This window comes from Citrus clementina, unplaced genomic scaffold, assembly GCF_000493195.1.
Source record: "Citrus clementina cultivar Clemenules unplaced genomic scaffold, Citrus_clementina_v1.0 scaffold_3, whole genome shotgun sequence".
In the NCBI taxonomy this organism is placed as follows: domain Eukaryota; kingdom Viridiplantae; phylum Streptophyta; class Magnoliopsida; order Sapindales; family Rutaceae; genus Citrus; species Citrus x clementina.
In genome coordinates, this window is record NW_006262339.1 from 36,566,745 (window position 1) to 36,637,013 (window position 70,269).

Here is a 70,269-nt window from a genome sequence, read left to right on the forward strand (position 1 = left end):
ACGGTTTGTGATGCATCACCTTATCAACGACCTTGCTCAATGGGCTGCAGGAGACATATACTTTAGAATGGGGGATGTATTGGAGGATCACAAGCGACATCGTTTTTCCGAAAATCTTCGTCATTTCTCATACCTTCGTGGGGGATATGATGGCCTTAAAATGTTTGAGGTCCTCTCTGATGCCAAACGTTTGCGGACCTTTTTACCACTAGTGTTGTCAAATACCTGGAGCGGGAAGGCTTACTTGGCGCACAGTGTTCTTTATATGTTATTCAAGCTACAACGCTTAAGGGTATTGTCTTTGCGGGGGTATAGTATCTTCCATGTGCCATCTTCCATTGGTGACTTGAAACATTTGCAATACCTTGACCTATCAGAGACTAAAATTAAAACTTTGCCCGAATCAGTCAACAAACTTTGGAATTTACATACACTTCTCTTAGAAAACTGTCATCGACTCAAGAAGTTGTGTGCAAACATGGGGAGCCTAATCAAACTGCATCACCTCAAAAACTCTAATGTAAAAGCATTGGAAGAAATGCCAAAGGGAATTGGTAATTTGACCCATCTTTTAACGCTGAGCAGATTTGTTGTGGGAAAAGATGTTGGCTCTGGGTTACGAACGTTGAAGTTACTGAAGCATCTTCAGGGGACACTTGATATTTCGAAGTTGGAGAATGTGAAAGATGCTAGTGAGGCCAAGGAGGCTCAGTTAATTGAAAAGAAGAACCTTCTAAGGTTATTGCTTGAATGGACTAGTAGCACCAGTGATGACCCAATGGAGCATGAAAATGTAACACTTATGTTGGATGGGCTAAAACCTCATCGAAATCTGGAAGAGCTCACCATCAGAGGCTATGGCGGCACAACATTTCCAACTTGGATAGGAGATTCTTCATTCGCTAACTTAGTGCTCCTAAGATTTGAAGGTTGTAGCAGGTGCACTTCGTTGCCATCAGTAGGACAACTACCTCTACTAAAGCATCTTTTTATCATTGAAATGACAAGTGTAAAGATGGTGGGTTCAGAGTTTTATGGAAACCATTGCTCAGTGCCTTTTCCATCTCTGGAGACTTTATGTTTTCAGGATATTCGAGAATGGGAAGGATGGATTCCTCATGGATCTGGTAAAGAAGTTAATGTTTTTCCACAGCTGAGAGAGCTTTCTCTTATAGGATGCCCAAAATTGCAGGGAAGATTGCCAGAATGTCTTTCTTCATTGGAGAGATTAGTTGTTCGAGGATGTGAACAACTGACTGTGTTAGTTTCAAGTCTTCCGAAACTTTGCAAATTAGAAATTGGTGGATGTAAAGGGATGGCATGGAGAAGTACAAATGATGTAAACAGGTGTTGTCCCCAACTTCTTTGGTTGATTGCAGAGGAAGAACAAGATCAACAGCAGCCAGTGTTTCCCTGCAGTCTTCAGTATCTGGAATTGAGCCAGTGCAGATACCTTGTGAAGCTACCGCAAGCATTGCTCAGCCTTGGCTTCCTCAGAGAGATGGAGATTTATGGTTGCCCTTCACTTGTTTCCTTTCCAGAGGCTCTTCCTCCTTCTCGGCTGAGAACAATTAAAATTGTGCAATGCAGTGCACTGGAATCCTTACCTGATACATGGATGGACAACCCCAATACATCTCTTGATAGATTGTATATTGCTCACTGTAATTCCTTGACACATATTTCTCAAGTCCAGCTACATCCAAGCCTTAAATGGCTGCACATCAGCAATTGCAATAGACTAGGGAATTTGATAAAAGAAGAGAGCATCCAAAGCAGCAGCACAAGGTACACATCCCTTCTTGAGTACCTATACATCGATGATTGTGCATCCCTCACATCCTTATTGCCCAAGAATGAGTTACCTGCCACACTTGAGCATCTCCATGTTAAATCTTGCGGGAATCTTGCTTTCTTGTCATTAGTGGGCAATCTACCTAAGGCTCTCAAGTACCTTTCAGTGGATCATTGTCTAAAGCTCAAGTCACTGGCAGAAAGGTTGGACAACAACTCATCTCTTGAAGCCATTAAGATTTCCTATTGTGAGAATCTTATAGTTTTACCTGATGGTTTGCTTAAGCTCAACCATCTTCAAGAGATTTTTATAAGCCATTGTCCAAATCTCATTTCCTTTCCTGATGGAGGGTTTCTTTCTTCGACTCTGACTAAGCTCTGGATATATGAGTGTGAGAAATTGAAGGCTCTGCCCAATGGCATGCACAATCTGACATCCCTTCAGGAGTTAGAGATAGGAGATCTTCCGAGCATGGTATGTTTCCCTGAGGATGGCTTTCCCACCAACCTTCATTCACTTGAGATTCGTGATATGAAGATGTGGAAGTCATTGATTGAGTGGGAGCCATTGAACAGATTCACCTCTCTCAGACGACTATCAATCCATGGATGTCAGGACATGGTGTCATTTCCACAAGACAACATTGGAATGATGTTACCTGCCTCTCTAACCAAACTAGAGATTGTCCGATTTTCAAATCTGGAATACCTATCTTCAGTTGGTGAAAGCCTCCCTTCATTGGAATGTCTGATTCTCGATGATTGTCCAAAGCTTAGATACTTTCCAGACAAGGGCCTGCCTCCCTCCCTTTTGCAACTACACATTTCAAACTGTCCATTAATCGAAGAAAGTTGTAGAAAAGATGGAGGACAATATTGGCACTTGATATCCGATATTCCTTGTGTCTATATAAATTTCAGATGTGTTTTTGATGCTGAGACTGAGGACTGAATTTTGTGACCTGCTCAACTCAAGTGTTTGCAATTTCAGTATTTTGCTTTTCCTTGTAACAAACTTGTTCAGGTTACTTAAGCGAACACAGGTACCCAGTTACTTGAAAATTGGAGTGATCATAATTTTTTCTTTGTTCTTTTGTACAATAAGCTGCTAATTAGATTTGAACTAAGAAAGAAATGAATCCTGACATAGGCTCTTGGTAATACAAGATATCTCATAAACTTATGTCCGTTTCCTAATCCATTTGTGATGTATTTTTATGAAAATGGCTAATGAAATTGAGCGCATGTTACACTCATTCCCTGTGGAGGAGCAATCCTATGGGCGCGAGGTGTTTTTGAGGTAGGCTCGCGATGGAGGATCGGAAATGGAAGACAGTTTTTTAATCTACGATAGCGGGTGGATTCCCAGACCCTCAACATTCAAACCAATTTCCGAACAAACATTATCCCCCAATTCTACAGCTTCTAAGCTTTATTCAGAATGATGGTACTTCGAAGGAACAGATTATAGAGCCATTTCATTATAGAGGATGCTGATAATCTTGTACTGAAAATGCCACTGCCCCAAAGGCCAATTGAAGATCACTTGTCGGTGTTACAGGTGGCTGTATATCATCTAGCTCTCACTACAAAACATCCCAAGTTTGCATCCAGCTTCAGGAACCCTTCGGATCGGTAGAAATTCGTATGGTCCCTATCATTATAAGCAAATTATCAATGGTAACCCATGCCCAGGATGTGCTTGTTGCAGGAAAGATGTGGTTAAAATCAAATATGTTATGAGACAGCCTATATAACTAAAGCTCATTAAAGCCGAAGTCATTTTCAAATATTTACAAGAAAATTTGGTCCTATATTTACAAACTAGGTAGTTGAACCCTTTCCCTTAACTAAGGGAAATTGGAGCACCACCCAGCTCAGGTTTCCCAAAATGTTGGAAAGTCCAAAGTAGCATTAAATATGCAGTAGTATGCTTGACTCTGAGAAAGCCACATGATGAATCAGGAAGCTCCACCATATATTATGATTTTAATATATCAGGATCATTATACAACATAAGTCATAGATATACATTTAGATTGATTAATTAGAAATGGAGAACATAATAGGACAGAATGAACCCACCACCAGTTAAAACTATAAGGGTGTGGGACTGCAATTACATAGTGTACATCTTCAATGACCAACTATTTCACATACCGCAATCCCATTACAACTGCCTAACAAAAATTTGTTATGCACTACGTGCGAAAAGTTGGTTTACCCACTGCAGCACCTCTGGAAGCCTTTGCGGCAGGTGAGCAATGGCTTGTGTCAATGGAATTGTGTGATGGCTTTCTCAAATTTAGGTGAAGTGGTCTTGATGGGTGCCCAAATGTCAGCACCATTGCTCCGAGCAACTCCAGCAGTACAGGAAATTGGAACGAGACATAAACCTCGGTTTCTCAGGCTATACTGCTCTAATTCCTGAAAAGATGATACACCCCAGTTTCAGTCAATGTGCGTTAGTTAAATCACTGATGCTTTCTTTCCGAAGTAAGAATATAGACTGATTTTTGGAACCAACTAATATCAAATTAAACATTTTATACTAAGGTGTTCTCAATCATGGCATTATAGAGACCCAAAATGTGTTGTGATTGATAGGGACTAGAATGCATTATGAAAAGCATCACCCAGATATAGCTTTACAGAAAAAGACTCTAAACTTAACCCTTTTTCTTTTACAGTCTCAATTATCATGAGTATTATCCACTTAATAATATTATCTGGGTCCAGCTCATGCTCACCTGCACCTTAGCTGCTGGCATGCTTTGGAGGTATGGAGCACTCAACACCTGAAACCATTCCAAGAAAACAAAATAATTGAGAACAAAGTCAAAATTCTCTCCAAAGCACTCACAAAACGTACGACAGATATGGCACATGCATATTGTCCTCACACCAAGAGCATCTTGTTCTTTTTTCTTTTGTTTTGTATTTTTATACTCGTCCATTTTCTCTCTTCTTTCCAGAAAGAAAAGAAAAACAGAAACAAAAATTCGTAGGACACAGATTGTTGACTGGATGCAAATTCCGTGTCCTAAAACTAAAACACACGCACATGCAAATGCACACGGCACATCAACATTCAAATTATCGGTTCTAATCTCTAGAGAAATGTCCATTGAGCTCTGCCAATTAACTGGGTAGGCTACCGAAATAATCCAGCTACAGCAAGAAGGAAAATTGCCACACCTTCACTTGTTCATGTAGAAATTGTATGTACTCCATCGCCTCCCAAAGGACAGATGCAGTATCCGTCTGCAACAAATAATATAATATGAAGAAAAATTGAATTTTGAATCTACATCTACAATTCACAACTCTGAAGATTGAAAGCTGTAAAGGATGAGGTATAAGTGAAAAATAGATAATGAAGCTAAAACTCGAAAAGACATCAGCAAAGAGATCAATGAAGGTTTCTGTAGGGGTAAATTTCCCACCTTCAATCACCACTGGAACATCATTTGTAATATACTAGTGCTATTTTCCACTTTTAATGGAAAGATTTAATCTCAATATTTACCTTTCCATATGGTGAAACAAGCTGTTGCAGAGCAATGATTCGTTCACCAAGCTTCTCTTTCCTCTCCTATGCCCAAGAAGTAAATTAAACAATTATCAAGAGCAACATATTTTTCACGTTGTACAAAGAGAAACCCCAAGCAACAAGTTACTGCAGCAAAGAATCTAAGACCAAGACATAGAAGAACCGTTTCTTTGTGCTCAGCAAACCACAAACAAGGGTCAAATCTGGGTTCTATTTTAACCAACCAAAAGTTCAAAAGCCAAAGTTTACATCAAATATTTAAAATCGTTTGAAGCAGTTTCATTTTTTTTTTAAATACTGTTATGAGCTCTGAGATTAACAGTTTTTTTTAACTTGCAAGAAAAAGATTCAGTGTCGATGATGAATTGTTATAGAACTATAAAGTAAACTAGCCTTTATTGCATACATTCATCTACTAAAATCAAATATAAGGACCAAAAGTATCAGAAGAAGGCACAATAAGATATCAACGGCCCCAGAGTGGAAAAAGCATGACTCCCAAGGACTAATCAGAATAAAATAAAAATGTTCCAGAACCACAAAGATAACCAAGCATCACATGTAGCCAGATAATCAGCTGAGAATTTTACAGGCAACTTTTGGTGCACGTTAACCTTACTTTTTCCGTCAAAGGTGAAAAACATACTCCAAATGGAAAAATGAAAAAAAAAAAAAGACAGGACAAGAAGGTGAAGAAACCTTGGCGGAGATGGACAGATCAGCTTTGTGTCGCTTGGATGTAAGAGTAGGGAGACTGCCTTGGTCAACAGCACAAGGACTTCTTTTATTTTCCATCATCTTCGACACCTTTATACCTTATACTCCCTAATAAAAAAATTGCAAATGACTTACAATGCGTAGTAAAAGACGAAAACACAACAGGCAATCAAGAGTTACATGCCACTTATAGAAGTCCCACCAAAACAGCACGAAGTATCCAAACAACCAAATCAAATTTAGCAATCATTTCTACCAGATAGTCATCAAGTAAGTTACAAGACAAGAATATCAACCAGACTGTTCAGTTAATAAACTCATCATAATATGTTCAGCACTAGTTCCTTATTCAAAGCTGATCAACTCCAAACTAATAGATATATTATTGTTGCTAGCTGAATAATAAAGGATTTTTCATACTAAATACAACTCTAAACTAAAATGATACAACATACTCAAAGATGATGTATTCTTACTATGAACTTGTATTTGAAAGAATAGTTGCCCCTTTTTTCCAGTCAAAAAACAAGAAAGCACAAAAACGTGTTATAACAAAAACTGAAAAGAGTCATCAACATCTTATTCCTTTTTTCCAGTCAAAAAACAAGAAAGCACAAAAACGTGTTATAACAAAAACTGAAAAGAGTCATCAACATCTTATTACAGCTAAAACCAAAATAAACTTTTACTATAGAATTTGTATGGGGAAGAAACTTAGGCTAATCAATATTAAGCAAGACAAAATGAAGAAGCATGATTAACTGATTAAGAGTCCATCTATGAAGCTTTTCATTAAAAGGGAAATAATAATACAACTACTCAATGGAAGTCCATGAAAGATGTGTATCCCTTTGAGTGGTTGATTCACCCCTTACCTCCAAGGAGGTAGGTCCCAGTCAAGACTTCAGATACCAATACCGCTGATCACGGGGATGAAGCTTCTGCCTAGAGATCAGCAGCAGTACGAGCCCGTGTGATGATACCCAAAATAATGTAAAATCACAGTTGACTATCCAATGAGGTTAATTTGATTAAACAATCATCTAAGGTGAAACAAAACACCATTATCATTATAGATTAAAATAATCAAACATTTTATAGCCATACAAGACATCTTTCAAATAAATATCATAATATTGCTAATATTTGCATAAATAAAACAAACATCCACTGTTTTGGTCAGAAATGAAACGCAAAACACAATACAAAATACACATTTGCATAATTAAGAAACAATATCACTATACTGAACTAATTCTGAGCGCACAAATAGACAAGATTTTCCATCTTTCAGTGAAAGTCACGTTCACCTACTTAATATTAAAAACAAGTGATGTATTGGGTTCGTATGTCTATACAATCTAGACCCTCCAATGAATTTAAAAATGGCTAACTATTCATTACTTTATTAATCGACTAAAGCACAAACACCAAATATATAAATGAACTTAGGACTATAATGTTGTCTTTTTGTGTGTTTGATGGGGGAACAAACCCAGATAAAAGAAATGATTTTTGTGGGTCCCTAGTGAAAATCAATATTTAGGATGCATGAATGAATCATAAATTAATTTGCGTGTTTGATCTTCCAATTAACTATTATTTAATATCAAGGAATATCATCTTAATCTAACATCAATCAAGGAATATAATTAACCAACATAAACACAATTAAATAAATAGTAACCAAGAAATTATGATAACTACCATGCAGTTAACACACATAGCAAAGGCATACTCAAACAATAATAAAGAGGAAATCAAGCAGCAAATTGAACAAAATTTCCGTAAATTGAGGAAACTAAGTGAAGCAGAGTTGTTTAAAAAGTAAGAAGAAGAAACAAGCAAAATTTAGAACTCACCAAGAGTATAGAGTCAGCATTGCCAAGAGAGCTCACAATAAAAATCTGAGCTTTATACGCTAAAAACAATCACAGCCCAGTTCAAGTATCACTCAAATTTCCACCGAAGTGTTTAGTGAAAGCCAAAATAAATGGCTTTGTTCCAAGTTTTTTTTAAAAAAACAACGAACCCAAAAGTCCGTCTTCGGAAACAAAAAAACGGTTTCCCTTTCAAGAAAATGGAACTTTCTGCTTAAATTTGTCAGTTTTTGCGTCTCAAAAAGTTGAAAACTTTACGACAAAATTAAACCCTTTAATCAAAACTTCAAAAGAGTTCACTAAAATCACCGAAACCCAGTTGAAATTTGAGCATCAAAAGGGTTAAAAAAGAGAAGCCATAAATGGGTTGTCAAGTTGCAGAAAGGGGAGAAGAGAAGGGAGTGCGAAAAGTAGAGGAGAAAGAGGAATAAATGAGTTGTGTGAAAGTGCTTTTATAAGGTTTTAAAAACAATAAAATATTTTCTGAAAACATAGTTTTGTTACACAAAAAATGTTTTTTTTTCTTTAAATAATTTTGACAGCTAATATCCAACCATGCAAAAATGAAAGAGCCAAGAAGTGAGAGGACTGAAGAAGCAGTTAGTTCTACGATAGATGACGTCATTGTTGCCACTATTTTTGAATGTGACATCCTTTTGATTTTGCAGGACTTATATTAATGAGGGAGTAACTATTTCTACTTTAAAAATGATTTTAAACGTTTTAATTTTAATAAAAATTTTATTATAAAAAATTCATTCTATGAATTATTATTAAGAATAATTTATTATAAATTAATATTATATAATTATTTTTAAATACTCATATATGACACGCGTTATTTGATAAATAATTCTCATACTTTAAATATTAAAATTTTTATATCAAACATCTTAATCAATATTTAGATGAATAACTTGAAAATTAATATTTTGGAAAATTTTGAATATAAAGTATTGTGATGCTTTTTTATTTTTTAAAAAATAAAATAAAACCAAACCATTGTAAAACAATTTTTTTTCTCCTTCTTTTCTTTTTTTGGTAGTATCTATAGAGTTTCTTTTGATTATTAAGTTCTCATTACAAGTTATTTTAGATGCAAAATCTAATATTAGACATAAATAAAAAAATTTAATAATTAAAATTATGTTTAATAATTTTTTTACAACTTGTTCAATTATATTATTTGAAGCATGTATTAGATTTTTTAAAATTGAGTGTGTTGAATCGTTTTATTGGTGTTTTAAGTAAATAAAATTGATTAATTTAAATAATTTAAGTAAGGACTTTATTAAAAATTTTAAAGAGTATGCAAAGTAAAAATAATTTTTTTAAATTACTGTATGAGTGTACAAAATAATGTAAATTTTAGAAGATAAATAAATCCACCCTATTAACATTGGAATTTTTTTTTTTTGGACTGCCTATTAATATTAAAATTGAAATTGAAAACTTGAACTCTTTTCTTTCATTCCTCGATCCTTCATTTGTGGCTTGGCTTGTGCTGTGCTTTTAATAATTTATAATTGTGGACGTATTTATGTTATAACGATTGTTACTTACAATGCCTAAGGGCTAAAACATCTCTTGTTCTCTTACTTATGTCAAGAGCGCTATTGATATTTGAAAAAAGAAATTGAAAAAAAAATATGGAACACTTGTTTTAACAAGTGTCGACCCATTAATTGAATAGGGATGGCAAAATCCTCCACGGGTTTGGGGTCCCATGGAGCCCTACCCCAAATGGGAAAAATTTTTAATAATTTTTGGGGAATGGGGTGGGGAGTGGGGAAAAAGTAATCCCCGAATTGTTAACGGGGTGAGGTTTGGTATTGCACTCCCCACCCCACCCCCACCCCAATCCCCTTTCTATATAAATATGTTTTTAATTCTTATTTAATAATTTTTATTTTATCAACTATAATGTCAATTAATAATTTTTTTAACTTTTATGTAATATAAATAGAATATGAATAAAAGAAAACCCTACAATATTTTTCAACTTTAAAACATTATCATATTTTTTTCTCTTTTAAGGAGCTGTTCTCTTTAAATATTTTTCACTTTTAATATCATTTTAAGATATTGTTTCAAATTTTTAGAGATTTTTTAAAAAAATTTCAATACTTTATAATATGGTAATGATTTTATTTTAAGTCTCTAATTTTTAATTTACTAAAATCATATTTTTATATCTACTATAAAATAAGTAAATGGAGAATGGGGTGGGGATGAGGGAATCATTCTCCACGTGGGGATTCCCCATCCCCAACCCATTAAATTTATTGGGGAATGGGGTGGGGAATGGAGGCAAAAATTTTTAATGGGGTGGGGAATGGGGTAGGCATCCCCACCCCCACCCCGCCCCATTGCCATCCCTATTTAATTGCACTTAAATATTAATCATTTATTTTCTAGTTTATATATTAAATTTTGGCCAAACAAAATTGATTTGATGAGAAAAAAAATATTATACTAGTTATATTACTATTCTTAATTATTATTCAAATTTTCCTTCTTATTCATTTGTGAATTATACCATTCACATGATAGGATCTCAATTAATGATAAACTAAACAACATGATGTTATTTATGTCACTAAAAATGAAAATTTTAGGATACTACTTAAGCATGGTAGGGTTATTTGACTTAATAGACTTAAATTACTCGGTACGTACAAAGTGGTAAAACTTAGTATACACAAATTACTATAGAGTCAATATGGACATTTAATTTTATCCGCCTATTTACTACTGTTCCAACATTCTCATAAAATTAATGCGATATCTTCATGTACTATATTGGTATTCTCATTATTACAAGGGAGGGTTTAAGTGTTTGCCTTATTACAAATGTCGAAATTTGCATTGAGGTATCTTAGAAATTTCATACTTAGTGCCTGTTTGGTATGGCTTATTTAAGAGCTATAAGTGCTTATTTAATCGTATAAGCACTTTTTTAAATTTTTTATGGTGTTTGGTTATTTTTTTAGTAGAGTTTTTTTAGCTTAAATAAGCTAATTTACCTCTACTAGCAAAAGCCCAAAATTTGAGCTTTTGGGAGTAGAGGTTATAGAGCTTTTCTAAAAATAGATAATATAAAAAATATCACACAGTTTAATAGTTCAAAAGTGCTTTTTTTATTGACAACCAAACACCCAATGACTTTTTGTCCAAAACTTCTATTGGTATAAGCTCTACTGCTATAAGCTCTACTGTTAGAAGCTCTATTTAATAAGTTGTACTAAACGGAGCCTTAATCACTTAGTGTCGAAGGGTATTTAAAATTAATAAAAAAAAAGTACTTATTGTAGAAAGAGTGAAGAAAAAATTATCAGAAGGAATTTTTTTTTTTTAAATTTGTGTCATCATTTATTACAGAAATGACTTTGAGTCTAAAAGTCAAAAATAGTGGGTCGATTACTCAAAGATTCAATTATTGTATCAATTTGGTATTGATTAGTGTCATCGTATGACTTGTTAAAAAAAATAAAATTACATTTTATATAAATTATGAATTTAAAATTCAATACATTTAGTCTAAATGAAACATGTATTTCTAACATGAAATCGACGCAATACCATTAATAACATACCATAGTAGAGCGGTCTTACATTTTGGTATAGGTGTGATAATTGATTAAGGACATTTTCTATTAATAGATCTCTCGCCAAAAATCTTTTTAACTTTTTCTAATTTATATTCTTCAAAATTATATAAATTTGTCCACATCAATCAATCCATGGAAAACATTATCTTGAAAACAAAGGGAAAGGGAAAAGAAAAACAAGCAGAAATTCAAAATTATTTTGTAATAATTATTAATATGTCGTTGAATTTTTGCATATAAAAGGGAAAAAGCATACGGCACCAAAAATTTGGGGTCCTAAGCTATATTTATCTAGCCCTAGCTGACTAGCTCCCACTCCCCAGAAAGAAGTAAAATCATATAGGCCAAGGCACATAGCCGATTATAATTTATTTTGGCTTCATGCAATAAAAAAAAAAAAAAAAAAAAATCTAACAAAAGTTTTCAAGGCATCTGGCTCACAAGATACACAGTCACGTGATCATTTAGATTCTTTTAATTTCTCGTCTCTGAAGTTTTACTATTATAGATTTCAAATTTTCGTAACAAAATTTCGAAGAAAAAAATTTGTTATAAATTATTTCAAAGGGTGCGAAAAATGGAAGTGGACCAGTTCATCGACCATTCAAAAAAATATTTTGAAAATTTAACAAACTCATGCCCAGTTTAATTTCTTGTCTCCTCTAAGCTAAATTATCGGCGGTTTTGTCAAATTTGTCCAGCAAAATTATCTCCGCAGAATCAAATTCATTTTTTATATATTCTTTTATAATCTTTTAATTTTTCATATGCTGTTACACTAAATAATAAAATTGAATATCCAAAGCCGCCAGCTCGGATCGTATGGCCCTATTTATTTGTTTATTTATTTTTTTTAATGATCGGAGCTCGTGATCATATTATTGCTTCCGCCAACAACATATGAATCGTCAAAAACAAAAAAACAAAAAAAAATGGATTTATTATATATTAAAAATAAAGAAAATGTATATATAAAAATGCAGTTTTGTGTTGTTTTTATTTTTTGGCGGGAAATCGCTGTCAGAGCGGTTTCTCCAGCTCGGGTCAGAGCTTCTCCGACAGTGGGCCCCAGCATGTCCCGCGCCCCGGCTTGACCCATAACGTCCTCGTCTCTCAAAAGTTAAAGCAGGCGCTAAAATAAAGCGTCCACAACGTCAGAAATTACACGTGTTGGCTAATGAACCGTACGTATACCGTACGCTCTCACGTAAAGCGTAAATGCGAACATAAAAGACGAGATTGAGGCGTGGGACCCACAAAGAACGGAGAGCCGTGCGCACAAAAGTCCACGAGGGAAAGCGAGAGGGGTTTAGAAGTCGTACTGAGGACCCCACACGGTTTTGATATTTGTCAGTTGCTTATACGGATTGTCTCTTTTTCTTTTTTTTTTTAATAAATATAATAAAAACAATAATCGGTAAATTTTTTTTTTTTTTTTAATAGTGGATTCGGTGATTAGGTCTACTCATAATATATAATTATAACAATAATCAGTATATTTTATTTTATTTTCTTTTCTTTTTTTAATTGTGGATTAGTTCTACTCCTCGTCTCAGATGAAGTTCAATTATACAGTACAATTAACAATTCAATTATCTAAAAGCAAAGAAAATTATTTATTTAATTGACTACAAGCATGCGGCATACATGCCTGCTTGCTTTTTGCTTCGTACAAATTATATTTAAGAGCCCTTGAAATCGTTGATGGTTCCCTTTGAAATTTAGATGGAGAGTTCTAACAATTTTTGGATAAGATTTCGTTTAGATGTTCTAAATTAACGTTGGAATCAATGTTTTATGACAACCAAGGGCGGATCCAAGATTTAATATTACCCCGGGCTAAATTTTAAAATTTATATTTTGAAGCGTACATAAAAATTTATAAGTAGAAATAAGTATATTAAATAAGGAGGAATACCAAGAACTTTATCTCTCCAAATATGTACTATAAACAAAAATAATTATAAAAAAAGAGTAGAAAACAAAAAACAACTCAAATATGAAATTATTTTTTAATTATAGAATTTGACATTGCAACTTATAATAACTTGTAATTATATAAGGATTAAAAAATCAATTAAGAAATTTAAATTAACATAGATCAATACATGTAATTACAATCAATTAAAAATTACAAGTAAAACTTTTATGCATGAAGTGAAGTACTAAATTACCCGACTTAATAAATTAAATAATTAAAATTTATTTATCCTTTTAAATTGTAAAAGTATTTTTAATCAAAAGTTTCAATAATAAACTAAACTCAATTCAGCAAAAAGATATTTGGGTGCAGTTGTTTCTTTGTCAGATGCTCTATCTCTCTTTAAAGAATTAGAAGTTGATGATTCTTCTATTAAAAGCTCTTAAAATACTCAAATTTTATTTTCTAACTTGTCATCTTAGTTAATATAACTAATAAATAAAATCTGAAAATTCACATTAAAATTTTATGAAAATATTGATAATTGTTACTATATGTTATTTCTGTAAGTACTTTTAAGTCTAGTGATGATGTTATATTACATTGACATATATATTTTTTAATTAGAAGCTTTTTAAAATAAATTAAAGCAATAATAAAATTTTAACACCCTAATGTTTTCAATCTATTCAATAAATATATAATTTAATCATTTTATAAAATAAGTCACTAATTTCAATCGAAAATAATATAATTGACTTAGGGACACATTTATAAATAAAATAAAAACTCTATTATTATATAAAATTAATGAAAACATATGGGTAATTGAGTTAGGGACATATTTAAATATAAAATGAAAACTCTATTGTTATACTAAATTGATGAAAATGTAAGGGTAGTTGAGTTAGGGATATATATGAAACTAAAATGAAAACTCTATTGTTTTATTAAATTATTAAAAAAGTAAGGGGTGTAAATGATTTTTTCTAAACTAGACCGGGCTACAGCCCGGTCTAGCCCACGTGCAGGTCCGCCAATATAATTTTATTAATGGCATGTTTATGAATCTTATTTTATCGTATTGTATATAAGATAATGAAGTGCTTTGAATTTCAAGATCAGTAACTTCTATGGCTTTCGTATAAAAATTACAATGTTATAAAATGAAAAAAAAAGTAGCGTGTGGGAAACATAAGCTTATGAAATTTATATTATAAAAAAAAAAGTTTTTACTGTTTTAGACTTATGCATACATAAAAGAGCATGAGTGGGAGTCAAGTTCGAATTAAATTTTTAGTCCATATTTTTCTCAAGATTTAAATTTAGGTGATCAATTGAAAAAATTGCTTGAAAATTATTCGGTCATGCTCATGAGAGTTTAAAATTTGAAACTCCACTTTTCACGATTATGAACTTAATGTTGAGTTAGACTTTACTCAAATCTTTATAATTTTTTTATCATACATGCATGTATAGTAATATATAGTTAAGATTTAATTAGTCTTATATTTTTCTCCAATAACTACCTATTATATCTTTCTAAAAAGTTAATAAAAAGTTCAATTCATCACTAAATCCAAATCTATTTTTTTACATAATCGAATTTAGGCGGATTAGTTAAAATAAAGAAACTGAAAACCACTTATTCATACCCTGCGGGGGGGGGGGGGGGGGGGGGGGTAAAGGGGTTTTATTTGTGGGAAAAAAAAAGGAATTTAATATTAGAAATTAATCTTTATAGATTGATTCATTTCATATTCTATTTGCGCGAAACTAAACCGATCATTAAATTTCAAATCCAACTTTATTGATTCACAAAAAGATAAATTAGAATGGATAGGATTCTTCTGATTTGAAAAATTAATAAATTGAATTAGATTCGGATTCTAAGTCAAAATTTGTCCATTATAGCAAACATATTTGAGTTCTAACAAAATCCCATTAATTTCATACTATATACAATCTTAGTTGGCTTCAACTTATAATCAATTTAAAATGACTAATTCTATGTTTTTTAAAAGTGCCCATTGTAAAATGAACCAAAAACTAGCTCATTTTGTTGTAAACAGGATTATAAAGTAACTAATATTTACCACCTATCTAAGATTTGATTATTCAATTTCCAAAATAGCATGGGGGCCTATATACCTATATATAAAAATGGTCAATCTAGCTTGGGTTTTGATTCTGAAGTTTATGCTTTTGTTTATGTTTTTCACTTATATGAATTAGCTAAAAGAAATATTTTTCATTATCACCAAAAATATAACATTTTTTGCCTATTAATTGGCTGTGAGAAGAAACATTATTTCAACAATTCAAATTTGAGTCTGCCAACCTTTTGTTTCAAAAACAGCAGCAGAGTATTGCGTTGTTCAACAACCATTGTGCTTCGAGAAATTTATTTTAATTCCAGGCAAATAGTCAAGGAAAATTTAATGCCAAGTTGAAGACAAGAGATTATGACCTTGAAAGTTTCTACCGATCATGAGATAATTATATATCTTTTAATCATTTAGTTCGCATTGATTCACCTTAATCCCTTATTATTGATGAATTATGTAGGAACATATGAGCTTAGTTGGGTAATTAGTCATTTTCTTGGACCCTTTTGCTAATGGATTCACGGGAATGAAGCCACCGCTAATTGTGCCAGAAAATTTGGTATCATTTATTAAAAGAAGTTGAATGAAAAAGACACCAAATCTTGAAATTTTGCATGGCTTAAGATCCTTTGATAATGAAATTTAATTAAATATAAAACGTACGCTTAAAACACACTTAATTATTGTCGTCTTTCTCGTCTTGATATTTGATTAAAAGTCTTGATATTACTATGTGATGCCAACTGTAGGATTTGATATGTTGTATTGATAATAATTATATGAAATAATTATGTATGTAGCTTAAACTAGGCGCATATGTGACTGGCTAAGAGAAATACAATATAAGATTAAAGAACTCAAAATAATCACCCGTACGTACCACCCAAAAAATAAACCTAATAAATACTCAACTTGGAAGACAAAATTTAGAACTAATCTTGTTTTAACAACTAAAACAATGATACTTCGGCTGGGATTTCAATAATGTCAACAACATTTAGTAGAGTAGGAAGTTGTTTAATTTATGTTGTATAAGGATATTTTATTGATTTAAACTCATAGTTATTTATTTATTTTACAACAAACTATAACCAAACAAACGATGGAACTTTTTTCAAGAAGTTTGATATTGATCATTTGTGTTGAATGAAAATATAAATCATTTCATTATACAGCTCAACACGGTTTCTGAATAACGTAAGATGTTTCATGGGCAAGATCATTATTTTATGTGTCTTCTTTTGTCACATTCGTATTATTATTAATAAATTTCAACCAAAACTTCAGAACTAGAACATTCAATGATTGCTACAAATATTTTCTACTTATAAGATATGAGGATGATTATTGACTACTTAGTAATCACCCAAAAAAAAAATTGATATAATTTGCATAAAATCTCACAAAAATAGTAGAATGTTTCTTTTTGTTCTATTTTATTTAATTCAAATATCATTTTCTAAAAACTGAATATGCTAAAGGAAAGCTTGTTGCTCCTTATGTTCTTAAACAAGTTCAAAAACTAAAGAAATAAACTTGAAATAGTTTATAATTTAATAGATGCTCGTATGAGGTTTAAAAGTAAATTTAGGTCTCATTTGATATTAAGGTTAGACAATTGTTAAGCTTGTTTAAAATTGAGATTGGCAACTATAACTTGGAAAAATTACAGTACCAAAGTGTTTGGTAAATCCTATTTGCTGTGATTTGAAAGTTAAATTGGTTTAATTTTATACATGTCAGATAAAAATCTATTATATCTTTATTAATTTTATCAAAATTATTATTTAAAAATTATATATACTACGTATAATTATAACTTATTTCAAAACAATTGTAACTTAAAAGTTACAGTACCTCAATACCAAGTAAGATCTTATAAAATAGTACAAAATGCATGTGTGAATATATGGCAGCGAGCATTTTTGATATTATTATTTTAAGGACAAAACCATTGGAAATAAAAAGCTTACAATATTTATTTTTCAACTTTAAGTCCAATTTGTCAATTTATTACGGTTCGTTAACTAAGTCAGTCGGTGAGTGAAAATATCTCCATGTGACATTTTGTAATCTAAATTAACCTCCTATTGAATATTGATTTACTAATAAAACCATTGAATAGAGTCAAATCTCGTAATTTTGGTCATGGCAGATGCATTGGGATTTGGGGGTGACCAATTTTCACATATTTGAAAGAAAAAAATTCAAAAAACAAATTGTCACTATTTGCATATTTTAGCAAAAGTGGTTAAATAATGTCAAAAGATGATGTTGTCAACATCTACCTTTCTACTTTCTTTAAGATTAAAAAAAAAGGCTTCTTGAAGGTGCAATATCCTTATCAAGACACATGCTTTTTGGGTTTTGCTATGACAATAACAAGCATAATTTGTTCTTTTCTTCTTTTCTAATGATGGCAATAAGATTCTTTTACTTCTAATTTAAGCTTTCACTTAAAAGAAAAAAAAGTATATATGTATGTTTATAGTTTTTCAATGAGAGTCCCCTGATTTTAATAAAATTAAAATAAGTTAAAAGATAAAATAAACATACACTTCAAAGTTGAAAGATGAAATGTACTTCAATCTGTATTTTATCATGTACTATATTAAAATTTTAAATTTTTAATCTTTTAGTTTAATCTTTAATTTTGTTAAAATTAGGGCTCCCTCGTTGAAAAATTTATATATATATATATATAATTCCCAAAATTTGTGGACTCTTTCTTAAGCTAAAGGAGTCCAGCAGACAAATTGGGCCTAGAGACGTCCAAAAAGTTGAAGCCCAAACCCGTAACAGGCTACGCCTTCAATTCCATTGACACCACTCCAAATTGTTTGGCAAAAAAATTCCGGGTACATCAACCTATATCGTTTACAGAAGAGGGGGACATTGAATTCTATTTATCATTACTATAATTGGGGAAAAAAGTCTCCTAACCCTCCAGATTTGCTAAATGTACACGTAGAAAACTTTCATTTCAGAAATAGTTACGCAGACTCACTTTGATTGCAGCGATCCAATGAATTTTATTGGGCATAATTGTCATAAAAACTGTGTAAAGCTTTCTGAGACTTGGTCTAAATATCTGTCATCACAGGCAGACTCTAATGGTAGAATTATAAAGACAATCAGCAAAATGAGCACATTTATCTCAGACCTTTACAACGATCACTGAAATTCCGGGAGACGTAACCAAAGAAAGAGCGATTCTAGTAAATCAGCCATATAAGTAAGATTTGTTATAGTGGAAGAGACTTGATTTGAGGTAAAATGTAACCAAAATGAAAAAAAAAATTAATGAAATGAAATGAAGGATTCCAATTAGCAGCTGTGAAATATGACATAACCAGGAAACTATACATGCCAAAACTGCACTTTTTAACCTAATAAAGCATATCATGTATAGTTAATGACATCTAACATTCCAAATAGAGTCAGAAGCCCCTAATTAACTCAATGTTTACATTTACACTTCTGATGAGCTATTAGGTAGCAAGGAAGAACTACAAGTATTTTCGCAGCAATAGATTTTTCAGCCAAATTTTCATGGCATTTTTTATTTATACTAGAAATTACCATTTGCAAAAGCACTTGCTTCCGTATACAGGGTTGAAGAAACAAGGAAAGCACCTCCATTTTGATGAAAATATTAGAGATCTACATCAACGCTGGACAAGCAAGCCCTGAAGAAGAGAGGAAAAAGAAAATGAACACAGTGAAGAAAATTGAACCACTAAAGTTATTTTAAAAGTGCCATAAACATATGCATAAGCAAATTACTCTTCTATTAGCAATCATATAATCTCACCAAATAAATAAAGATCACAGGTGATTTCAACCTGATCTTTCGGAGGACCACCATAACAATGCACTTATTTCTCTAGTGCCTTCATATTTGTATGCATGCATGAAGTGCTTTTGTAGGAACCAAAACAGAGAACAGTTATGAACCACTTTAAGCATGTCAAGAAACGAATGAACATATATCTACACCATTAACTTATATTATATTTCCATGATCAAAATCAATTTGAATTCTAAGATACCATTAAACAGATGAGCATTCGTAAGTTTTTCACAATACTAGATAACTGGGTGTAAATAGAGGGTCCCCCCACCCAAAAGTCTTTTTTTTCGCAATAGGTTCGTAACTATGAGGAAGAACTGGGCAAATTAATATGTTTTGCACAATAAATTATTGTGTTATACACTGTAAGCATAGATGGAAAGGACCCGAATACCCACCTGTCTCCTCCTTCGGCTATGCATGATGTACCAAGAGCGGGCCATGACATAGCATGGAAGAAAAAAACCAGCAAACTGAAGGAGTGAAACCTGAAACTGATCTCAAGGATTCAAATTCAGTGCTCAACATCCAACGGGAAGAAAATAAAAATTCAGTAATAAAGTTAGAAAATTGCATCTACAAGTTTTTTTATAAAGGAAAATTTATGGAAATTTCTACCCTAATTTCATTCAATATATGCACTCATTTCTGCATCTAAAGGCTATATAATTGTTGTGAAGGTATATATATATATTTACGCTTGTCATAATGCAGAAGAAAAAGGGCATGAAAAACGAATACTTCAGCAGTGCTCAACATCCAACGGGAAGAAAATAAAAATTCAGTAATAAAGTTAGAAAATTGCATGTACAAGTTTTTTTATAAAGGAAAATTTATGGAAATTTCTACCCTAATTTCATTCAATACATGCACTCAGTTCTGCATCTAAAGGCTATATAATTGTTGTGAAGGTATATATATATATTTACGCTTGTCATAATGCAGAAGAAAAAGGGCATGAAAAACGAATACTTCAGCGTCAGCATAGCTTACACTGAAGAAAGTTGATGATTCCTGTACCATCCCGGAATCTCTAGTGGCTATCAGAACTTGGCGCATAAGCCAAACCATCAGCAACTATCAACAATAACAAGCACATTAGCCCATTGAGCATATGAATGTTAAGAAAAAACAAACAGAAATCCACAAGGTTATTCTTACAATTAGAGCAATAGATCGCAGACAGGCAATGCTACTTGTATTAGCAACAGCGTAATCCTCATACTCTGACTGCAGAAACTGACGTTCAGCAGCTGCCAGAGCTAGTAAATGAGAATCACGGAGATCAATGTGCGGACCCCAAGCTTGCCTGAAACCAAGGGGTAAAGTTCCATGAAACATGATGAGTTAATTTAAGAGACATAAGTACTCCAGAATGAAGCATAAACAAGAGAACAGAGAATGAGAGCATCGAAGCATTACCTGATATCAATCGCCATAACATCTGAATTGCTTCTGGCTGGAGGAAGAGAATAATTTGGTGAAAATATCTGCAATTACTCAGTACAGCGTATATAAGTTAAAATTTCAAAAGACATAATTATTCGACCATAATGATGGTTCTATATGCTGATAGAAACTTCTACCTGATTGCAGATTTCACATGTGATGTCACCTTTCTTATTACACCATCTCTGGATGCATTTCCGATGAGCAAACTACATTGACAAAGAGGAGAGTTCAGCAGATTATTTCCAAACCCCAACTTACGATTGTATCCCAAGTAATCAGAAATCATCAAAGCAATATATGGACTCCTATTACAGTGTATTGCCCGCATTATTTCCAAAGCTCAATCTCACTTCAAAATGTTTTGTGCAGTAAGTTCTTTGAATGTGTGAAAAATTTAATGTAGGGAATTTTGGAAAAACAAATCAAAATTTTAACCTTCAGCTATTGATTATCTTGTTGAGCTCAAAATACAGCTTGCTCAAAATTAAAATACATCTGCCAAATTGCCAGGATAGAAAGTCTTTTGGGAAGTTTCACAGTAGGAGAAGAAAATTCATCAAAAAAAAAAAAAAATTCCAATAGCGATTGCTTAATAAAAATAGAGAAATAAATAAAAATATGAGGCACTTGCACTAAGAAAAAAAAATATTAACAATTGCCAGCAAATGTACTTAGTTTGAAACTGAAATTTCTCTGGCCGCCATTAAAATACATAAAAAGAATATATTTTGATATTTTACTGAACGAGCTACTAACTCTTTTATTTTATTTTATTTTTTTTCCCTTGTCACTCTAGAGAAAATAAACACAAGCATATATTATAAGGCTAATGCATGTACCTTACACCCCTCTCACATGAATAGTGAGTGGACTTAGATGAATCCATATTATAAAGGTCAATATTTGATACTTTCATTTGTTTTCCTGGGCTTTCTTGGTAACCAAACAGGGGATTAAATCACAACAAACAAACACATAGTGATCCACAAAAAAAAACTATTAAAAAGAAAATCACTCTTTGACCAAGTAAATCCACATTATTTACTGATTTACAATAGAAAAATTGTATGTTAAATAAGAAAACCCAGATTTTTTTTCAGAAGAAGAAAAGTACACTCACAACATGACTCATTAAATGCAAACACCAACCAATGCCCACACATTCAAATTTCAACCAAAAAAGTAAAAAATTAAGACATTCAAACTGAATAATTAAAGGGCTTTCCAAATTTGAAAAGAAAGATAGAAAAATTCATTAAAGAGAACAGAGAACAAAAAATCTATCAAACCCCCACAAAAATTTAACAGAAATAAAATTACCCACAAAAGCAAAAAAGCAAAAGAAACAAGAAAAAAAAAATATTTTTTTTTGTTCGAAATCAGACCTTGAGAGTGCCATTACAGGCACAAGGAGCTTCCATGTTATGAACTTCATCTTCCTCTTGACAAATCCTACACTCGACCATCACCATTAAAGCTGCTGCTGAAGATGATGAACACCCTTCACCTCCATTTTTACAATCTTTATTGCTCCTCTCTTCTTGCTCTGAAACAACAACATTAACACTATTCAATGTTGCATTTTGCGTCTGTGTTTGTGCTTGTGCTTGTGATTCTAATGGCCTCTCAAAGCAAGCTGTTGCGATAATCCTGTCCACGCACACCATGAAATCATCATCCACCATCTCCAGTTTTTCACTCTTGTGCTTCTCTCTCTATGTGTATATGCGTATATATTATTTGTGTACAGGTGTTTCTCTCTTTAAATGTATAGAGGAAAGAAAATACACACTACAGGGATCGAGAGAGAGAGAGAGAGTGTGTGTGTGTGTGTGTGTGTGTGGCGAGGGCCGAGGGGAAGTGGGTGTATAGAAAAGGCTGAAACACAATGTTACAAGGTCGCTGAATTTACGAAACGAACCAGTAATTGACTCCCGCATGGACTTGAATGTCCCTTGTCGTTGCTTTCATTTACAGTTCTGTGTTGTGTGTCAGACATAATATCTTTTGTACTTTGCATGAGCAATAACATATAGATCCTTTATGTTTTATGGTTTCTCAAATAAAGAGATATAGTTTTATTATCATTTTCTCGGTCCAATTTTCTTATAGAGATTAATCAAATGATATATTATTATATATATATTTATAGAGCTAAATTTCTGGAGAGAGGGTATTTTGAAGCCAGTTTATATTATATTCTATCTTGATTTTACAGACTTTGAGAAATTATTTATTATTAATCTCGTGATAGTATTTATCCATCTATCTCAAATATTTTTAGAAATATCATTATCATACTTTTGAATTATCATGCATTATGCATTTATTTTGAAATTCTATCATGTTATTTTTTTCTACTTCATAAACATGCTTTGATTTTTGTACTTTTATAATTTGTGCGTTGCTTTCTCCGCTTCATTATTATATATTATTTTGTATTAAAAAATTTGTCATTTAATCATATCTATTTTTAACTATGTAATTTGCAGAAGTCTACTTATACTTTTGTCATATCATTTTGGCTAGAGATATTGGTATAAAATATTTTATAATATTTAATAATAATCATGTTTATTTCTTTGTGCTAAATCATTTTTACACATTTTTTCTTCACAACTATTTACTTGAAAAGAACTATTCATAACAAAATTATATAATTTTATTTGATTGTTAAAAGCATTTAATATCAATCCATTAATTTTTATTTATTAATTTAAATTTTCACTTTGAATTTTATTTTACCATAATTATAGATATAGAAGCAAAATACTAAATTTTGAAATAGAGATGTTTGACTCAGTTGAAAAATGTGAAGGACCTATTTAATATAAACTAAAAAATAAGTTATTATTTGAGAAAACCTAAAAAATTGTGTATCAAAATTTTGTATCCCCGTTTTCAATGGTTTCATTGCTTTGACGAGTTCCAACTGAGGAGTTTTTATTTTATTTTATTTTATTTATTTTAATTTAAATAAAGGGAGAGTTGTTATCGGTGATTCTTTGTTTGGTTTAATTGAAGCATTCATTTTTCTAATACAAAAACATGACAATTGTTGACTATTTTTCCAAGTAGTCTCTTAAAATATTATTGTACAAAATAAATCGATGATAACAAGTACAAATTTTCTATCATTGAGAAGATAGTAGCCTTCCGTTTCCACATAGATATATATATAAACTAAGAGAAAATAAACAGAAAAGATTCTAAATTTATAATTTTCTATTAAGTTTGGAAAAAATTATAATTTGAACATTTAATTTAAATTGGTTTTGGACTTCAATTTTTTTTTTTTCCTTTTCCTTTTGGGGTCATAAGACATAACAACATACCTTCCACAAATTGTATTAAATTTATATATTTTATAGCGAATCCCATGAAGTATGATTGATTATATGGTAACTACAAATAATAATAATAATTTTTTTTTTAAAAAAAAGAAGAAGCATAAAGTAGACCAGCAACATTACAACAGTACCTAAAACAAGCCCCAGATTGAGGAAAAAAATAAGAACAATACAACAAAAGAACTCTTGTTTTTGATATACCAAAAGATTGCAAGATCAAGACAAAAGCAAATTGATCCCAACTTGACGACTTCAAATTGCCATTCTCAAATGAAAAATTATATGCAAGAATTTCCACATGGTTTCGAAGCTACGACTATTCTTATGCTACGACCAATACTCACAATTTGGCTTTAACGAACATGGTACCCAATACCTACTTTATTTACAATTACATTGCCTCATGGTGCAAGTCATATTACCTAATAATGTCCAAAAATATTCACGAACCCTGTCAAATGGCAAAGCTAATAGAAAAAAAATTGTATTAAATTTATGAAAGGCCATGTCCACTTAGAAAGAACATAAGTTAATCAAATGTTACAAAGGCGACATAGAGTTATATATTTGGACAGCTGTATTAAAATAATTTGGATGCGTATATATATATTTTTATTTTAATTATTTATGGTGGTTTTGTCAACGTCTAATAAAAGAACTATGAGGTAGAGAGATGAAGTTAAATAAAAATAAAATGAACCCTAAATAAGATATTGTAGTGGGTTTTGGGTTGGATTTGTTTATGAATTTGGTGGGTGCAAATCCTTGTAATGATGGCAATAGAAAATAGTGGGGAAAAGAAAGGCTCAAAGCGGCATGCATGCTCTGAGTGGAGGTCGAAGGGACAAGTTGGATAATGAAGTGTGAAGATGTCCAAGACGTTATCAATTTATCATGATTGTTTTCTTTGTAAATATATATACATACATGCATACATAAATACATACAGTTGTATTATATGCATACATATCACCTGTGTATGCATATCTAAATGTGTCCAAAGTTTGTAGATTTATATAATCATCATTAAACATTAATTGAATGAGTCATAGTGTGGTATTGCTCCTAAAATTATATTAGGTCATTTTGAAATAACATGTGATATTTACATAGATAGGGGTGTTAATTTTATCTACAGGTGCATGTTTTAAGGAAAATAATCTTCTCTTGATTTGATTTCTTCTGAGTTTTTCAAGATTTTTTTTCATGTGTTTTTTAATGTTAGTGTATGAATAATATTTAATTTTTTTATTTTTTTATTTATTAATTATCAATCAATAATTAAATTATTTATTCAAAATATAATCAGAGAATGTGTTCATAATAAATAAGTATACGTATTATCGTTTCAAGTGAAAATGACATTTGCATTTACGTGATCCGACCCCGATAGAAATTTAATTATTTGATAATGGCATTGATAATGTCAAACAGTCGTTGGAAAACAGCAAAGATAGGAATGGTGCTTTTCCATGTGAGACCCCCCATCCCATTGGGTCATTCCATTTTGGAAACAGCAAATGATTTCGAGGCAAGTGACCATGCGCCTGCAGGCTCGCCCGTTTCGAGCACTGGGGTCTAATCATTTATGTGAAATGACTTAATAATTAATTCTACAAGACAAATGGACCGCTTGGGCCGATTGTCTAGATTAGGGATGGTAATTGGTACCACCCATAGCGGATTTGTCATTATGAAATTCAAATTTATATAAAATTTAAATTATTAAATTCACCCGTAACTCGCAGTAAGTTTTAATTTTTTTAAGAAAATCCACCCGCTACGAGTTTTAACAATTATTAAATCGCAATGGTATTGGTGAATTTTTTTCGGGTTTCCGCATTTAAATCACAAATGTTTAATATATAAATTTATAATAATAACCTCAAATTCCATATAACATACTCAATTTTATATTTAACCAATATAAATAAAAAATTAAAATTTCAACATCAATCCAACACAAATTCTCAAATATAAGTATAAATCACACAAATCTATTTAAAAAACACAAACTAATACCTAAAACTAACAATCACATTTCATATTATCATTTAAAACAAGCTCCAAGAGAATATATTCATTTCATTCACCACAATAAGCACCCATCAAACACGATTTCTAAATAATAATTAAGATTAACATTTTCAAATACTAATTCGGAGAAAAAAATTATAATAATAAAATAATTCATGTATTAAGTTAAAGAAAAATAGTACATACAAAATTATAATAGGTATATAATATACACAACTTTGGGCCTTTTATTATTTGGTAATTTGAATAATTACATTATTTTCTTTATACATTTTTTAGATTAAAATTAAATTAAAAATATTTGGAAAAAATATTACGGGTCTGGCGGATATCCATGCAGGTATCTACCGGATATAAGGTTAATACCAAACCCACCCGCATCCATGTGCGGGTTTTAGTTTATAATAATAAACCCGCCCGCAACGGGTAAAATTAACAGCAGCGGGCGGGTTTGGGCGTGTTTGCGAGTTTGTGGGTACAATTGCCATTCATAAATTCTAGACGTACTGAATTATGTAACAGTGCCGAGTTCTTTTCTAAAACAATAAAGAGAACATCACTAAAATATAAAATATAAATTTTAATACACTAAAAATTATATATATTTTTTATGGATTAATAGTATTTTTATATTATTAAAATGAAGATACTTTTAATAGAGAAATATATATATGTTAATTATTAATGATAGAGTTACAGACTCTTGTATAAATTTATTTTATATAAATTAATATAGTATTAACTCATTGGTTGAATGAACATACAAAATAATTTAGCATTAAATCATGTCACGTTAGCTTCTACTAACAAAACTACACAAGAATTTGTAAATATATTGTTACTCTCTCTCTCTCTCTCTCTATAGTCTATATATAAAAATAAAGTTAACATAGTTAGAGCATAAATTGTCCCCTTGTTCTATCATCTATGTGACTTGAGGCGTTTGTTAGTCTCAAATCTTAATTTGTCGAGGCTGGGAGTTTGTGTCACAAGACTCGTGATTCATTAGTTTGACACGAAATAAACAGAGGTTGATTCGATTTAGGAGTGGCAAAAAAGTCAGGGCTTATCTGGCCCAGGCCCGCGGCTTAAATCATGGATAAGGGCTTGTAATTTGTAAAGCCCATATGTAATGGGCTCAGTCAAGTACTTTACTCAAAAACCCAAACTTAAACCCGGGCTTTATAATAAATTATATATATATTAAATCCAAAACTTTATACATATTATAAAATTCAAATTAAAAAAAAAAACTAAAAAATTAAAAGAAAAAACAAAACAGAATAACGGATTCAAATCGATATTGAACCCGAACCAAAATCAATCCCTAAAATCGCTACTGTAGTATTTGCCAACTTCCAGATACTTTTAAATGATATATTTTGTCAATATTTATTTTAAATGTCATTTTCTATCAATTTCCCAAACGTATCTTCCACATTTTTTCTTCTTTTTTTTTTTTTTCTCTCGCACAAAGTCTTGACAGCAAAAAATAAAAAATAAAAATTACTTAGCTTTTAATTATTTTCTCAGAAGACTATGCTTCTTCGAAATGGTGCTTGGACGAACTTCTCAAAATTCTTGAATGCAAGGAAAAAAAATGGCCTAAACTAAATCCCTCATTTCCGGTTTCCCCCATTTCTCACTGTTCACGCCGTCGGCAACCAAGAGGAGCCCACAGCGTCCAGCAGCGAGCGTCCAGCACAGCAGCGAGCCGCGAGAGTCCAGAACCGCGAGCGTGAAGCGTCCAGCCACCCACCATCTCCCGACCCCAGCACAGCCGCACGACGTTGCAGCAACAACCACTCCAACGCGTGCGAGGCAGCAGCACCGATATGTTCCAACGCGACCCAAACCAGTGCCGGCGCGATTCAAACCAGCAAGCCATCACCAACTCCGGTATTCCACCTCAATTAAGCTTCAATTTTTTTTTATTGTATAATATCATGCCTAAATATATGTAATTGGTTAATTTGGTGAAGAATATTGTGAAGAATTTTTTGTTTTTGAGTTGTGAAGAATATCGTGAAGAATTTAGGATGGTTGTTGATTAATGTAGAAAATGTTGAAGAATATTGTGATTGGTTCATAATTTCGAGTTGTGTTGTTGGTTTTGTTGTTGATTGTTGGTTGTTGGTTTGTAAATTTGGGGGTTTTGTTTTTCAATCAATTCTGGACGTTGTAAATTTATTTGTAATTTGTAAATGGAGAATTATTTTAAAGTTTTTTATTCTAGTATTATCTATTGGATAATTATGTTTTTAGAATTTATAATTTTATTAAAAAAATTATTTAAAAAATTAATTTAAAAGCCCAGGTCCGTCCAAATTGGACGGACTTTGACAGGGCCTGGGCTTGACAAAACCCAGCCCAAGTTCTTAAATTGCCAAGCCTAATTTAGTTAGTTAAATGTGTTAAATATGTGTTACCTCCTTTAATAATGTTGTCGGGTACGAATACAAATTTAAAATTAAACTAATTAGATTTGGGTCTAATTATTCTACTCATGTCTAAGGTGGTGGTTTTGTTTTGTTGAAATATAAATAGAACTAAATTAATTTAAAATCTAAATAAATCTCAATATTTAAAACTAAATGATATTTTTTTATCTGAATTTTAAAAATAAATATTATGTTATTTATTTTTTGATTTTGAAAAAAATAGAAACTTTTACTTTTATATTTGTACTTAACTAAATTTAAATGTTAAAATAAATAACATATTTACAAAAGAGCTTAAATACGATAATATTTTATCATAATCTAAAAAATCTTCAAGTGAATGATTATGAAATTTATAATACATATAAGTACTTTAAGCTTTAAAATTATCACAAGTTCAAAATAATAGCGCATGACATAGGGAAAAAAAATAACAAGATACTTGAAAAAGAAAGGGACAAAAATTCTACAAAAAAAAAAAAAAAAAAAAAACTCTCAATGGAACCAATTGTGGATTATCAAAAGAATCGATTCACATTTAAATTTATAGTACACAACACTACATCCCAAACCATTCCTCATGCATTAAATTGCACGTTAAATACAAATCAATAAATAATTAAAGAGACCATGATAGCTTCCAATAAAATCTAGCAAAAGCAATATGAATTGAAAAGTGATAGAGCACTTCTTACCCTAAAGTTCTAAACCTAGACTCACACCTAAAAGGATGGATTAAAATTCAATTAAGAAAAATAGATTTTATAAACACAAGATCATATAAAGATGAGTATATTACTTGGTAAACATGCGTGGCTTTTTGAATAGGCATAGAAAATAAATAATAAACTAAAGATATTTTTTACAATAGAATTTTTTTTTAAAGATTTGAGAATAGAATTTAGTTAGCTTATACAGAATTTTTCATTTAGAAAACAGGCAAAAAAAAAAGCTTATTTTATTTGAGTAGTGTCACACATCTCAAAGTTTTCAGCCCAAGAAAATATTCTAAATGATGTGGTATTTATCAATTGGTTGGTAAAATAATATAATTAATTCACTTACATTTCGTAAAGAATTACTAATCACTTAATAAGTAACACATTATTCGAGATGAAATGAGATAAAAATTTTAAAATATCTATTGTACTCATTTTATTCAGCTAAAATTATTTAAAAAGTCTCATTAAGTTAAAAAAATAAACATCTTTAATTGACTTAATTAACTAAGTTAAAATTAATTTAAGTCATTAAGTAAAAAAACAAAAAAATCCTACGACTAATGAATATAAAAGAACACTATAGTGTCAAAACCAAAATATGTTCATTCATTAATTGTGTTTGAATTATGCCACTTATTTATTAAATATGTGAAGTTCAAAACTTGATATGATTATTCAATTATTAAGAGTTTCTTTAATATTGAGGTGTTGTAGTTTTTTAAGTAATTTAGGGTGCGTTTGGGATTGAGGTTGGGCAGCTGTAACTTAAAAGCTACAGCACTAAAGTGTTTGGTAAACACTAGCTGCTGTAACTTTAAAGTTATGTTGATATGATTTTTCACTTGTATAATATAAAATTTATTATATCTTTAATAATTTTATCAAAATTATTATTTAAAATTTATATTTACTATATATTATTAACTTTTGTTTCATAATTACAACTTTTTTTTCACAGCAGCTGTAGCTTAAAAGTTACAGCACCTCAATCCCAAACGCACTCTTATTTACCATAACTGCAATTATTTAACAAATACTTTGTAACTACAGCTCAACTACGGCTCAAATGGTAGTACCAAACAGGCCATTAGTGGGTCGAACTCGGGTAAACTAAAATTTGATACGTTTCGTTTAGAATTCTTCATGAACTCAATCCACTAACCATGTGAAAATTTTATACAAACTCAAAATCTCTGTAGCACTGTTTAGATCATGCGAAATATGTCAAGTTTATTTAAATTGGGCCAATGCATAATAGAAGAGAAATGGTTTCTACACCCCTTAAATGTCCGTATATAGCCCCACTTTTGTAGTCATAACTGTATTGTTAATAAAAAATATATAAAAGGTAAATATGAACTTAATTAAACTAAAATATCTTTATAAATCATGGACTCTAACAATTTTTTTTATCCTAATATATGACATAATTATCAAAATAATTTTAAAACAATGAAGAAATAAATTATCAAATAACAATAATTTTATTATGAAAAATTAGTTTACAAAGTTTATTCTAAATGATAGTAAAATTTAGTCAAAATTTTATTGTAATTTTATGTCTTTTCTGTAATTATATAAAAATATAAAATATAAAATAAAACGTGTGGTTTCTTAAGAGTTTCAAAAAGGTATTGCAAGTTCTACTCCTGTTAAAAATGTATTCTTTTTTGTTTTGAACCTTGGTCTAATATTCAAGCACCTTATTTATCTCTTTACAACATTGTAGTTGAAACTTAAAGACTTTCCAAAATATTTTACATTTAGGTGAACCTAAAGCAAAATTTTGAAAAAAAAAAAATCTATTGTTACTTCAAAAAAGAAGAAGAAGAGATAGTACATTTTGGGAGATTTTTGACACAACCATGTGTGTCTTCCAATTCATGCATGTATGGGGGTATTTCGTTGGCCTTGTTGGTTTGATCAAAGGGATTTATTTGTTCACAAACAAACTTTAAAATGAAAGCAATAATAAAGAATAAAAAAAACATTTTTTGAAAAATCCCAAATGCATATTTAAAACTATTTGGTATTCTAAAACGTTTTTCAATATTGGGTGAAAATATTTAGTTATAATAACGTCATACTTCCAAACACGGGTTTTTTTATTTAAATATCCCTAATTTATCTTTAAATACCAAATTTATACCCTATTACATATATATACTTCACAAAGATAGGAAAAGTAAAAAATAACCTTAAAAAAATCAAGAATCCACACATTTCTTCCTCTTAGTGCAGGAAGAAGACGAGTACGAAGTCGGGTAAATCGAGAATTTAGTCGAATAAGAATTGGAGATAAGTAAGTCGAGTATATGGTCTAGTAGAAAGTCGAGTAAGCATATTAAATGAGTCGAGTATTGAGTAAAAGTCAAATAAATTTTTTGAACAAGTCGAGTAAAATTTATGTAATTTTTAAAGAGGTCGAGTATTAAGTCGGGTAAGTACATTGAGTCGAGTATTAATATTTTTAAAAAAGTGAAGTCTGGTAAGTTGAACATTCGGTCGAGTAAGAAGTGAAGGCAATTGAATAAGTCGAGTATCTAGTCGAGTACGAAGTCGGGTATAAAGTCTGGTAAGTTGACCTTTCAGTCGAGTAAGAAGTGAAGGCAATTGAAAAAGTCGAGTATCTAGTCGAGTACGAAGTCGGGTATGAAGTCTGGTAAGTTGACCATTCAGTCGAGTAAGAAGTGAAGGCAATTGAATAAGTTGAGTATCTAGTCGAGTACGAAGTCGGGTATAAAGTATAGTAAGTTAAGCATTCAGTCGAGTAAGAAGTGAAGGCAATTGAATAAGTCGAGTATGAAGTCGGGTATGAAGTCTGGTAAGTTGACCATTCAGTCGAGTAAGAAGTGAAGGCAATTGAATAAGTTGAGTATTTAGTCGAGTACGAAGTCGGATATGAAGTCTGGTAAGTTGAGCATTCAGTCGAATAAGAAGTCGAGTAAGTAGATTGAATTGGTAGAGTATTAATTTTTTATTGGTATTTTATTGAGGCTATTTTTATACTTTTCCTAGTTTATTTAAGTATGTATGTGTAAAGTTATAAATTTTAATAGATTGAGGTATATTTTGGCTATTATGAGGGAAACAGGGTATATCCCACGCAATTCCCTCTCCAAACACTCCCTTGTTTATTTTTTGAATTTGTATTTAACTTGTAAGCCGACGTCGTATAGCAAGTAGACACTCTGTATATGATTCTCAAATCATTTTCCACCGCCAAAATCTCACTCCCCGGCAGCTGAAACCTCTCCGATTACATTTTCCAGCTCCGGTATTTATCTCTCTTTCTTTCACTTCTGTTTGGCTTCCGAGAGAGTGCAAGAAAATAAAAAACATTTCGATTTTCGGTTTCGTTTTTGCGTTTCGACTTGTTAAACATGTTAATTCGATCTATTCATTTGTTAATTAATCAATTATTCTATCTAAATGTTGAAGATATGAAATTGTTAACTGTATGAGTTGTTCTTGTTTAAAGAAATCTATATTTGTGTATAATTTTTAAATATCTTGCACATTTAAGTTTGATAAATGATTCAATCTACAAACGTACTTGTCCATACGCGTGTTATCCATATTGGGACAAGTTGATGTCAGATTCGACATGTTTCGATTATTTAGTACACATGTACTTGCTAATTGGATCTTGTAATTAGTAAATCATTGAAGACATATATTTGCTTGTTTTAGGTTAATTTAAATCTGGCCTGATTAGTCCATATCCCTAAAACATGTATATGTATCTAGATTTTGATTTTACTTTCTAGTTGAAGTTCGGTGCTTACTATGCGGCAAGCTTTTAGGAAATATTTGTGCTAACTGTTATATCTGCAGTTGCACCGTCGACAATTGAGTAGCATCTCTTTTGCATACACGTGTGTTCGCTTCTAATGGCGTCAGAGGATGCTTCACCGTCTTTGGACATTTTAGGTGCTCGATCACGCTTCTTGGTAGAATCATCAGTGCATTTTCTTTTTCATTTTCTAATATTATTTATTTTCCTCCTTTTGTCAGTTCGAGAGCCAGAGGGTTTCTTTGTCTGGAATGGGCCTCCATTTAGCAATGGACAACCTACTGTCAAGCTTGAAAGAGTTCCATGCACCAATGTGAGGTTCAGTGGGGATGGGTCCAGACTCATGGTCATGAAATCTGACTCGGTTATTAGCATATACGACTGTGGTAACTTTAAAGAGATAAGGTCATTTCAAGTTCCAGATGTTGCTGCTGCTGACTTGTCTCCGTGCGGGACTTATCTTCAGACATTTCAGAAATCCTCAACACCACAGGAAAAGAATGTGATCCTTTGGGAGACGGAGACTGGTGAAGCTGTTTATCAGCTATTCCAGAAGAATATGACAAAAACCACATGGTAATTAAAACTATTGTCGACATATTACATTTTTGAGGAAAATTAAGATTTGGAACCATTTTCTTTAATATTCAAAGTTCTTGTGTATCAGTGAGATTTATAAAGTCTGTATCTAATTATGATTATATCACTGTAAAATTGAGGTCACCAAATCTTAACGGAGGATTAAAAATCTGACATTGTGTGTTTATCTATGCTTTGCTACTGTGTTTGAACATATGTGCTAATCAGTATTATGTTTTTCATAATTTTTCAATTGTTTATTGTATGTTTATCCTTCAGGCCGTCAATCAGATTTAGTTCAGATGAAGCTGTTGCATGTCGTATGGCAACAAACGAAATACAATTTTTTGATACTACGGATTTTCCTAAAGGAATCTTATATCGGTTAAGAGTTCCTGGGGTGGCTGCTTTTGAGGTTTCTAAGGCACCTGGTTCTCATGTGGCGGTATTTGTTCCAGAATCTAAGGTTTGTCCTCCCTGTTTTCAGCTTAGTCTGGGAGCTCAATTTTGTTTACGTTAATGGATGGAGGAACTAATGCAGAAATGGCTTAAAATGTCAAGCCTTGCATGCAAGTTACTGATTACAATTTTTTCTATTTGTTCGTATCTTGGGTGAAAAATGTACTGAGACTTTGTCTGTTTGAATTGTCAACCATGTCATAGATCTGAAGGTTTACACAAGTATCTAGTTCATGTGTTTGTTATATCGATGTATTACTTGAAGGCTTAAAATTTGTTAAAGCTGAACTTTCAGAAGTTTCAAATTTTATTGATGTTGGAGGAGTATAATGGTAAGAAGACGACATATAGAATAGTGATCTATCTTTGTGATCTCGTCGGTTGTGGTAGATCTGATCTGGGCCAACATTCTAGGTTATCAAGACAATTAGCGTTGCGTCTTGGTTGGCAGCATATAGAAATGTATTTGATGTTTCACTTTGGTCTGAAGGGTTCCTTCTTGCATTTGATTTTCAAGTAGATTTTATATTCGACTTATAAATATTAAAAAACGTTTTATGACAATGTAGGGGAGCCCTGCCAGTGTCCAGATATATGCTTGTGGAAAAGATTTGCAAAGTCAACCTCTTGCTCGAAGGAGCTTTTTCCGTTGTTCTACTGTGCAACTGAATTGGAATCTTGGTTCCACTGGGCTTCTAGCTGTGGCGCAGTCAGATGTAGATAAGACCAACCAGAGTTATTATGGGGAGTCAAAGCTAAACTACCTTACAACTGATGGAACCCACGAAGGCCTTGTGCCTCTTCGTACGTTTTAGCTTACTCTGTGCACGTTTGGTACTTCTTGGGCATTACTTATTATTGGAATATATTTTTGGCAGGTAAAGAGGGTCCTGTTCATGATGTTCAGTGGTCATATTCAGGCTCAGAGTTTGCTGTTGTTTATGGATGTATCCTTTTCACAAAAACAATTTGACAGAAAAATCAGCTAGACATTTGCAATGTTCAGTTCATCTCCTTCGTATGAGGATCATCTATTATCTGAAGGGCATTGGGTATCAAGAGTACTTGAACTTCACAAAGCATCTGTTCTCTGGAATTAGAAGTTGGGGTTGATTTTTAATGATTGTTATTAGAGATTTGGACTGTTTTATTTAATATGAATTAGAGACCGAATACATAGAAAATCATTATGTCTTAACGGAACAAAATCTTTCTCCAGGTATGTTTCTGTGATCAAACTGCTATTGAGGTTGAGATAAAATTTTGTACCATTTTTCTTTGTGTTGGAGGTGGGGTTTGGGGGGTCATGTTGATTATTTGACAAACTATTGGGTCATTAGTTTCCTTCGACTATAACACATTTGTGAATATTTTGTTTTCCCTTGACCTATAATAGTTATGCCTGCAAGTGCGACAATTTTTAACAAGAAGTGCAGGCCGATACTCGAGCTCGGTAGTGGCCCTTACAATACTGTCCGGTGGAACCCAAAAGGAAAATGTATCCTTTTCAAAGTTTCTGTTGTATTCTTCTGTGTTAAATATAGTTTGAAAAGTTTGAACCAGCTTGATCTATGTTCTCTTTCCTACATATATTTGTGGCCTTAACACTCTGGTCTGGAGTTTTATGCTTGGCTGGTTTTGGGAACTTACCTGGTGATATGGTATGTCTATATAGGTGCCTCAACTTTGTATTTTGATATTCCTTGTTCTTAAGATCACCTGGCATGATCCTTCCTATATATATATATTTTTTATACAAAAGTCAATTCACAGTGGAATTGAAATCTGATATTCCAGAATGTAGTTTTTTGATGCGTCATGTGCTTTGCTTCCAATGAGCTAGTCAACTAGCTTTGCACAACCACCGTTGTTTGCTTCTTCATTTAAAAAGTGACATATTAGTCAGGAATTTTGTGGGCATAAAGTTTATGGAGTTGCCTATTGTTGTTGCTTTTAGTAGCCTTTAAGAATGATAATTTTTTAGTGTAAACTCTAGGAAGAAATGTTTCTCCAACAGAAAACGGAACTCTCAGAGGAAATTGATGCCAGTTCGGTAATGTGATTTGTGACTGATAGTCTTTTTCTTGATGGCTTTTCTTGTTTCTTGCTCGGTTGGGGACTTTCTTGTGTTGATCCTTTACTAATGTAGTTTTGGAAGTATGTCTTTTTTTATTTTTTATTTTTATTTCAAATTAGAAAAACCATTTAGAGTGACTTCTGTGAGTGTCCTTTATGTGCTTAAATAATGTCTGATAATTGCTTTCTGGTTAGTGATGCTATTTTGTTTGGCAAATATTCTGAAGTCCTTTTCATGTATTCGACATCTGATGGTGTTAGTTGCTATTTATTGTCTTTATAAACTATTATGTTTTCCCATTATCTTTCAGGCATTCTGGGACTATGTAGATGGAAAACAACTTGGAACGACTAGGGCTGAATGCTCTGTAACTAGTGAATGGTCCCCAGATGGACGCTATTTTATGACTGCCACAACAGCTCCGAGACTCCAAATTGACAATGGGTAAGTTGATTTTCTGCTATATTGATTTGCGGATTTTAAGATTCAAGGAGGGGATTCATACGTGAACTTCACTACATATAAACTTGGATCAATGTTTATTTTTAAAAAATTTATTTTGGAGGGTTTTTCCTTGAATAAAGACAATTATAACAAGTAGCCTAATCTGTGGCTAGGACCTCATTGCTGGTGTCTGACCTGCAGATTAAAGGTACAGTTTGCATCTGCAGTATATTCATGGATCCATAATTCTTTGAAGCATGTATTACACTGGAAAGTCTGTTCCATCAGTTGGATTAAAATAGCTTAACCAAGCCTTGGACACTCTTTTCATTTATATGATTTTCACTTCTAATTTGAAATTTTCATGTAATATATGTACACATAAATATTTTTGAATTTAATAAGAGAAAATTTAAAATATATCTAATTGTAAGTACATAACTATACAAGGGAATCTCGTTCAACATGTATCAGAAATGACTTCTCCGATGCCCAGTCTGTGGTATGGTATCCTACATTTGTACTCATTTGCAGAAAAGTTGTTCTGATGATGGAATTCTGATCTTTTTGACATTTTCAAATGCCCAGCATTTTATGTGTTGGGCCAATCAATAAATGATGAATAAAATCATCAAGTGAGAAGGAGGTTGTGCTTTTGTTTAGCACCTAAGGATCGTCTTAGCATGTAGACTACTGTTTCCATACATGCTAGTCTCATTATTTCATTTGCAGTTATTTTGGGTGTATGTGAGTTGATTTGATCAGAGGTGAGCTGCTACATGTTGAAAGATTATTTTGTGATTTTCATTTTGTTCGTTATTGAAGGATTAAAATTTTCCACCACAATGGATCATTGTTCTTCAAGAAGATGTTTGACAAGTTATTCCAGGTTAGGATTTATTACAAATAATACTTTCTTGAAATATTATTTTACCGGTTTGTTTTAGCCAGCACCTTGGTATCTGATATCATCTTATTTTCCCAGGCTGAGTGGAAACCAGTATCTCCAGATAAATTTGGTGATATTTCTGAACTCATCAAGTCAGTTGGTTCATTAAAGGTTGCAGAAACCAAATCACAAGGTTCCATCTCTTGTTTAATCTTTTAGAACTTGGAACTTTGAAGATGGATATGTCACATTATTTTTGGTTTACTGAAGCGCCTGCTTTTTATTTAGGTTCAGGATCAGCTTCTAGAAAGGCTGCTCCTAGTAACCCAACAGCAACAAAACCTGCCGCCTATCGCCCACCTCATGCCAAGCAGGCTGCTGCCATTCAGGCAGAGGTATACACAAACTACATTCAACTTCATGGCCAAAATCAATTTGTTATTGATTTAACCATTTAAACAGTGTAGTACTTGTTCTCCAGTTATTGTTTTGTGGTTCTAATGATTTCTTATGATCTTGTAATGGCAGTTGTTAGGAGAGAGCCCCACACCGTAAGTACATCTGTATATCTCTCTTTTCATTTATGTAGCTTGTGTTATGGCAATGTTAAATTGCTCATCATATCTTACACATTGATTCAGAGAAATGAGCAAAAATGCTCTAAGAAACAAGAAGAAAAGGGAGAAACAGAAGGAGAAAAAGGCAGCCGAGGCTGCTGCTGAGGGCATATGATTTAATGCAAGGTTCCTGCATAAGGGCACCTTTAGCAACCCATATAAGTGAGTAGTTTTTATCGAGAGGACGCTGAAATTAACCATTAGCAAGTTAGCATCATATTGATGCAATTCTCATTGTTTATGGTTTCAACGAAAAATTTCTTATTAGGTTATCACTTATGTAAGGTCATGATTTTGTTTGAGAAATTCCTATATGCCTTATTTGCTGTAGTCAGAAATTTATGAAGCAAAGATTTAATCTGAGATGTAACATTTTCATATTATACAATATTGCGAAGCATGTTGTGATACATTACATGCAATGAATCTCAGATGTTCATAATTTACCCCCTTTTCTTTTGCTCCTTTTAGTATATGCCTTGTATGTGTGTGGCCCAAAATTTTACTAAATCAATTGAAAAACGAAATGAAGGGTGAGAGAGGTCCCAACTCGATTATCATTTTTCAGATTGCGTTGCAAAAGTATTAAACTATCTCGTTTGCTGCAAACCACATTTCAAGGGGAATGAAGGGAAACATAAAAAACAGCAGAAGTAAAAATAAATAAACCTTCAAATCCAAACAAGAAATACATCCAAAATATTTTGAATATCCAAATTATGACCCAAATTAAGGATGTTGCTTCCATGCAATTGCCATAATTGCAAGATAAAAACTACCATGAAACAACCCTCAAGGATATTTTTGAGTCAACTTCTTGTCCCTCAAAATTTCAAAGCTGTAGACCATGTACCTTGTACACTAGGGTGTTTGGTTACGTGTCTTGTCTTCAATTTTACAACCTTTCTTCCCAATGCGTTTCTTAGCCTTGTGGCATGCAGGTGTATCTCTTCTGGGGTCAAATTCTTCACACAAATAACGCGCTCATTTTTGTTCCCTAAGCATGTGGCAAAAGACTCTCTTAACAAACTAAGAACAATTCTCAGAGATATGAAACACACAGGTATGCATGCATAAACAAACAAGCACATATAAATGCAAAATACATGCAGGAAGCGAGGAAGGAATAGCAAACTTACTATACAAGCCCTTCAAATGTGGATGCTGACCACGAATAAGTTCAGTAACCACTTCCAGCTGAGGGTTGCTCGCTTTGAATGCTGGCAAATGTGACTCCATAAATGCCCTGCCCCATTAAAGAAGTGAAACCATAAGATTTAAAAGATTTCAGTAGCCATACATGACTATCGACTATGCCAAGCTCATGCACTACAAGCACATTCATTGCTACCATGCAATACAAGTCCAATAAGTTTTGATGACACATGAAATGGGAAATTGAATGTTGATAATCAGCTTGTATTACTAATCATTTGTATGTTGCAGGCTGTTTAGCAGATCGTATAAAATGTTTAATCAAGACCTACTAAAGTAATAGAACACCCTGGATATAGAGATCACATTCATCTCACAGTTTTTAAACCTTCTTCTCTAGTCATTTTTTCATATAAATCACAACGAAGAATATGTGTGAATTCAAAATATTGGAAACATATGATCCAGCTATGCAACACACGCTTCATTTGCTAATTAACTTGATCTTTTATTCTCGACCAATTTACACTAACACTGAAGCCAACACATTAAGAATAAAATTCAACAGGACTATACTACCCAGTTACTCATTCTACAAGAATGATGAGAGTGGTAACTTTCTTCTAGAAGCAAAAGGGAAATGGAAACAATACCTAGAGATAAAATGGTGCAGGGCAATATTACTAAAGGCATATAACAAGTTCAATGCATGTGTTGTATAAGGTACATGCTGACCAAGCAGAAACTACTGCATCAGTTGCTAATCTTCATTTCACTTTTGTTCAACAATAATTAAGTATCTCAGCAAATGTTCAGCAGCTCCAAAAGTATATTAGCACAACAGTTTCAGATCATACCTGATGCCCCTACTGCTTCCTCCCCAATCACAAAAGCCCACAATCAGCTTCTGAAGTTGCCATGTACCTCTTAGTGCCATCTTTGCTACAGAAATACACGAAATGAGAAAATTTCGGCAATACAACAGTACAAACTATTCCTTTAACCAACTAGATATCCTTTGATTACGAAAATAAAACTGGATCACTTATGCTGTCTTAAATAACATATATAAAAGTTTGGCCAAAATTTCATCCACTATTCTCAGCACCAAAAAAATAAAAATACAAACAAACTCTAAACCACTCTTAAGTAATAAAAAATGCATTTATTTCGGCAAAATACAGAGATATTATCCAAGACAAGCGTATGGGTCAGATGGGAAATAAATGAACTAAACAATAGTCACCATCAATTATACATGCCAACATATATATATCTTAAGCTTGACCAGTGGATCAAAACAAAACTGAAGCCTCCATTTTAACTCCAATTAAACCCAGTAAGGATAAATTAGAGCTTTGATTAAAAAGTGATTATAAATTACAAAAGAAGTGTTTTAATAGATTCGCAAATTAAACCCTCAAGAATAAAGCGAAAAAAAAAATTCTGGTGTTAAATTTTACATTGTAAATAAAGAAACAAAACCCAGATAGTGGATTTGATTGTAACGAACAGAAGAGAAGTTCGTAAGGAGAAACTGACCGGAAAGGATGCTGTTGGTTTTTTTTTTTTTTTGTTCCCTCTTCGCGTTAATGGACAGCAAGAGGAAATCAAGTCGAGTACTGTTTTGGGTTTTGGCTTGGGGTTTTAGAAAGAGTAGGGTTAAATTGGTAATTTTACTATATTTTAAATTTCTCACTCTTGTTAAGGATACGCAAAATTAAATTAAATAATTTAAAACATTATTTAAAAATTCAACAATTTAACTAATAAATTCAAATAAAAATCAATTATAATCAACAATTACCAATTTAACATGAATAAAATACGACATCATCATAAAACCCGCAAAATTCAAGTACACAAGCATTAAAATCAACAAATAAAAAACACTACAAAGTACAAATCAGAAACTACATTTATGCATTTATGCTTATACGTATTAATTCACTTAAAATCAGAAATTGATTTGCTGGAAATTCGTGCTCACCTTTGTGTTAACAGCGACCAACGGTGGAAAGAATGGACAAGGCAGCCAAGTGCGGTGTGTTTCACGCGAGCCAAGATGCAGCGGGTTGCCGACGTTTGATGACGGCGAAGTGTACTGAGCGAGGCGAGGCGAGGTGAGGCAGGGCAGCAGGCGCTCAACCTTCGACGACAAAAACGCGTGCTCAGCTCAGGCGAGGCATTCGGCGTTCGATGACAGCGACTGCAAGCCGGACGGCGTTCAATGGTTAGGGATTTAGAGTGGTTTTGGATTTCAACCGCTTGTGATTGGTGGAGGTGTGAGGCGTGAACGGTTTGGTGAGTGAGTGATGCTGTTGCTGTCTGCGCTTTTCGATTTAGGGTTACTGGATTTGTTTTTTTTTTTTTTTTTCCAATCATAGATTATATATCTTTCAATACAAATTAGATTAAATTAATATTATAATTAAAATTAATCTGGATCCGAATATCCGGTTTTCCGGATCCGGATCGGTACGGATTATAATTCTTAAACTCCGGATTTTTCAGATTTTTTTTACTATCCCTAATTCTGTTATTTTTATTTGGTAGAACGGAAGCGAATGAAAATGAAAATCAGCGGCTTATATGATAGAGAAAAATGATGCCGCTTTATGCATAGTATTAGTTTATGCTTTGATCAAACATAACTTTGGACAATTTGATTACTAATCAAGCTAGTTCTATATCACACTAATTTGGTTACATAATTTGGCTAACACACATCAAAATTCTTCGTTCTCAATTGACTTTAAAGTTTCAGGGGAGATTGATTACCATTACACTCATATTGCTATTACTACCAGAAATTTATGCTGACATAAGGTACATTGGTTAGCAAGTGCCAATACCATCCTTGATCCTTTCTGCATCTTTCTTCTATCAACGGACATCCTGAGATAAGTTGCAAAAGTGAGGCGGGCAGGCAATTCTTCCCTGGAAAGTTCTTTAGCTTCGGACAATCATAGAGACGGAGACATTCTAGTGAAGTGGGGTTTTCAAAAGCTGAGGATAGACGTTCCAGATTATGAAAATTGATAATCTCCAGTTTGGATAGAGGGACAGGAAGCATCATTCCTATCTCCACTTGGGGAAATGACACCACATCATCACATCCTCCATCGATTTTGAGTCGTATGAGGCTGAGAGAGTTGAATCTGTGCAATCCCCACTCGAACAATGCCTTGCAAATCTTCATGTTTCAATTTCAAGGGAAACAAGATCGGTGGGAAAGCCATTCTCTGGGAAAGATACCACACTTGGAAGATTTCCCAGTTTTAAATGTTGAAGAGAGGTCGCCGTTGGGTAAGGCCTCTAGTTTCTGACAACTAGTTATATCGGGATCTCTCAGTTGGGTAGACGGCAAACCTCCTTTGGGAAAGGATACAAGATTTTTACATATTGTAAACGCTTGAAGATTGTTGAGCTTATGCAAACCATCCGGTAAAGTTTTAAGATTTTTACATCTGAAAACCTTAATTACTTGAAGTGATGTGTTGTCGTCTGCTATTGACTCCCACTTTGAACAACTTGTAAGTTCAAGGTACTTCAGACCCTGTGGTAGATTGCCGCTCAATGTCAACAAAGCAAGCTTCGAGCAAGAGTTAACCTCAAGGCGCTGGAGTGTGGCAGGCAACTCATTTTCTGAAAATATAGATGTGAGAGATGGACAACTGAGAATATGTAAGTACTCAAGATGAGAGCTGTACTTTCTGCTGCCCTTAGGGATGCCCTGTTCCTCTACCAAAGTCCTTAAATTATCGCAAAACGCGATACTCAGATCCTTAAGGCTCAGTGGTAGCTGAACTCTAGCATTATTTGTCAATGAATTGCAGCATTGAATTGACAAACTCTCAAGGATGAACTGGTGTCGGCGCATCCATAACTCAGGTAAGGATTCCAAAGTTTTGCAAAGCGAAATTGATATTACTTTCAACTGGGAAGGCAGAACAACCTTAGAAAACAAAGCAAATGAACAGCATTTGAAGATTTGTATCTCCCTCAAGGAGCCAAGGTTGAGCCATGCTTGTGGTAGCTTCACAACTGCTCAATAGTAAATATTCAAGTCTGCATGTCAACCCAAGATGTTGTTGTTGGTGTTCTTCCTCTGCCACCAAGGATTGAAGTTAGCTTTCAATCTTCAAGTTTTTGGGACAGCTTCCAATCTTCAAGTTTTTTAGGGAGCTAATGTCTTGCATGAATAAAGTTCCAGTCTGCCATAGAAATTGTTGCTCTTCAATATTATCAATCTCCAATCCTTCCAATTTCGGTAGCTGTAGCTTCAATTGCCTAGTGAGAAACACTCGATTCAATATGGCTTTACTAATCACTGGATTCTGCGACCTATGATTGGTTGTCCCTTCTGGAGACCACCTTTTTACACCCACCAAGTTTTAATTCACTGAGAGATGGAAGGCTTGGAAGATCAACTAGCAATTTTTCACATCTTTGAATGACAAGCTTCTCCAGTGAAGGAAGGTGTTTTGGCAATGTTCCTAGTAGTTTAGAACATCTAAGAAGAAAAAGATCTCGAAGATTAGGAAAGACTTCAACTTCTTGACTGGAACTGTAAGGAATCCAATCTTCCCGTTCTTGCATATTCTCAAAGCGAAGAGTCTCCAGTGATGGAAAAGGAATCAAACAACATTTCACTTATCTTAAGATGCTTAAGATAGAGTATAGTTTCCCAACTGATGGCAGAGAAGTACACATGCTGCAGCCTTCAAACCTCAAGGAAACTAAATTTTTGAATGAAGAATCTTCTAACCAAATGCGAAATTTTGTACCACCATAGCCACTGATACAAAATCGTTCCAGATTTTGATGAGGTCTCAGCATGTCGGGCACATGTGTTTCAATTGCTGGCTCCCTTGAATCGCCATTATTGCTTGTCCATTGAAGCAATAACGTTTTAAGATTTTTCTTGCCATTCAACTGAGCCTCCCCGGCTTCACTGGCATCTCGTACGTTTTCCAACTTTGAAATTTCAAGTGCTCCGTGAAGATGCAACAACTTCAACTCTTGTAACGCAGAACCAATGTCTTTTCCAACAACAAAACTACACAGCGTCAAAAGACAAGCCAATTTTCCGATTCCTTTTGGAATTTCTTCCCATGCATATACATCAAAATTGTCCAGATGATGCAGTTTGAGTAAGTTTCCCATGTCTGAACACATCTTCTCCAACTGATTACACTTTTGTAGCATAAGCATGCGTAAATTGTACAGTGTGTTCACTGATTCAGGAAGAATTTGAATATCAGTTTCAGATAGATCAAGATGCCGTAAATGTTTCAAATCTCCAATTGAATTTGGCAACTCGAAGATCCATTACCCACGCAATGAAAAGAACCATATGCGAGGGAGTCTCAACAATCGATGAAGAACGCTAGATGCCTAGTGACCACCGCCATGGGAAACTGTTGTTGGTAAAAATGTTTGCAAATTTTCGAACTCAAAGAAGGGCTCAAACATTTTAATCCCGTCCAAATATCCCTGAATGCATGATAAATGACGAAAATTTTTGGAAAATCTTTGTCGAAAGTTATCCAACGATGTATCCTCCATTCTAAAGCATAACACTCTCTCACAGCCCACTGAGCAAGATCATTGATCAGATCATGCATCAGAAATCGACATGGATCGCTGCTTGATTGTTGAAAGGAGGACCTTGAATACAGCTCATGAAAAAACTTGTGGCCCAAATCTTGAATTTCTTCCTTAGTATCTATATGATACGGAAAACCTTCAGCCATCCACAATAACGTTACCTCCTCTTCTTCATGAAATTCATAATTCTTTGGGAATAAGGAGCAATATGAAAAACATCGTTTCAAGTTTGGAGATAGATAGTGATAGCTCAATCTAAGAGCTGGTATTATGTCACAACATTCTGATAAATCCCATATCTTGCTATTGAGCACGCTGAGAAACGCGGATCATTTTTCCCTCTTAGAAGGCCAGCAAGAGTTTTTGCTGCCAAGGGCAAGCCGTTGCATCTGATCACTATCTTCTTGGAAATATCCTTCAAGGGTTGCTGCATGCTGAAATCTCTCATCCCTAAGCAGTGTTGAGTGAACACCTGCAAGCAATCGTCTTTTGTCGACTCTTTCAATGGATAATCTCGAACACTCCCCATGATGGCTGCAACATCTCGATTGCGAGTTGTGACAATAATCTGGCTTCCTGGTGCGCCAGCTTCAAAGGGGAGGCTCAGGCTATCCCAATCACTATAATTTTCATTCCAAACATCTTCAAGAACGAGCAAAAATTTCTTTCCAGACATTTGGTTCTTTAACTTCTCTTGAAGCAGTCCCAGCTCATCAGTTCCGTTGACAGGCTGATCAGCAGTGGCAATGAACCTGATGATGTTGGGCATCATTATAGACAAGCTGAGCAAGTGGAGTCTTGCCCATACCGCCCATTGCCACAATAGAAATTACAGAGTATCCATCATCGCTTCTTCAATCATCCCTCACCAACAATTCTACAATCTCGTTCTTTTCTTTTTCCCTGCCGTATATTGTAGATTCATTCACCAAATGGACTGCGGGTAGTCTTTGTCTGTCTTTTCTAGACTTCCCCAAGGAATTTTCCTTCAACTCCAATTGGTCTTTCTGTGTCAGAATCTCTTCAAATCTGGAGTCGCTCGCCTTTATTTTGGACAGCATCGAATAATCGAACTTAATTGATTGAGGAGTAAAACTTGTGCAGCAAGTTGGAACGAGCTTCCAAAGCTTACTAGTACAGGGTTGATCAGCAGCAACTGGTTCTTGAAGTAACAACTTCCGCCAGAGAACTTCGGTTTCAAACTCATCCAACAAGACATCAACATCGTAAGCCAAGTTCTGAAGCTCGCCAAGCCACATCTTAACTGATTGCTCCCTGTTCTGCTTCTCCTCTGCATCATCGAGCACCGCATTAATTTACACCAATATCTTCTTCCACTTCTTCAGATCGGACTGTATTTGCTCTTGGAGTGAAAACAACAGAATTGCCTACGAAGCCAACTTATTGACAAGCATCTCAATAGAGACGGACAGATTGGTCTCTCCAATCATTGCTTTTTTTTTTTTTTTGTTTGGGGGGGGGGGGGGGGGGGGGGAGGCGCGGGGTGTTGAAGAAACTGAAGTAAGGAATTGTAGGAAATGAAGAACAGAAAAATCTGCAGAAATTGAATTGAAATGATGCAAGGAACTAGTTGATTTTTGTTTGTAAAAGCTGAAGCAATTTGGTTTATATTCATGTTTCCCCTTGCAAATATGTATCTTTAGTTTCTTACAATATCAGAATCTGACAACTATTGCAGCAAATAGAGAATGTTGGTTAGCAAATTTAAGGAACCAAAAATAATAATAATATTGAAAAGACGCAATTGAGCAACTGTCAAAACTGGCAGTTATATCAAATATTTCAACCGTATCATCACATAACTACGAAAACATCACCAACTCTTTGAAAATTGCTATTACTGAAACATATAAGCATTTTATAAAGCCCCGTTGTCCGTTTGAAGGGAAATTAGAACTATACTATTATATTTGTTCGTTATTTGTTTTGCTTAATGCTTTCAGTTTTAGTTTTGGTCCCCCCCCCCCCCCCGGCGGCCGCTTTTTAATGTTTTCTTCAGTTGTTCCAGGGCAGACCCTTCGTGCTGAACCAAATGGAATTAATTAACGGAAAATCATGTCCCTGGGAAGAATTCAGTTTTTATAACTAGTTTAAAAAAGTTTAAACCAATTAAGAAATTACAGAATTTAATTGTCCTCCTACTTTTCGCTTATGCAATCCTATGTAAAAACTGGCGAAAATTAGCCGTCAATTACCCAAAACATTCTCTTTAAATTATCAACAGATTTGAATCTTGTAAACTCTTTATTTGAACTACTTGCTTCTTTTTAACAGAACAGAGGAAGGTATAAGTATTATATATATATATATATTGAAATTAACCGAAGGGCAAATTTAGAATGTTATTTATTTTAATTTAGTGGATCCCATAACATTAAAGACCATGGTTTTTTGACTCGCCCTATTACAAGATTCACCAGATTTACAGTAACTTCTGATTGATCGAATGTGAGATGGTGCGCTGGATTCACATAATTAGCCTTTCTCTGCTAATAATCACAAATAATTGTTTGATTCACATTGTTTACAATTTGGTGACGGCTACAAGAAAAACTAGTGCTACGAGGGTAGAGAAACCAATCACCACCGCTGGGTTGACCTCAATTAGAGTGCCCATCATAGTCAAAAATCCAAATACAGCAGCACTAGCACCAATTCTTCCCATAATATCCGCAGCCTTGTGCTTGCCATGCTGGTTTAACAAAATATCAGCTAAGCATCCGATATATCCCACCACGTTGCTCACAGCAGCTACCTGCAGCAGCTGTTTATCTTCATCGGTGGAGGAGAAGCCGCCGGCATCGAAAACGGAAGTCAATACAGAGAGACCTGCTTGTGCCGTCAATGGAAAGAATGTCTTTCCCAATTTCATAGATTTATTAGGTGCTCTTGTTTGATTCCCATTTCTATTTTCCCCAGAAACTTGAAGCACGGTTGATGGTGTAAGATTTTGATTTTCCCAAGATTGGATGTTCCGGAGAATTTCAGCTTGTCTTATCATATCGACAAGATCCATTAAAACAAATGGATTTACTCCAGGAATCGAGTTTTGTACACACATCGAATGAGAGCGACATAGGACTGCTTGTTTTACTTTCACGAGGAGCGAAAAAGAGATTTCGTACTTCTGCTCAAATTCGGAAACTAGCTTCATAAATTCCTGAAGCTCTTCGCATCTCTCTCCCATTAATCTTCTCCTCTGATAGAGACCCAAGAATTCATAGATCATTTCAGGACGGTAAACAGTAGAGAGAAATTGGTTTTCTGGATTATTTTCGAATGGAACTGCGTTGCTCAATGTGGAGGTGGTAGTAAGATTGGGAGCCATGGAGTATAGCTAACTAGTGTTCCATAGTTTTTCTTTTTCTTATATTTGATCTTAAAATAGCCCAATGATTTTGAAAACCAGCGGCGGATTCTGTGTGCTGACTGCCGACCAAAAAATAATGAATACCGAAATTGCAAATTCCATAGCCCTTGGGACCGACCAAAAAGTCAACACTGATTTGATTCTGTTATGTGATCAGTGTTCGGTGGCTATCATCCACCTAGACTTAAACTTGATCTCACAAGGCTAACTAGCCAATTTATTAATGATCATGCAGGTCCAAGATCGTGCCTTCACAAAGATCCGCACAACATTTGCAACGATTGGTTGATTAAGCATCATATGTGTTGGCTAACTAGGAAACTGTATATGTTATGTTTGGCACGTAAGATTAGATTGGATTAATTAATCGGATTAGATTGGATTATATAATGTTATCTTATGTTTGGTGTAGTATTGAATTTGACTATATTAAGTTATTTTTGAATGAAATTAAACAATATTTAATTTGAAATTTAAAAATAAATATGAATTATTTGTGAATATTTAATAATAAAATAATTAATAATATTAATTTAAAGGACAATTAATTAAGATTAAATATGCAGAAAATTAGTTATTGGGTAATAATAATTATAGTAAACAAATATAAATTAGATTAAGTTAAGTTAAATTAAATTAAAAATTATTTAAACATTTGATTTAATTTTTATTAAATATTTTAAATATATTTTATTTTATCAAAAAGTTAGTAAATTATATAAAAACAACCAATTACTAGTATTATTAATTTTCATGGTTAATTTTAATACCGTGATTATTAAATTAAATATTCATTAGATATTCAAGTAATAATTGATTAAATAGACAATTGTTTTTAAATTAATCCTAACTAAACCCATGATTTAATTGGGATTGCTAATCCCATGATCTTAGGATTAAATTCAAATTTAGTCCCATAATCTAATCCAAAGTGGAGCTTGCCAAACGTAAGATAAATAATTAGTCCCAAGATTAATCAAATCCTATACTTAATCCTACCTCCCAAACATAACCTAAGGGTACAAATTAGCTAAGTCGTCAAACCATTGCACTTATGTGATTGCGTGTCCAAAATTTATTAGGAAATCTTACATGACTTGGGGATAATAGAAATCCCACAAGGACGGGTCCCCCCAGAGATTTTCTCCATTTGGGAAGAATATGAGAATGATTTCATATTTTTACCCAATTTCTTTTTCGGAGAAGGGATGAAGATGAGCTGGAATCCCTATCCCCTCTCCAATTTCGTATTTTTTTCATTTTCATTTTTAATTTTATTTTTATTTTTAGAAATATTAATGAATAAATAATAAAATGTTAAATATTAGTAGAAATAACAAATATCAAAATATTTATATAAAATACTATGAAATTTTCGAGCTGAGTGAACTAATTGTAATCTTGAATTGCTATTCAATCCGATTTTATTCAAAGGGCTTTGACTCAATTTTTTTAAATTTTATCTAATAAAACAAAAATTAAAGCAAAAGCAAAAGTTATAATACCCAAACTTTACTAAGAAATATTGTCAAACTTTATTTTTATTTAATTTTTTTTTATTTTAATAGATCAAATTTAATTTGAAAACTAAAAACGTATCTATTATTTAAGAATTTTTCAGGGATCAGAGACTCTTGAGGACCCCCATTTTATTATTTGGGAAGAGACATAGATCCCTATAAACAATTATAACGGTAACGAGGGGAAGACGGGGACATACACTGAATATTAAAGATGAGTCCCCTCCTCTACCCTTTCCATTGCCATCCGCAACATGATTTGGCCAATTATAACTGGTCCATGCTTACTAAATCACTTCCCTTCTTTCTTTTTTTATCTTATTTGTGTTTTTCGCCAATTGATTTTAGTTATCTTATGATTTCATCCTTTGAACTCATATAACAAATTTGGCATTTAGGGAAGGAAAATAGATCTAGTGCGTACCGTACGTCACGCACAATACAATGCGCGACCGCACACGCGGTCCGCTTTCATTAATTGGAGGCACTGGGCTCCACAGGCTACTCATATAGATAGAAAGGCAATAATTAAGCAGAGTTCTCGCATTCTCACAAATTTTTCTTTTTTTCCCCTTCTTCGCTTTTGTGTGAATTGGTGGAAATATTATTGTTATCTAATTTCCCACGAACACAATAATTGCATCATCGAACAGCAACTGCTAATGGTCGCCCCTAGTTTTCTTGTCCAATTTCTTTCATTCTCACGCTCTCGCCCCTGGTTTTGTACTTTTGTTAATGATGTTTACTTTTCGGAATATTGCCAAAATAATTGAATTAATTATCTGTTTAAGACTTTAAACTATTTTAATTATTGTCCGAAATTTGATCAATTCACAGTTAGACACAGGTTATAAAAAATTAAATTTTCACCAATTAATTATACACTGTAGCCTTCCATTAATTCCCTCTTCAACTACCATAAAACGATATCGAATTCCCCTCTCGGCCCGTAACTATAACTATATTTGGCTCAGTGGCTCAGTTTGTGTATATAGGAGGCCACGGGCCCACAACTCACAAGCTTGGCTTGACGCGAATGAAAATTAATTTCTCCAGTTGGGTACTCATTTTCAACGCGGGGATTTAGTATGTTGAAATAACCTAACCCATATTCACAACAAGAACAAGGTGAGTCATGTTACCACTGCACTTTATATGTTTTCCACTTATTAGGGAGAACGAAAAATTTGTATATATAATTATTCTTATGTGTGGATGTTCATACACACCATATGGTCTATTAATTAATTGATCTAAAAATGATAAAGATATTAATGTTATACGGTGTATACAACAAATCAGCAATTTAAAAGATACAAACATATACACTACAGAAGGGCTACACACACATACACATAGTAATTATTTAATAAGAGTTTTCTTATTTTGTTAAAGTAAGAAAAAAAAGATAAGAAAAATACACAATCTAATGCAGTGTATTTTTCCTTTAGTATATATATTAAAGTGTGCATTTTTTTTTTGTCTTTTAATTTATCTTTTACTTTAATAAAGTAAGTAATTCTTCATTGAAAGATTACTATACGTGTGTGAGTGTGTAGAAGAAGCCATAGGCATAAAAAACGGAAGTCAACACAGAAAGACATACTTGTACCGTCAGGGAAAAGGATGCCCTTCCCAATTCATAGATCTATTAGGTGCTCTTGTTTGATTCTCATTTCTATTTTCTTGAGAAAATTGAAGCATTGTAATAGTGTAAGATTTTGAATTTCCCCAAATTGGATATTCTGGCGCATACTCTATAGACTTTTCATTTAGGTTCAAATTACAATAAGACATATGGTACACTGTAAACATTATTAGACGATAGGTCCCTCAAATACGTAACTTCATCAAAATCTCATGAATTAAATACTATCGTATAAGATAAAAGAACACTCCAAGCTATAACCTTTTTCAGACTCTGATTTAATCTAAATTACAAACACAAAAGAGAATGCGGATTAATTGTCAGAGACCAAAAATAAATAAAATTTGTCTTGTAATAAATTCTTTTTTCCTTGCAGTAGTGATGTGCTATTTTTTATGTTAATTTTTGTGCACCTACACTACTGTTATCATTAATCTACTATTAATTGGATGGAATAATTCCAGTAATTGAAAAATAAAGTAAATATTGTAAATAAAAAATTTAACTTAAACGGAACCAAATCCATCTAGGCATAAGAACTCCACAAGTAATTCATTCATAAGTCCGTATGAGTTATATTTGACCAAGTAGAAGAGGCACTGTTCATGGAATTCATTCATACGTCTGTAATCAAGTGACGCATATGTGACAAAGTACAAAAGCTCCTCAGTCTTCATGGCATGTTTTGGCCTTTGATAGTAGATAAATGTAAAATTGACGGGAAATCCACAGCTCCCAATAAATATTGTTGGTATTTTTAAGAAGAAACAACTCCTAAATATAATTATCGACTTGCTAAAATAATATTGGATCAAGACACACATTATTGACAGTGATACTCTAATTTAAAAGTTCCAAATATAACTTGAACCTAAAAAATAGACATCACGATCCCTATCTGACTACTCGTTTAGTTGAGTTCAATTACAGATTAATTACAGCTCGAAGAATCACATTCAATTTAAGATAAATTAAAATAAATATATCAATACATCATATCATGGTGAGTCGGCCGATGACGGTAACGAACAAAAAATATGTTTTCGGGATCGATCGACGTTGTCTTAAAGTAATGGTGATCTCTGCAAATATATGATTGGAACGATGATAATAATGAACTCGCAAAGGCCAGCCAGGGCAGCGACGACTTTTTTTGTTTATTTATTTATTTTTCATTATGAAATATTTAAAGAATAATATGAGAGGAAATAAATAATTCTCTCTTATTTATTTCAAATAGCTCCAAGGCCATATTTACATAAGATACAGCAAACTATCCAATAAAGGAAAATTATCAAAATACCATAATAGGAGATTCATTTTTCATATTTAAATACGGTCTTGATTATTCTTGTTATACATATTTGCATAGAGCAACATAAATTTTTTTAACTTAAAGTAATGACTTAAATTTTGATCTCTAGTATTCATCCACCATTTGATTGAATGGATTTGACACATTCAATTCATTGGTGACGAACCCAGCGAATGCAGAATTTAATTCAAGACTTTAAGAAAAAAAATTTAATCTTGATTAGAAAACCCCACTACAAATATATAGAGGGATTCTCTTGTAATTGCATAGATGGAGAAGTATTTCTACGTGGTTCGTGTGTTTATATTTTATACATTCACAAGGGCTATCAAGAATGAGAGCGAAACCAGAGCAGCAACTGCAATGGACACCCAAAAGTTTTGTGACAATAGTGTGCACATCGTGGACGAAAATCCAAAAACTGAAGCAGTGGCCCCAATTTTTCCTGCAATCTTGGCAACCTCAGATTTTTTGTGGGCCAATAAAACATCGGCCAAGCACCCAATGTATCCGAGCATGTTGCAAGCCGCGGCTACGTGAAGCATCTGTTTAGCTTCTGCGGATGAAGAGAGGCTACCGGTGCCCAAAAAAATTGTTAAAACCGAAAGACATACCTGAACAGTGAAGGGTAAAAATGTCTTTCCCAGTTCAATAGGTTTTGGTGCTTCATCTTTCTTTTCCGGGGTCTGCATTTCGATGTCAAAAACCTTCTCGGGTGTCTTAAACGAGAGACGAATTTGGATTTCAAGAGGGCTGCTGCTACTGCTATGATCACCCGCCGCCACAATCTCATTCGCCATTGAATTGATCTCCACTTCCATTTTATTTTCATCTCCAGATTCAAAGCGCTCATCGGCCACCACTCCTGCTTCTTGAGTATCTGTCACAGGCTCGTCCATAAATGATTTTTATTTTTACACTCAAAAGCTGTGAGAGATTGCGAGACTACTAACTTTTTCTCTTATCCGGTTTCCAATATTTTGAGGTGAAAATTCGGGTCTGCGGTGGAGCTTTTAAGAAGGGAAGCCATTACAAGGAGGAAGAGGAAGATAACAATAACTGTAAAGATGAAGAAGAAGAAGAAGAAGAAGAATACATTAACAATAACTGGAAATCGAAGTGAATATTGAAATATCGTTTCCTTTCGAAATTTGGTCCTGTTAAATAGAAAGCAAAGGGTTAAGTTAAATAACTACGGGCAAGTTTTGGGCAGTGGCCTGGCCTAATCATGCTTCCCCAAAAGTTGTGGAAACTTTTTTTAATACTATGAAATTATTGAAAATATTAAGTAAAAAGTTGAGAAAAAATTAATAACCGGAAACTCGTAACAGTTGAAAATACATAAATAACCATTCTACTTTATTGTCCTTCTTCTTATTTTACTTTTTATTTATACAAACAGTAAATTATCTACTATTTGTCTTTCCCATCAGAGACAAATGGGAAAGACTTAAAATTGGCATTTCATCTTCTATTTTTTTTAAAGCTAATTTTACATAATATAATTAAATGAACTATTCAACTTCCTTCTTAAGTTCTTTGATTCTCTTCCACAAGGACCAAGGCCACCAACTATACATCAAGATTCAAGAATGTAAAATTCATATAGATTGAAAGAATATAAAGTTTGTTTTTAGTATATGATTAAATTAGATAGTGTAAAATACAATTATTTTGTATTTTCATTAATTTAATATTTGAATAGCATTTATTTCGTTTTTGTTGAAATTGTATTTTTATATGCATTTCTATAACCGCTAAATTAAAATTTTCGCTCTACCCCTTGGTTTTGAGATCGTCATGGTTTACAAAATTATATTCTTCTCCTGTAATAATGAAATAATTAGTTGTGCCAAAAAGTAGTGTGGTTTAATTAATTATGTTGCTGAAAGTACTGTAAACTTGAAAAATAAAGTATACGTGTCTGGTAAATTTTATTATTAAAATAATTTTTATTACATATTATTCAAAACATACTAAAGTTTATATTTTTTATACAGACTTTTATTTTTCCAATATATAAATTTACATAATGTGAAAAATTTATTATATATTTAAAATCCAATGAACTCCATACTTAACGCAATTAATCGAATTGATGTGATAAGCTGTAAATCTGATTGATTAATTTGATCAAAAAATGTCATATCTATGATTTGGACGAAGGGAAAAGAATAATAATAACATCTAATTGCAATCTAATAATGAAGTTTCAATCACAATGATCCTTGTTTAAAACTCCATAATAAAACGTTTGAAGACGAAAATATCATGAAATTTTTTTATACTGATATATGATTATTGGTAATTGTAGTAATATAAAATTATGATATATAAAGTGGACATAATTGTCTTTTTATTAAGACATTAAGGTTATATTACTAGAAGGGCTAGGAGTATGAACCGGAAATTATTTATAAAATTATAATTTATTAGTAATTGTAGTAAGAGCTAGAACCGGTTTACTACTAAGCTATTGGCTAGTTACAAATTCTATTGAGATGCATAAAATTCGGATAATACTTGAAAAGTCTAATACAATATATAATATTATTCATAAACTACTCCCTCTCTTATTGGTGTGGAGAGAATAAATTTCAAATCTTCAAATGTCAGACCTCAATATTTTAATGTTGAACAAAAAAAAAAAAAAATGTTGAAAGCAGAAGCAGCCTGAAATTAGATTGGTGAGAGTTACAAAGTAAACGCCTAAACCTAGAACTAAAATCAAAATTGAGACCTCTATTCCGTGTGTGTGTGTGTGTGTGTATAAAACTTGGATAAACGCTAATTTTGAAAGCTTTAAAAAGTCTATTACTCAGACGTTGTTTCCGTGATGAAGATTTTCTCTAATATATATAATGCATTAAAATTTTTTGAAAGACCTTTGACTCTAACTAATAATAGCCATAAAATGTTTTATAAAGTGCCGCCTTGGTTCTTAAGAAATTGTGCTACTCGATGTCAACGACACTAAAATTTTGAACATTAATGTGAAACCGTTATACAATGGCATCATTCTATTGAATTAAAATTTTTTCATAATTAGATTACGAGAATATCTTAATCTACTTTAAAAGGAAAAAAAATATTACTATTGAAAGCATCGATTCCTGCCATGGACGTTAGCTCCAAGTCATTAATGAAGATGTATATATCTAAGGGTTGCCTAAATCGTCACGTAGGGGGCCTTGGACCTTAAAATTAACAAAAGTATTAATTAAAAAAAAGATAGAAGGTCCTAATTGTATAAAGATTTAATTTTTGGCCCTTTTATGTAATTTTTTATTTTTTTAAATTACTTTACAATATAATAATCAATTTTGTGAAGACACAGTTTGAATATTTCAACCTAAATTGGATTAGATGTACTTTCATTCTAGCCTTCGTTGAATTAAAATCCGGCATGGTCCTGGCACCAATGAATAATATGAGGCTACGCTCCATGCTTTCAAGTTAGAACTAATACATCATCAAAAAAAAAAAAAAAAAAAAATCCGATAAACTTACGACCAAAAACGTGTCAAACTTATCTCTTTCTCTTTAGTAGCTAATACATAATCCAACCGATGAAAAAAAAATTATAACACAGTCATTGTTTCAAGTTTTTGTGTTGAAGTATTTTCTAATAAATTTATTATGAATTAAGTATTGTTGTAGACTTTTGGTAAGAAGAATAGTATAGTTGAAATATTCAAATAGAAACGTCATTTATTTTTAAAATAATATTAAGCAAAAGCTTATCTACTGTCTGCGTTGTTGCTGGTGCGCTGTTTAATTAGTGACAATAAGAATTGCAAATTAATATAATTTCCTTACGAATTGAACCTATCGGGCAAAATTTAAATCTAGTACTAATATGATATGTGCTAATTTTTAAATATTTTATACTATGTAAATATTTGTAACAGTACATAACTATATATATAATTACACATAAATTCTTATTTTAAAAAGATCAGCCAGATATATAATGACCCCAACCTTAGCATTTTTAAATTGAAGAGACCCAGTAGAAGCACTAAGAGTCAGATCTATAGTTATATTATTATATGGGATAATTGCTCTAATCAACTACGCATTAAAAATGAATAATACAATTAATCTCATGCAATTATCCCAAAATTTCTAAGGCTAGCTGTTGATTAGTTGATTAGAAAACATTTTTCTACTGCGGCTTTGCCTTTTTTTGACGTATGGTCGTTGTCTTTATATAGAGGAAACAATTAAAGCATGGAGTCCTGAGGTGTTACGGCACCGATGGAACTCAGAAAATTTGAGTTCAAATCCTGTAAAATCTCTTTAAAGCTTTCTAAAATCCTTGAGAATGAAGACCGTATCTTGGCGTATGTAGTCTGTATCAGTTCCTTAATAATAGGTTCAATTCTGATGCTGATACCGTACGAGTCTATTGATGGAAATCCAGTACCAACAATCATCTTCAAGGGGCTTCCTTCTGAGTTTCATGCCTTCGTTATGCTCATCATTTTCGCCTTCGCTGCTTCGTATTGCGCAATTCTTATGAACACGAAGGTAAAATTTGCTCGATTTTGCAGGTATTATTCAATGATTTCGATGGCTTCGGCCTTCGCGATATTCATTTCTGCCATGTTTCGGAACAGGTGGATTTCTCAGGCGGGTGAGAAGGAAAGTACATAGTTATACTACTGCATAAAAATTCTAGAATGCGGACGCCTGAAGTTTATAAAATACAAATTAGACAAATACAACGCGGTTTTGCAGCAATATAACACTGCAAAACGGCGTTCTATTACTCAAATTTGTATTTTATAAGGTACAAATGTTCGCGGAAAAGAAATTACGCCTATATTATTACATATGTTAATTTAGTAACTGTTTTCTTTTTGCTTTCAATTTTTCTTGATGTTTTCTTCGGTTGGACAAGTAGTGTTGGAATAAATGTGTGAATAAATTGGCATGCGTTTTTTTAATCGCATATGATTATGATTTAATTATTTTTGTCACCAATTGAACAAACTGATTTTGGTCCCTGCACTCTCATTCCATCCTATACATATATATACAAGATTATATTTCGAGTATTCTTCACAAATCAAGCTAGACCTCCTATAATCAATCAACTTTCCTAAACTGATTGATTTACATACCAAGAATGGAAGAGAGAATATCACAAGAATATTATGCCAGTTAAGTACAAGATTGACTCCAATTACAGCACCCTAACACCAATCACGGGTTTAAAGTTTGCTCAAGAGAACTAGCTCAATAATTTGATTTCAGATCGAGAAAAGTTTTTCTAAGAATATACTTATAATTAACTTTCAATGAAAAAAATAAAAGAAAGCTGATAAAAAAAAAAAAAAAATTAAAGAGACCCTTGGCTTTCATCATCCATCGGCAGGACATCTTTCCCGAAACACATGGAGAAAATTCTGAAACCAAAGCTGATGAATAAGAATCTTGATTGGACATTGACTCTTTTATCATCTTCCTTGCTCACGGCGGCAGGGTGCCAGGTCCTTTTCTTTTCCCAAAAATATATAAGAGTACTAATTGAAATTTAGTCAATTTAATTTTTTTAATAAATACGTTTTGGCCCTCATAATTTACAAATCAGTAATTTAGGCCTCAGGAATTTGTTATTTCTTCATTCTGGTCTTTGTCGAATCAAAATCCTGGTTCCGTCATGATTTTCTGAGAATACGTAAGGAGTTGCCAAAGCAATCAAAGGAGATTTCTTGTGTATGGCACTGCCAGTTGATACAGACATGTCCAAAATTTCCTCTCTTTCTCCACAGGGCAAAGACCAATCAAACTCGTTCAAAAGATTTGTCAATGTTAGCTCATACACTCTCATCGCAAACTCCATACCCGGGCAACCCCTTCTACCACCTCCAAATGGAATGAACTGAGCACCATTGCCAAGAAAGTTTATAGAAGAATTTAAGAACCTCTCTGGCCAAAACTCTTCCGCTCGATCCCATAACGCAGGATCTTTTGCAATCATCCCATAATTAATATGCACTTGTGTTCCCTCGGGAATGTCGTAGCCTTTTATTTTGACAGCCTGAGTCGATTGCCGAGGAAGCAGTAATGGAACTGGTGGATGAAAGCGAAGAGTCTCTTTAAAAACAGCTTTTAAATAATGCAGTTTGTCCAAATCATCATCTGTTATGTCTGATTTATTATCACCAACAATTCTTCTAACTTCATTCTGTAGTTTCTCCATTATCTTTGGGTGCCTTAAGATTTCTGTCATTGTCCATTCAAGGGCCGTGTAAGTTGTGTCTGTACCAGCCCCAAACATATTCTACAAGAAAAAGAAAAAATAATAATGTCAAGGGGAAAAATTCAAATGAATTAGCATATATGATTTTGGGTTTTTGTTATAATTGAAATGAGTCTAATTTGGGCCCGCAAGCCAATATATATAGAATAGATAAGGTATAATTCGTAACCAGACACAATTATATATATAAGGTATGATTTATGGCCAGATAAAATAATTTTATTTTTATGGACTCAAATTTCATTCTAATTGGTAATTATTCAATAAAAATATAAAAATAATTAAACTTTAACCATTACTATTATGAATGAGCATATCACAGCAAATCTTTAAAAGTTTACGAAATTCATATCATTATATAACATCCAAATATACTAAAAGAAAATTTCTTACCAAGATGATAGCCTTTATGGTAGCTCTTTCCATGGGAAAGTCAATCATACTTTCTTTCTGAATCCAAAGCAAGACATCTACAAAGTCCTTCTGATCATCTTCAACTCCACCACTCATCATCTTATTCTCATGTTCTTCAACCACTGCCTCTAGAAAATCATCCATCTCCTTGGCCGTTTTCTCAAGCTTTGATTCAAATCCATTGAAATGGCACACCCAATAACCAAGCCATGGAATGTAATCTCCCACATTGAAAGTACCTAGCAACTCCACAGTCTCCCCCAAAAGCTTCCTAAACTTACGCCCACCAGCACTACCACCTTCCCATTCATCACTATACTTTCTTCCCAAAGCTATTCTACACACTATATCATTTGTTAGTGTACACAAGACATCACTTAAATCTATTGGAAAATTAGAAGAAGAAACAACAAACGGTTTAATTTTTTCGATCATAAGGGCTACCTCTTCTGCTATAACATTACGGAAAGAATGAATCCTATTGTTACTTAAAAGATGTTGCACACATATGCTTTTAATTTGTCTCCAATACTCACCGTAAGGCGCCGTGGCCACGTCCTTGCAACCATAGAAAATTTTTTCAAATGAGGTATATTTTGGCCGATTTGCAAAGATGACATCATGTGTTTTCAAGATCTCGCGGGCAACATCGGCTGAGGAGACAACAAGAACTGGAACTTTGCCAAGGTGAAGCAACACGAGCGGGCCATAGCGTTGAGTTAAATCATTGAGTGAGGGATCATGTGGGTAAGGGCCAATTTGGTGAAGGTTTCCAATGATCGGGAGCTTTGGTGGAGAAGGTGGTAAGTTTTTGTTAATGGGTTGTAAAAAATACCATCTGGTAACTAGGGCAAATATGAAGAAGATGACTGCAATTGTGAGCATGTTTACCTCCTTTCTTCTTCAAAGTGAGTGAGAATGCACACGATTTTAACTTATGTACTCTTATTCCTATGTATTATATATAAATGTATCGGTAATACTATAGTTATAAACTGATGGGACATGACCATATTTACTCACGACAACATAAAATGTCGCAATTTAGGTGTCTATATACACATTTGGAGTAGCATGTCAGCTCAGCGACAAGTATAGCCGGCAATCCTACTCTCACACTGGCGTTATATCCGTCTTTATCACGTTGTTGATAGAAGTACTGGCCAAAATGTCCAATACTTTCTCTGCAAGTGTGTTCTTGGTGACCATTTTCAAAGGAAATATATTATTGAAGATTTTGGCCAGCAGCAAATAAAATACTCTTTGTTGAAAGAGATCTATATATATATATATATAAAAACGGCATGAAGATAGGTTTGAACATTGATTGGCTATTGGTGAAAATATGTGGGAATATTGGGAACCCAAAAAAAAAAAAAATCCATGAATAAGACACAAACTTTCCAAATAATTTTTGCATATTCGCACATTTTATTAGTAGACCCTCAAACTTATAATTTTCATATTATAAGAAACTACTTTTTCTTTCTCTTTTAAAATGGTTTACTATAATATAGGATTTTTCGAATGAGAAATCAGGGTTATTTTCGTGGGCAAAGCCTCGGAAATACACATTTGCCTTTGGAAAAAGTCATTTATGAATTCTAAGTTCGTAACAATACACTGGTGTCAACTTGAATATTGCGCTCTGTGTGAAAGTTTTTTCTTTGGTGTTATTACTTGGGCCAAAAAAATGTGTTCCTTTATATCAAATCCTAGGGATGTTAAGAATTATTTCTTTAATAGTTACACATACATAAATGGAATACAAAATTTGTATTTTAAATGATGTTTGTATTCTAAATTATGTATCACCAATCAATGGCAATTATCTATTTGGTAATAATTGAATTTTTACATCTTCATTAAGAGATAATTTTAAAGCACTGATAAATGAACGGCATGTCATGTGCATGTATCACATCATTTGGGATTCAAACCTTATAAGCATGTAACAAATTGAAGGAAATTAGAAGATTAGTTGATCAATTATGGTTCTGTTTAGCGGGGAAACAAAGGAACAATCATGACACGTTTCCACAATCATAAATAATTTCGGGTTAGTCTATCTGTATATTAAAGATTATATATATATATAGCCATTTGTCTATCGAACTTGATAGCTAAAAAGAAGCCACATGATCATGATCATGAATTGCGTACGCATAAATTACAACAGAGAAGCAATTAAAATTAAATCCGTCTAAAAATTATGCCGTTAACTTCAAAGATTTATTAAAGAAACAAGAAATATATATATATATATATATATTCAATCAATATGGAGCTCCATCTTCATACTGCCACAATTTGATTCCCAGCAAAACCATCCGCAGACAATCCTGCAGCATCAAGGCACAGGCCAGGATTAATAAAGCCAATGTTGAGAAAACCATGGTAATTATGAAATAATATCTGCGCTCGTACCACCAAGTCTTTCTGACCCTGAAGTTAAATAATTAACGGTAAGTTGCCTCACCTACTACCCATACTACTTGTTACTTTCTTTTCTTATTCAGGGCCTTCCTAATTCTACTGCTTCATCATCATCATCCTCATCATTTCATAATTCTCCTGATCAGGTGGGTAGGGTTCCTTGTTGTGACAAGGCAAATGCGAGGAAGGGACTATGGTCACCAGAAGAAGACTCAAAGCTTCTGAGTTACATATTAGAATATGGAACTGGTGGCAACTGGATTGGTCTTCCTAAGAAAGCTGTTACCTATCATGACAACTAATAATCAAATCAACTCAAACATAGATGATTCCGTGGTACTTTTCGTATCTAACCCTTGTTCTTCTTTTCTTTTTTTTTTGTATTTAATCTTTTGACTTTGGATCGGGTCTAAACAGATGCGGGAAGAGTTGCAAGTTGAGATGGCTAAACTACCTCAGGCCAAATATTGAGAGCAGGATATTCACTGGTGAGAGATTCATATTGCCGGCCGGTGAGATTACTGGTAGGAAAGGTTACACTCTCGTGCCTTTAATAATGTCTGTGCACTTTTCTCCGGCAGAAATGATGCAAATTTCAGCTTTCCTATTATCATTGCCATCGAGTTGGAACTTGGTGACAATCAAGCATCCCTTGTGCGATATTCAGCGGGTCCTCAAGTTCTTCGAAAGCTGATGTTCGCTCGAGGAGCTGATACTAATAGTATGGTTAGCTCTCGTCAGAGTTCTCTCAATGATCATTTCTATATACAAATATCTGATTATCATCATCACTCCGCGGGTTCAATTGATTCTTCACTTTTCCAGTCACATAATGTTACACATTATGATGAAAATCGTGTACTTGTGCCGTACTGTGATGAATCATTATTATCCCACCCTGAGGGCGATTCTAGAGTAATTCCATCACTGTGCCATGGAACTGGACTCGCCGAGACATTTCTCATGATGCTTGCTAAAACAGCTTCAATTTTATGGACACTGTCAAAGGACAGCAACTCGGTCTCGTGTAATGCTCGAATCCTCTCCGATTTTTCTACGGCTAGCAACATCATAGGATTTCTTTGTTTCATGTACAATATTTTTCTCTTTGGCCGTAAACATGGAATAGTTGTGAACCATTACAGGAATAGCTTATGTAGTCACTGCCTTTGGATTCTTAGGAGTCATGGCCACGAGATTGCATGATAATCTTAACTTGTGGATCACGGCTGCTGCTTGTATAGCAGCTTTGCCTGCCTTGGCCCCCACGTTCATGAAATAAGTTTATTAATTATATATATACATACATACACGCTGGGCAGATTTTTCCTTACAATGGTGAATAAATAGCTGCTAGACGGTCGAATATTATTTGTTAAATCCAAATTTTGGAATGTGCTTACGAACATTAATAAAGGGTCGGATTCAGGTCATAACTAATGGGGCTTCAGCTCTAATGAGAGAAAATAAATTTTAAAAAATAAAGAAAAAAATTATTTCATTTTCTAATTAGTTTAGTTCAATCAATTTCGTTGGATAAAATAAACTTTATAAAAATAAAGAAAAACTAATTGAGTTTCTAATTAGCCTATTAAATCTATAAAAAAAAACTCCTATTAAATCTATAAAAATAGTTCCCATGAACCCATAAAATTTAAGCTTTAACCTTAAAAATTATACTACTCCATAATTTGATAAAAAATAAATGTCTACAGTGACACAGATAATTTTACTATTATTTAATTTAACCCCACTAAATCTATAAAAATAACTTCTATAAACTCATAATCCAATAGAAATTTTTAGTTTTCTTAGGTAATTTTACACCAGTAAATCATTTTTCTATATCCACCAACGTATATACACCTCATAATTAATTTTTAAATCTTTTACCACTGTTAGTAAAAATTATAAAGACGATTTAAGTTAAGCAACTCTGCTAGAGGCGTTAAAAAACCGCAATATTAGTGAATTAGGTAGGAATTTCATTGATTCTTTTATTCAGTTCTATAGGAGATTAATTCTTAAAAATATTTTTCCAGTTCCATAGAAACATTTTCTAAAATAATATAATAACATGAAATTTTAAAAATAAATGACGGAATTCAAGCGAGTTCTTGGTTTCCGAGTTCACAAACCCAAATAATTTTAACTCAAACTTACAATTTCAATATACTCAACATAGAGATTTTCAATAGTTATGTAAATAAAATATACAAGGATTTTGCTTTCTGAAAAATATGGGGGCAGGAAAAAAAAAAATAATAGCCAAATTTGAAATGGAAAAATGAAATCACCTGTTTATGTTTCAACTGACAAATATGCGTACATAGCTACAACAAAATTTTGGGTTGCAACGAACACCACCCGGACGTTACAAGATTCATTGATTCAATACTACCTCTTGTGATTATCAACAAGGAAAATTGAATCAAAACAACAGCATCTAATTTTTGAATCTTGTGCTTCGACTGATTCCTGGGTTAATGCCAGTGGCTTCTCCACCATAAGGACCAGTGGGTTTCCTGACATCCCGAACCTGCCCTTTACGACGCACAACAGCTTTCTCATGCTTCGACTGCACATTGCAATTAGAGACAAAAGTGAGATACCGTTTCAGAATCAAGCATAGCAAATTAATTCTACAAAGAATTTCCAACACATACTCTGTATTTCTTTCTTGGATTCTTAGTTAGCTTCTTGCGTGCACGTGTCAAACCCCTGTTCTTCTCCATCTGATGTAAATTGGCAGCAAAAATTAACTATAGGAAGCCATGAAAGGAAAGATTGAATAAGCTGATAAAATTAAATACACTCACCTGATAAGTGATATGCCGCTTTCCATCTACAGTTTCAGGCAAAGATGGCGTTGCTGGGGTCCTGCAAAAACAAACATGTTTTGAGATAAAATCTAAAGTAACTTGGACAAGTCAAATTGCACTCTCACTTGAGAGAAAAATGGAAAACCATATCAACAAACATTTAAAGCACCAAAATGTAGGAGGAAATCAATAATTAAACACAGCAAAACAAACATACCTTGTATAAATCTCAGATTTAGCAGCTAGTTTTTCAGTTCGGTGACGTTTTACTTGTTCGTAAAATTCATCTTCAGACTCCCTGGTTTCCCCATCATCCCCAACCTCCATATCATCATCTTTGTCAGTCTTAAATGTGCCAAGTTCATCCCAAGCATCATCCTCAGACTTAATTCCTGCTCCTGCCAGCACTCTGAGCTCATGTTTCCTCCGCCTTTCTCCAATGTCGTCCCTCTTAGGAAGATCATCATCACCAGAAACAACCTTCCAAAAGGAAGAGAAAAATTGTTACATACATACTACAATCATCTAAATAGAGCTTATCAGGTATACAACCATGATGTTTGATTAATATCACCACAAGCTGCTTTCAATAAGAATTCCAGTTCCAGCCTCACAAAAAAGACCTAGGTACGTTCAGTCCAAGGTCATCAAGCTCCAGCATTGGATCAAATGGGTTAAGAGGTGGTTGGCTTGTGGTGGTGAAGTTCATATCTTAATAGTTGAAAACAAGTATTATCTGGGAAATCATATTCAAATCTAACAAAACTATCCCTTAAATACCACAACAATAAATGGAATCTGCCTGTCATTTGAAAAGCAAAGAGAGCAACAGCTCAACTATTGAATTCTTCATCAATTTATTAAGAGCTTATTAAAATATAAATGCAGTTTCCTAAATTATGTTTGAAGTATTAACTTCAGCCATATTTAAACAAGGAAAAGGAAACTGAACATAATATGCAAAGTTGCAAACCATGTTAAGCCGATGATTGATCCCCTATGAAGAGCACCTTTTGTTAAGGAAGAATTTTTGGCCCATCATAGAACTCTATTAAAAAGACATGCAAAGAGGAGATAATATTATCAAGTTTCATACCTTTGGCTTACTTGGATGAGCAGGGACAAGTTGGGAAATTTTACTTGATCGCAATGAGCTTACATGCCCATTACTCATTCCTACAGTTCCCCTCTCAACACCCGTAGCATCGTCATCAAAATCATCAAATGTTTCAAGCTGTCTGCTCCATTCCAAGTCAGAAGAATGAATCTTCAAATAATCAATATGCAGCATAATTTCAAGAATTTAAAAGCCAAGCAGTACCCGTTCACTGGTTTCAGATGTTTCTTTCTTTTCCCAGGCATTGGAGCAATAGATCTAAAGACTCCCTTCCGCTCCAATTTTTCCTCAAGGGCAGCTCTTACTTTTAACATTTCCATGCTCTGTACACCAACTTGATCGTTCTGCAATATTTGAAGAGTCAAAGATTTGCAAATAGCAGAGGCAACAAAATGAAAATATAATGCCACTTTGGAAAAGGAAAATAAGAACATATCAAACATGACATAATCCACCTGATGCTTGCGTTTCCGTCCTTTATCATCATGATCCCTCAAAATGTCCTCCATTTTCAATTCATTTACATCTAAAGCCTGTAGTATTTAAAAGGAAAACAAAAACATCAAAAGATTAACTTGTAAAAGAAAACTTATTTAAGACAGAAAACACAGAACTTGTGACTACCGCTGCTCCATGATCTGTATCAGCTGAGACAGAAGATGAATTGTGATGATTATCCGCAGCAGAATTGGATGCCATTTTAGCATTCTCTCTAACCAACTTCGCCGCAATTTCAGCTGAATGGTCATTCTTCAAAATCTCATCTAACTCAGATGGAAGATTCTCATCAAGTTGTTTAATCTGTTAAGTAGATCATACATAAGAAAGTTTCAAGCTACAACATAATTAGCCCTTCCCTCTTTGATGACAAACAAGGAAACAAATTCATGTAAGCCAAAGAAAAACGACCAAAAAAGAAAAAAATACAAATAATCATAAATAGAATGCAGATTGTAATAAGGATAAATTCAAACAAATTGAACAATCAGTGGACAATAAAACATAATTTATGTAAAAGAATAGCTAATAAGATAACAATTAAATACTGAAATTAGTATAAAGTTATCATCTATTAATTACTGGCTCTATAGATTGATCTACACTTCCTGATCATCTGTAGTCATTTACTTTTACTTTCTTGAAAATATTAATCTAACCTTATATATGAAGCATGTAAAAAATGGCTAGGACTTCATATTGCATATTATGACCCCCTAATTCCCAATCACATATAATTTTACAGCATGGTATCGCTACATTGTGTAAGTACTATATTCCAAGATTTAGAAGAACATAAATTATCCAATAGTTCATATGATTGTCATTGTAATAAAGAATCTCTTTCTTTAGATAATATAAAATCCATCCATGCTATGAAAACAAAAAAATTATTCTTTAATCCATATAAATCTATCAAGGCTATGCAAGCAAAAAATTATCTAATGACCATAGAGGATAGGGTAGCCTCTTCAAAGAGAGCAGAAGACCTTATCCAGCAATCCCTTGATCTCTACAAGGCGAGCTATGACAGGATGATCACGAACTGGCTCCCCTTCAGACTTGAGAAGAAGATAAAAGGTTATGGCTTGGCAATAGGCCAGCAATAGAAGTTGCTTCACCTCCAAATAGCGCATCCCACCTTCCAGCATGATCTCCCGCTCTTTCACCTACACAAACCACCAGACACTTACCATGCTGAATACAAAGCCATCAATCAAATGAAAACTACTCCAGCCTTAATCAATGAAGAAACTAAGAAATGAAAGCGTCAGTAAATGCATTGGTGGGGGAAGGATTACAGGTGCAGCATGCTATTGGGACAGTTGCGATAATCGTAAAATTCAAATATCACAATCACTGCATCGAAAACATCTCATAGCATAAAACGTACTATAATTATAATTCTTTCAAATCACACAAAATCTGTGCTAATGCATCATATTTACAGACAACAAAAATAAAAGGAGATCAATTATAAATTTCTCTTAGTACATAGATTCAAAGTGCAGCAATTGACTCACATTTAGATTCCAGGGCTTACTCAATAAAGTGTGCAAGCATAATAGTCAGAGAAGAATAGTACCTTGTTTAACAACGGGTTAACTTTTATTTCAAGCTGTTCAAGCGCATCCTTCAGTTCTGACAGCAAACCAACCAACTCTGGAGCAGAACTGAAGGGGGCAGTATATTAGCTAGGAAGCATGTGTATATGACTTGTTATCATAACAACTATATGTAATTTAAAGCACTAATCACCAGACTATAAAATCAGCTAAGAATAAAACATCTAAAGATACAGATCCGGTCATATACTTTTTCATTTAGCCCCCATGTCACAAACTGGAAACACACTTCCCACACAACATATATTAAGAAGAAGCCTTTCTTACCATCAAAGGCTGCCAAATATACAACACAAAGCATTGACTCATTAACTGAGCATTTAGGGCATATTCTTAAGCTTTTTATAAACACAGGAGGCAGGCAAATAACTAGATATGCCAGTATACAAGATAATAACAAAAACCAAAGCTCTCAAATATCCTATTTATTCAAGAAATTGATTACAATTAAGAACATGCATGAAGAAAATTTATCCATAAGAAAAGCACAAAAGAGGTGGGGCAGCCCAATTATACCTGTATACCACATCCATTTGCTCCTCCTTTGACAATGCATACAAGTCTTTCTTAACCTCCTCATAACTTGTAATAGCATCATCTACAGCTTCTTTGCTTGCCCAAGGCTTTGTTGTACTTTTCCCTTTAATCGAGATTTCCTGTAAGAAATTGACAGGATGACAGTCAACCACTTTGAGCACTGAATTTTTAGAATCCAAATCCTTGCTGTTATCAAGGAAATTGGTAAAAGTGTCAAACCAACAATGTGCAAAACCCACTTCTAAGGTTAATCCCTTGTCACTCTCATCTTCATCATCTTCACTATCTCCAGCGTCTTGAAGGCCAAAGTCTTCCATTGCTAAAGAGGTTGCTCTTTTTTTCAGCTCCTCTACCACCAATTGTTCCTCTACATCAGGGGAATCATCATCACTTGATTGCAGCTACATAATTACAAGAAAAGAATTTAAATAATGTTAAAGACAACTTTAAAGTGTATGAGACTGAAACTATGAGATCAGTAATGTTATATAATTGAAACACTAACATAAATTTGTTAACAAGATTCAACTTGGATGGATAAACAGAGGAGAGAATGATAGAAAGAAGGCAAGCACTCTATAGTTGGCATTCAATCCTTACTTCAAAATCACGATTGTCACCATAATAATATTGGTTCTTTATCCCACCCCATAAATCTTTTTTTCCTTTCTTATCCTCTTCCTCATCATCATGCATCTCATCCTCAATGCCACCATACTTTGCCCGCAAAAATTTTTGTTGCCTTTTAACTGTGGACAATAACACACACACGTGCAAAAACTATTCAGTAAAACACATCTTCTAACCTCTGTGCAGTCCAGTCAATAGTAAGAGCCTCCAATAATAAAATTAAAAAGTTAATTCTGATAGAGATAGAGATACTGATGGAGTACAACAAAACCATTCAACGTGAAAAAGGCAAAAAAACAAAAAATGGGATTAATTAAACTAGATACTGATAATGTTACCTGGGAAAGCTTAGTGAAATATATTATTTTACTAAAAAGTATCAATTTTAACTGATCAAGCCAGGTTAATGAACGATTTTAGAAGAGTGTCCCAGCCTATTATCAAAAGCTGGCATAAAAAAAAGATCACAGGCAACAACGAAAATATCTATTGTTTAAATACAATATATTAATGAAACCGGCAAAACAACTGGACCAATGTTTTCATTATTTTTTATGAAAGAGAAAAAAAAAGCATATTTTATTAATCAGAAATTTTTCATACGAGGATGCACCCAATGCAAACCAACAATTAACCAAACGCAGCATAAATTAAAGAAGCTCCAAATTTATGATAGCATTCAGGGAAGTACTACTAAATGCAACACATTTCAAATTCCTTATTTCTTACTCTTTGCAGCCAATCCAGTATCTTGAGCATCATTGACATCATCGTCTTCATCATCTTCATCATCTTCATCATCCTGAGTGCAGCACATGGTTCAAACAAAGAGATGTTAAGAATCTATATCCATACTGTAGGACCAAAAAAAAAAAATCTTAGCCCATAAAATTTCTTTAGACAAAAATACACGTGAAAGTTTGTCATCTTAAAAATGTGTCAACTTTATGTGGTCAAAAGTAGGGGAAGAAAAGCGG

The 70,269-nt window shown here is 33.1% G+C and overlaps 9 protein-coding genes across 16 annotated transcripts in view; 2 read left to right on the forward strand and 7 right to left on the reverse strand.

Moving 5' to 3' along the window:
* The window catches only part of LOC112100215 (putative disease resistance RPP13-like protein 1), a 5,537-nt gene extending 2,633 nt beyond the window's left edge, over positions 1–2,904 (forward strand). For both annotated transcript variants that reach the window (XM_024188948.1, XM_024188947.1), the window contains exon 3: positions 1–2,904. This exon is cut by the window's left edge and continues 1,682 nt beyond it. In XM_024188948.1, the coding sequence (XP_024044716.1) occupies positions 1–2,746 (2,746 nt within the window). In that variant the 3' untranslated portion in view covers positions 2,747–2,904.
* Positions 2,905–3,751: 847 nt separating this feature from the next.
* LOC18045842 (transcription factor bHLH153) lies at positions 3,752–8,354 on the reverse strand. 2 transcript variants are annotated; one of them, XM_006442755.2, is made up of 7 exons: positions 7,927–8,354; positions 6,940–7,107; positions 6,047–6,172; positions 5,324–5,389; positions 4,993–5,058; positions 4,545–4,592; positions 3,752–4,221 (listed from the first exon to the last, which is right to left on the reverse strand). In XM_006442755.2, exons 3-7 carry the CDS (start codon positions 6,143–6,145, stop codon positions 4,069–4,071), a joined length of 432 nt encoding a protein of 143 aa, XP_006442818.1. In that variant the 5' UTR covers positions 6,146–6,172; positions 6,940–7,107; positions 7,927–8,354; the 3' UTR covers positions 3,752–4,068. The 2 variants fall into 2 exon arrangements, with proteins under 2 accessions (XP_006442818.1, XP_006442819.1); XM_006442756.2 differs by lacking the exon at positions 6,940–7,107.
* Positions 8,355–18,918: 10,564 nt separating this feature from the next.
* On the reverse strand, positions 18,919–22,844 carry LOC18045843. Of its 2 annotated transcripts, none has more exons than XM_024188775.1 (7): positions 22,275–22,844; positions 21,024–21,095; positions 20,860–20,927; positions 20,599–20,746; positions 20,431–20,514; positions 19,836–19,925; positions 18,919–19,273 (listed from the first exon to the last, which is right to left on the reverse strand). In XM_024188775.1, exons 1-7 carry the CDS (start codon positions 22,572–22,574, stop codon positions 19,253–19,255), a joined length of 783 nt encoding a protein of 260 aa, XP_024044543.1. In that variant the 5' UTR covers positions 22,575–22,844; the 3' UTR covers positions 18,919–19,252. The 2 variants fall into 2 exon arrangements, with proteins under 2 accessions (XP_024044543.1, XP_006442820.1); XM_006442757.2 differs by having other exon boundaries at positions 19,836–19,931.
* A 9,705-nt stretch (positions 22,845–32,549) lies between these two features.
* Positions 32,550–38,756, forward strand: LOC18045845 (eukaryotic translation initiation factor 2A). The gene is made up of 14 exons (XM_006442759.2): positions 32,550–32,716; positions 33,277–33,372; positions 33,457–33,811; positions 34,094–34,280; positions 34,843–35,077; positions 35,152–35,220; positions 35,670–35,771; positions 35,894–35,934; positions 36,661–36,794; positions 37,620–37,683; positions 37,780–37,876; positions 37,972–38,078; positions 38,212–38,234; positions 38,325–38,756. The coding sequence occupies exons 2-14, from the start codon at positions 33,333–33,335 to the stop codon at positions 38,413–38,415; spliced, it is 1,545 nt and encodes a 514-aa protein (XP_006442822.1). The 5' UTR covers positions 32,550–32,716; positions 33,277–33,332; the 3' UTR covers positions 38,416–38,756.
* Positions 38,757–38,940: 184 nt separating this feature from the next.
* Positions 38,941–41,834, reverse strand: LOC18045846 (54S ribosomal protein L51, mitochondrial). Of its 2 annotated transcripts, none has more exons than XM_006442761.2 (4): positions 41,446–41,834; positions 40,313–40,392; positions 39,440–39,546; positions 38,941–39,297 (listed from the first exon to the last, which is right to left on the reverse strand). In XM_006442761.2, the coding sequence occupies exons 2-4, from the start codon at positions 40,390–40,392 to the stop codon at positions 39,125–39,127; spliced, it is 360 nt and encodes a 119-aa protein (XP_006442824.1). In that variant the 5' UTR covers positions 41,446–41,834; the 3' UTR covers positions 38,941–39,124. The 2 variants fall into 2 exon arrangements, with proteins under 2 accessions (XP_006442824.1, XP_006442825.1); XM_006442762.2 differs by having other exon boundaries at positions 38,944–39,297; positions 40,313–40,397; positions 41,446–41,826.
* An 832-nt stretch (positions 41,835–42,666) lies between these two features.
* LOC112099937 (putative disease resistance protein At3g14460) lies at positions 42,667–44,624 on the reverse strand. The gene is made up of 3 exons (XM_024187469.1): positions 44,188–44,624; positions 43,833–43,971; positions 42,667–43,413 (listed from the first exon to the last, which is right to left on the reverse strand). Exons 1-3 carry the CDS (start codon positions 44,622–44,624, stop codon positions 42,667–42,669), a joined length of 1,323 nt encoding a protein of 440 aa, XP_024043237.1.
* A 712-nt stretch (positions 44,625–45,336) lies between these two features.
* On the reverse strand, positions 45,337–45,837 carry LOC112099938 (putative disease resistance RPP13-like protein 1). Its single transcript, XM_024187470.1, has one exon. It carries the CDS (start codon positions 45,835–45,837, stop codon positions 45,337–45,339), a length of 501 nt encoding a protein of 166 aa, XP_024043238.1.
* Positions 45,838–58,571: 12,734 nt separating this feature from the next.
* Positions 58,572–60,512, reverse strand: LOC18048209 (cytochrome P450 71A3). Its single transcript, XM_006442765.1, has 2 exons — positions 59,607–60,512; positions 58,572–59,234 (listed from the first exon to the last, which is right to left on the reverse strand). Exons 1-2 carry the CDS (start codon positions 60,510–60,512, stop codon positions 58,572–58,574), a joined length of 1,569 nt encoding a protein of 522 aa, XP_006442828.1.
* A 3,808-nt stretch (positions 60,513–64,320) lies between these two features.
* LOC18048210 (something about silencing protein 10) overlaps positions 64,321–70,269 on the reverse strand; it is a 7,669-nt gene continuing 1,720 nt past the window's right edge. For all 4 annotated transcript variants that reach the window (XM_024188449.1, XM_024188450.1, XM_024188451.1 and 1 more), the window contains 14 exons: positions 70,022–70,094; positions 69,263–69,411; positions 68,902–69,063; positions 68,642–68,781; positions 68,086–68,173; positions 67,490–67,669; positions 66,627–66,803; positions 66,458–66,535; positions 66,207–66,346; positions 65,982–66,123; positions 65,103–65,365; positions 64,883–64,943; positions 64,730–64,798; positions 64,321–64,641 (listed from right to left, as the gene is read on the reverse strand). In XM_024188449.1, coding sequence (XP_024044217.1) covers positions 64,510–64,641; positions 64,730–64,798; positions 64,883–64,943; positions 65,103–65,365; positions 65,982–66,123; positions 66,207–66,346; positions 66,458–66,535; positions 66,627–66,803; positions 67,490–67,669; positions 68,086–68,173; positions 68,642–68,781; positions 68,902–69,063; positions 69,263–69,411; positions 70,022–70,094 — 1,854 coding nt within the window. In that variant the 3' untranslated portion in view covers positions 64,321–64,509. The remainder of the gene's footprint in view (positions 64,642–64,729; positions 64,799–64,882; positions 64,944–65,102; positions 65,366–65,981; positions 66,124–66,206; positions 66,347–66,457; positions 66,536–66,626; positions 66,804–67,489; positions 67,670–68,085; positions 68,174–68,641; positions 68,782–68,901; positions 69,064–69,262; positions 69,412–70,021; positions 70,095–70,269) is intronic.

Coding starts and splice junctions, on each gene's coding strand:
- LOC18045845 (XM_006442759.2), top strand. CDS start 33,333: ATGGCGTCAGAGGATGCTTCACCGTCTTTGGACATTTTAG. Junction 33,373..33,456: donor ACCGTCTTTGGACATTTTAG/GTGCTCGATCAC, acceptor TCCTTTTGTCAG/TTCGAGAGCCAGAGGGTTTC. Junction 38,079..38,211: donor CTGCTGCCATTCAGGCAGAG/GTATACACAAAC, acceptor TTGTAATGGCAG/TTGTTAGGAGAGAGCCCCAC.
- LOC112099938 (XM_024187470.1), bottom strand. CDS start 45,837: ATGCCCAACATCATCAGGTTCATTGCCACTGCTGATCAGCCTGTCAAC.
- LOC18045842 (XM_006442756.2), bottom strand. CDS start 6,145: ATGATGGAAAATAAAAGAAGTCCTTGTGCTGTTGACCAAGGCAGTCTC. Junction 5,059..5,323: donor TTGTTTCACCATATGGAAAG/GTAAATATTGAG, acceptor TATTTGTTGCAG/ACGGATACTGCATCTGTCCT. Junction 4,222..4,544: donor TGCCAGCAGCTAAGGTGCAG/GTGAGCATGAGC, acceptor TCATCTTTTCAG/GAATTAGAGCAGTATAGCCT.
- LOC112099937 (XM_024187469.1), bottom strand. CDS start 44,624: ATGGGAAACTTACTCAAACTGCATCATCTGGACAATTTTGATGTATAT. Junction 43,972..44,187: donor AAAAATTTAGTTTCCTTGAG/GTTTGAAGGCTG, acceptor TTTTCTTCTTAG/ATGTTCTAAACTACTAGGAA. Junction 43,414..43,832: donor AACTTGGTGGGTGTAAAAAG/GTGGTCTCCAGA, acceptor TTGTTTTCTAAG/GTTGTTCTGCCTTCCCAGTT.
- LOC18045846 (XM_006442761.2), bottom strand. CDS start 40,392: ATGGCACTAAGAGGTACATGGCAACTTCAGAAGCTGATTGTGGGCTTT. Junction 39,547..40,312: donor GGAAGCAGTAGGGGCATCAG/GTATGATCTGAA, acceptor TTAATGGGGCAG/GGCATTTATGGAGTCACATT. Junction 39,298..39,439: donor ACATTTGAAGGGCTTGTATA/GTAAGTTTGCTA, acceptor CCACATGCTTAG/GGAACAAAAATGAGCGCGTT.
- LOC18045843 (XM_006442757.2), bottom strand. CDS start 22,574: ATGGTGGATGATGATTTCATGGTGTGCGTGGACAGGATTATCGCAACA. Junction 20,928..21,023: donor CATGTGAAATCTGCAATCAG/GTAGAAGTTTCT, acceptor GAGTAATTGCAG/ATATTTTCACCAAATTATTC. Junction 20,515..20,598: donor TGCGATCTATTGCTCTAATT/GTAAGAATAACC, acceptor TATTGTTGATAG/TTGCTGATGGTTTGGCTTAT.
- LOC18048209 (XM_006442765.1), bottom strand. CDS start 60,512: ATGCTCACAATTGCAGTCATCTTCTTCATATTTGCCCTAGTTACCAGA. Junction 59,235..59,606: donor CCATAAAGGCTATCATCTTG/GTAAGAAATTTT, acceptor TTTTTCTTGTAG/AATATGTTTGGGGCTGGTAC.